We start from the raw sequence: 65078 nt of genomic DNA, 5'->3' as shown, positions 1-65078 counted from the left end.
CCTGAAACTGGTGTGGAGGTGGAGATAGAAAAAGTTTGTTCAGTCCATATGATGATCTGTTTGAGCTAGATGTCCAATTTCATAAACACAGGTTTGCATGAACTGTCCATGATGAGCAAGCTTGAAGCGACTGTGGAGAGGAAAAACTCCCCTTTGGGAAGAAACCTCTGGCAGAACCAGGCTCAACATGGCGGTCTTCTGCGGGACCGATTTAGAAATGACAGAGAATTCTGAATCGTCCAGGAGGAATTACACTCTAATAGGAACAAGGTTGTAGGAGCACATAGGAAAGCCAGATGGAGCTGCTATGATGGTGGAGAAGGGGATGGAGGTGGGTTGAATCCAGTCATCAGAGTCCAGATCAGACATCGCACAGCGACTGCTTGCTTGCTGGGTAGAAGTTGAGCTGGATTTGAAGTTCTTATAAGACGAATCCAGGACACTGATTGGCTTCGAGGAGGAGCAGTTCAAAGCTGATTGGCTTGCGTCAGAGGCGAATGAGTCCCTGATTGATGGAGGTAAGCAATGAGTTTCTTCAGACTGAATTTCTGCTTTAGCTCCATATTAAAATGACCAAATAGGCTTTTACACTTTCAGAAATAAAAAGCTAAAATATGTGATTAATTTGCAATCAATCTCGTTAACTATTAAAATTATGCGATTAATCGCGATTAGAAATTTTAATCGTTTGCAACCCTAGTATAAATACAACTACTGGTAGAAGGAACGAAATATAGCAGAGTCATCTACACTGTAAAAAATGCTTAAGAAGAATAAATGCAAATCAGAAGGTATGAGAAATATAAAAATCAATAAATAATCAATAAATAAGACAACAAATTTGTGGGTGAAGAAGTTGAAGATGAAGTCATTTATTACCTGTTACGTCAACAGGTAATAAATGATTGAATGAGTAGATGATTAAAATGAATATTTCAGTGTCAGCACAAACTCTGAAACTTTACACTAGTTGCAAAGCAGACATTGCAGAAATTGGATTTACTAGAAATCTTGACGTGAGTAGAGGCACAAATAAGAAGCAAATAATTAAGATGTTGCTTTAATCTGCCACACCGGCAGGTGTCAGTGAAGCACCACAACAGTTACAGGCTTGAATGGATAAAACTGCAAAATTAGCATAATGACTCATTATATTGACTAACAACGGTAATATGGGAGTTAAAATGACTAAATGACAAAAACTAGAATAGAAATACAGGAGGAGATTTAATTACACACAGTCACATGCAAGGTTTCATGGGATTTGATATCCCTCTGCTCAGACACGAATAACCAAATAGTTCTCCTTTTAACCAGATGTTAAAATATCCTTATGAAAGAATAAACATATTATTGACTTTAATCAACTCTTTGCCTAGGGGTCTTTTAAACCAGGATTATTTAAAGATTTTCCTCTTACCCACACTAATGAAAAGATATAAGGCCATTCAGGCCATTAGTGACTCCTGGGCGCAAAGTGATAATAAAAGAGTTTACAGCTTGAAGAAGAAATTGATGTGTGACGGTTCACTCTGAGGAACATTAAAACTGCAATGGCACCCAACATTGGAACTCTTTCTATGGAGAGAACAGTTTAAACAGGACTATGCATGGGTGTTTTGCTTTACAGATGTTGGACTTGAACTGCACGGTTTCACAAACATGACCTGGATGGGCTGGTGTTCAGGGAACCCAGCAAGAACACACTCTTAGACCCTAGAGAGAAGAACATTTAAATATGGTGATTCAGCATCATGCAACTTGGAGTAAATGGGATCAAAGGCAGGACACTTAACAAGACCTGAGGTGATGTCCGGTGCTCACAACTCCGCTTCATAATTCAGCCTGGTGGGAAGACGCAGAAGTGGCTGGTTTTAGAAGTGCTCATAAATGCAGAACAAGACAGAATCTACAATAGGAACACCCAGCAGGGCACAAAGTTCTATAGATGAATTTGGCAGTCCCATCAACTCAGTTCATTGACCTGTCTGGCTATAGACAAGCTATGAAAGAGTCAGTGAGTCATCTAATTGATGTAGCTGCTTAGTGCTTGACATTTTGTCATGGCACACGTTCCACAATGGCCAACATTCAGAATGAATCAGCCCAGTTGGGGGAAACACTCAGCTGCTCCAGTGCTGAGCAGGTGAATATGTGGGTCCAACTCCTAGTTGCTGATTTGTTTTCATGCAGCCTTAGCTCTCTCACGGCAAAGTTTCACTGCAGAGCAAAGCATTATAAATTGAAGTCAACACAAGCAGTTCTTTAGTCTGGTACAGTAAAATATATCAAGGTGAATGTGGTTTCTGTCAGCAACTCAGAAGTTGACGTTTGTGAAAATTTTGCAGAATTCTAAAGTATGGTGCAAAAAAGTCATAGCCAACAAAAAATAAAAATAAAGGTTTACTACAAGCATTGTAACACTATGCAACGATGTAATCTGTAGATATCGTCTGAAAATTTTCCCATAAACACGGCAAGTCTGTCAATTGCAAGCTGCTTTGTTGCCTTGCATGTTTTATTGAGACCATATGGGAAGAATGTTCTGTGGTCTCCTTTTAGTTTATATATTAGAAAAAGGGCTAAAATAGTGCAGTTGTTTTGGTGTCTAGTGTGTGATCAAGCAATGATTGAGACACTAAAATACAAAGTTTTTAAAAGAGTAACGTTTGAAATGATTTTAAAAATGAGTTTTTAATACAAGAAAATGCAGTTTTCAAGTCAGGAGGAGGTAAAACAGCCACCAGGCGGTGCTGTAATACCTTCCTCACCCCTCATCCACACAAGGTTTAGGAATGTAAATTAACAAAAATGATTTAGCAGTATCTTGACTGTTTAGTGTTAGAGCTCTACATCCAGATTAAGTGTTGCAATTTGGTGCATTATGAATTAAGCTGTCAGTCTTGTGTTGAAAACATGTATACATTAATCAGTCATTAGGTATTACAAAAACGTCTGTTTTGGCTTTTTTTGTCTCTTTTTTTTCTTAGTTTTTCTTACACTAAACAGGATTACGTAGACATATGCAGTCTGTTACTCAGTTTCCACTGCTGAGTTTAAGAATGTGTACCTTATTCTCACATTTGGAAAAGGGTTGCCGTTTGAACATGCAAATGTATTTTGGATGGCCTGGCTCTTCTTGCACAGCTGTCTGTTTAAAAGTTTAAAGGCATAGCTGAGACTTTCTGAAGTGAAGTTCCATGAGACACTTTTGCTCTGTTAGGGTATAACCTTCATTGGGTCGTATCCGACATGCCCTGTTTTTGGAATAGTAGAAAAGCATTGGAAGCTGACTTAGCAATATACCAATGTGAACACCATCAGCAGTAGAATGCAATCAAGAGTGACAATATCTCATAATAATGAACCCTAGAATGATTCCCCTTACTTCTCTCCTGCTTCACCATCAACCCAAACAACCTTATAATGTAACTCTTTAAGTCGCTTTAAATAAAATAATTTGCTATAAATGTTTTGCTTTAAATATGATTTCACAAAATAATACATTTTAAAACCCGTACTGAAGAAAATAGATAAATATCAGAAGCCCACACCTCACTTAACTCTGCTATGATCAGGTTTTATTATTCAACCTTATGAAGGAGACCAGGCAAAAATTAGTCCATGGAGAGTGGTGCTAAAAAAAACAATAAAAACAGTCTCTCACATTTGCCAATTTATATTTTGATGAAAGATAATGTGAAAATATTCTATGGACTCATGAGAGAGACGTGTAACTTTGGAAAGTATGCATCTCTCAAAAAACTAACACATCAGAATTGGTTAAATAACAACATAAGATGTCAAACATGGTGATGGTAGTGTGATGGTGCCGGGCTGCTGTGCTGCATCAGGATCATGACTGCTTGCTGTATTTGATGAACGCATAAATTCTACTTTCTATCTGGAAATCCTGAAGGAGAATTTCCAGCCAACTGTTTGCCACCAATAAGCTTAAGCGCACTTTAGTTTTGTAACAGGAAAGTGATCCAAAGCCCACCAGTAGGTTCAATTTTGAATGGCCAGAAAAAAAAGGATTTGGAGTGACCTATTTTTATTTATGAATTTAATTGAGATTATGTGGCATGACAATCATCAGGCTGTTTATGGTCGAAAATCATCCAATTTGGCTCAATTAACACAAAACTGTGAAGAGATGTGGGCTAAAAGTATTTCACAGCACTGTAAAATAGTCATTTTTGGTTATTCCTTTTCACAAAACAATCAGGTTGGTTTGGAAAGCATATTCTCCTTGATATATGACACATTCATAAAGGAATTTTGTATTTACTCTGGTTATTTCTGTATAATAATAAAATGTCTGTAACATTAAGTGTGACAAAAAATAATCAAATAGAAGACATCTTTAAACAGGTGAATACTTTTTTAAGCACTGTATTGGCCCAATTTGTCTCAATGTTTTGTTAAGTAAAGTTAAAATTATAAGTTAGAAAATTATAATTTTCACGACAGACAGTGCTGGGTTTCTTTGCTCTATTTCAAATTATTGTTTGTTCTACTTCTATTTTATAAAACTCCTTGTGGCACTTTTCAGTCTTAAGTGTTCTTTCAGTATTGATCAGTGTCTTATAAAATTTTTTTGAACAATGCAGATGTACAGTATACAAGTGAAGCTGCTCTGTGAGTTTAAAGAAAGATGAAACAAGCTGCGTGATAATCAATGAACCTACAGGGCCCTAAAGCTGGGGCAGAGATAAAGCATGATCCTACTTAGATCTCCAAGGGGAAAAGGAAGCAAGTGTAGGATCAACAGCCAATAAGTGACTTTTGTGATCTCATCTCCTGCCAAAACAGCCTTTGTTTTATTTTGATATCTGTTCTTTCTACAACATTGCACACTTAATATCGTTGCCTTGAGAAATCCATTGGCAGAGCTCCTTAAAGTCAATATTTAACCTAAAGGAGCTTCTGATAAACATGCAACTCTGAATATTGTATAAGTTTCCTTTTTATCTACAAACTAAAACAAAACTTCCTAAATGTTTGAGCTATTATTTTTAAATAATCAAGAATATTGTCATCATGTGTTACCATAATGAGATTTGGTAACACCAGAATTAGAATGCACATGGATTACAGATAACACGCACAACAAGACATAATCTTTTTAAACCTTTTTTAGATACCTGTAATTAGGTATTTAAACCTGTAAAACTAATGGTCGCTACACACTCCACAAGAAACAAGACATTTGCTGTTGCTCTTGCAGTGAATTATGTCCTTTTATTCTCCTAGCCCTGTCGTTGCAGGTCTCCCTGCATGTTGTCAACTCAACACCTGTCCAACAACTGTAATGTGATTGGACAGTGTTACATAGGCGTGTTTAGGTTGGATAAGCGGAAATGTATCACACAGCACAGTCCCGCTGTTCAAAGCTGGTCGTTTAAGCGGTTGAACATGCCACCCTCTTGGGCCATTTACTCTATAAACTATCCAAGCGGGGCAGTCCCGCCCTCGTAGCACATCCTCAATGTTCGCAGTCTTTACAAATAGCGGCAGACCACACTGGTGAGCTATCGTGTGTCTGCGTCTCAACTTTCAGCTCTCTGTGTGCTCGATTCTCTGTGCCCCCCTCCCCAGGTCTGACGTGACGTGAGGTGGACTTCTGCAGCAAAGTGTCTTGTGCGCTACATATAGAAAGAGGCAAAACAAATTTTTTTGGTGTTCTTCCCACCCCAACTACGAGAAAAAACTATTTGTTGCTGTGGATTATTTAGCGGCCTTAAGCCTATAGCAGCATAACTACAGAGATAGCTCAGGATAATCCAAGCCACTCCAACTAAAAACTTTGCCAAAAAGGAACGTTATAAGCCTTTTCTTAAAAGTAGACAGGGTGTCTGCCTCACGGACCAAACTGGGAGTTGCTTTCACAGGAGAGGAGCCTGATAACTGAAAGATCTGCCTCCCATTCTTCTTTTAGTTACTCTAGAAACCACCAGTAAACCCGCAGTCTGAGAGCGAAGTGCTCTGTTAGGAACATATGGAGCAACCAGGTCTCTGATGTATGATGGGGCTTAGTTATCGAGGGACACTCATTGAGAATTAGGGGCTGCAACATGTCTGTAAAACTGCTGGATATACCGGCATCTAGTGCCAGATATGTTTAAGTTTTTTGAACAGTGCTGTGACCTAAAGAAAGTATAAAATCATGTTTGCAGGATTTTAGCATAACGTGAACATTTCAAACTCCACTTGTAGAAAGCTCTCTACGTTGGTTTAAAAGAACAATATTTATTTATAAATTATTACAAACATATCATCTTTTCTGTCCTCCACATTACCTTCTCAGGGACAGATGTTATTTTGGAGAGAAAAAAAAGAATTTTATAAATATTTGAACTTACATTTTTTTTAAAGGCCCTCTAATTATATTACATTCACTGTTGTCTTGTTTTTAAATCTTGACAGTCATTTAAAATTTGTACTGTGTCATACTTTCTGAAATTACACTCTGTGTGCTTTTGAATGCACACATGCTCTTGGCTAGTTCTATTTTAAAAAGAAGACAGATGGACTGGGCTGTTCCTGACTGTTTTATAAAGATAGATTGGATGGTTGGACAGTTCTTGCTCAGGGCAAAATAGATTATCTAAATATGACACCCTCTCTTTCCTCCTAAATTAAGGGTTCCAGCATAATGTGTGTAATGTTCTAAATTTAGGTTTCTCTGAAAGAAAATCTTTACAATCGAATCAAAGAGTAGAAGGATTATACTGTTGGAAATCTCTGCAGTAGGGTCTGTCCTGGTCCTCCAATAGAATTTATAAAGAACATAACACATCTTATTCACAATTCACAATATCAGGCGTTTGTTGTTTCAGCTTTCTCTCAGCATCTATTACTTCTACTTAGCTGTGTAGAAGAGCCAACATTATGATCATAGTGGTTTTTGCTCTTGGGGATTCTGGGGATCCTGATAGAGCAGTGCTAGATCCTTGGCTTCCTGGATCACGCCTTTCCCCTCCCGATGCAAAATACAGCCTAAATCCTAACATGCTTTGGGAAGACTTACCACAGGAGAGAATACAACTGGATGGAAATCGGCCATTCATCGGCCAGGAAATATTTGGTCACAGAAACCGTGTTCCCTCCTAATCCCCCCATTTCCAAGGTCCTCCAGCCATGCCATTGCATCCACTGAGCAGAATTATACATGGCTGTATTTGACTGTTTACAGCAATTAAAGCAATTGCCTCACACCTTGTCACAATAATCTATTAAACTGTGGTACAGGTCACCCTAGTGATCATCAGGGAGAAGAAAGTAATTGTAGAAAACTCAGATAAAATGTTTTCTTTAAGATTTAAATTAGCTTATTGGTATTTTTCAAAAGAAAATATTCTTATGTATTTGTTACCAGTGCAAGCATAAATAAAACTGTGGTTTTGAAATCTTATGATAAAGTCGACCTATGAGTAACGTCCTTTATGGAGTAAAATTGAGTATCAGAGGCTTATTTCACAAAGCTGAATCTGGAAATCCAGGATAAGCGACAAAGCCAGGCTTGAAATATAGCGTGATCAACGCGTCTTGCTTTGTCTGTTTCACAAAGCCCAGTTCAGCCTCAGAAAACGCAGCTAAGTCAAACCAGGTGTACGTAATCCAGCAAAATGCTCGTCCCCGCCTGTCGACAAAAGACCATGAGGTCAGTCCCAGACTCACTGATGCTACAGTGGATGAGTTGTGTGTGCCGATCTTGAAACCAAACAAGCAGCAACTTTTGATGGAGCCTTATGAGGAACTGAAGTCCATCAGACTCAAGACAGGAAACACTGGTGCTATTAAAAATTAAAACAGATTTGTTTGGCACTACTTAAATTGCAAAAAAAAAAAAAAAAAAAGTTTAACCTCTTTCTCTAATATATCCGATTTTGACTCTAGAGGGCACTGTTTTGCTGACCCATTACTTCTGAAGCAGTAGAGCAAAAAGGATGAACGTTTTTTTTTTTTTTTAGCAGACAGCTTTTGCAAAGCACCATTAGCCTCATATATGTTTTTCATAGTGGCATTAATTATTAACACAAATATTTGCATTTAAATGTTTTTTTCAGAAGGAGTCAGTAAAATAGTGCCCCTTAAAGTTACAGAATTTCATGGAAAATGGCGTAACGCCGGACTTTATTGACAATGTCTTTGCTTCTTCATCAACACATGCAATCTATTTAAGGCATTTGTGTCAAACTCAGAACAACATCAGCCTTCAAAACACAATTTCACAGTAGTAATGCCTGCGTGGATAGTAATAAAGTTAATATATGTTTATTATTATTATTATGTTAATTATTATCATCATAATTTTAAAATAATAATAGTACTTGACTGAATACCAATGTGTATCAGTGGTATTTTAATGCAGGCTGATAAAAACAGAAAAATACGAAAATAAGGAAACAGAATCATAGACAGAACTGATTGGTTTCTGATCAGTGTGACCACTGACTGAACAGAAAAGGCACCAGAATTAACTAAGGCTGGTCTGGAGCAGGCTAGTTGTAGAGAATAAATTACCATGGTAATTTATGTGTTACTGCTTTTGTGAAATCGAATCCAGGCTTAATTCAGCCAGGATATCTGGAAAATCCCAGCTTAATCCTTTATCTTGGTTTTGTGAAATAGTCCTCAGAGAGGAATCATTATGCAGTTTTGCTGCAATTAATCACCTCACCATCTGTGTTCCCAATTCCCGTGTCCAAATTGAGTGTACGCATGGGTCAGAGTTGCCATGTCCTCATGGCTCTTTTACATACAGGCTCTTTTTCCTACCTCCTTTTTTACTGTTTGCACTATTCGGATAGCACTTATCATCACGACCGCTGATGCACTCCCGCTTTGGCTAGAGAGTTCTTACCAATTAGAACTTTCCAAAGGCAGTCCTTGACTGTATGCTCAGTCATTTGATTCAATTGCGTAGGGTAAGGGACATGTCTAAAAGTTGCAGGACACCAGCTCTTGAGGTTGTAGATATGGTATGACTCTTTTTTTTTTTGCTAAAAGAAGAAAAGAAGAGGAAGAAAAGTATATGGTATGACTCATAAAAACATTATATAGACATAATAGACATCATAGTTTTACCAAGATTTATTAAAAAGAGTTTAAAAATTGGTGGGAAATGAATGCCAGAATCCTATAAACATTGGTTTTCGCTCCACAGTGATCTCTAATTCCTTTTGCCCACATGGTTTTTCTCAGTGAGTAGGTTCATATTGATTTTAAAATGGGGAATATTTGGGCATCTATAAACACAAATTTCTCTAGAGTTGGGAAATTAAACCAAAATGAGCAAATCTTCAGCGAAGGTTCCACAGATTTAAATAGATTTTGGCATATTTGATATTAAGTAATTAATGAATAGTTAAATTCATCTTGAAGAATGGAAATTACATTAGGTTTAAAGGTTGTTCCTGTTTATTTGTTGTTTTTTTTCTCTTTAACCTTTTCTCCCATTAACCCTTGTTCAAAGAGGGAGCTGGTTACAAATGTGCAAACACACAGGTTGTTTAAAGAATGAGAAACTCACAAATTTATCCCACTTATCCTTTTTACTTTAACTTAAAAAGAAAAAGCCAAAAATGTCACCTTTAAACATCAATAGCTGACATACAAAAGAACTGTGATTGCCACCATTAAACACTTGAATCCAAAATAAATGAATAAGAAAATACATTTATTCCAAACCAAACTTACATTGTGGCTCCAGAACTACATCAGTAGAGGGTTTGACAACCTTCACATCAATTTAACGGCAACACAAAGAGGGCATATGAACACAATGGACCTAGCTTTCTCTTAACCCTAAACTTTGTTTGTGAGTCACGAGCTAGGGTGGTAATAGAAATGGCTCTCATTTGTTTGTAGCGTCTTACAAAATCCTTCACACTCTGGAACTTTTTCAGATTTTGTTGCATTAAAATAGAAACCTTTTTGGGATTTTATTTGATGAACCAACGTATAATCGTGCAACATTTTGCAAGTGGTAGGAAAATAATACACAATGTTTAATTGCTAATAAAAGAAAATCTGAACTGAGGGGTGTGCATATGTATTAAGATACACCTAAATACAATCCAGTGATAGTAACGGCCTTCAGAAATAACCTAACTTGTAAATAAGTTTCATCTGTGCATGATTTAATATCCGTGTGAATCCAGCTGTTCTGGGAAGGCCTCAAAGGTTTGGTAGAGAACATTAGTTAAACGTATAGTGGACAATCTTTTCTCAGCTTTGAATTCTGAGGGGATCATCTAATCTGTTATCCCACAAGCCAATCCTTGTGATGTGCCCACGTAATGCCAGTGTGCACATTCCTTGTTAGTTTCTACTTGCTGGATGCTCATTGCGCACTTCGAGTGTTTATGTATCAAATTAGCTTCAGGTTCGGCCATTCAATGTAGCTCTTCTGCTCTCATTTTGAAAATTGGCTGACAGTTACAAGAAGCAAACAAGTTTATGAGAAGAAGAGGAAGGCCTCAGAAGAAAGAAACAACACCACAGTGTGTTTGGGAGATTCTTTTACACAATCCCCCTGAGGAGAACAGATAGCATGGTCTTGCACATACACAGTTATTCAAAAAGGGATGTGGGAGTTGCTTACAAAAATTTCCAGAAGAATCGTCCACTATACCCTTAACAAAGAACATCATGAAAACCAAGGGACACAGCAGAACGACTGGGGAGATTATGAAACAATATCCTAATTTCAACATTGTACAGAGCACTGTTCACGCTATCACTCAAAAAGAGAGTGTAAGAGATTACAAACCTAGTACTTGTCTGTCCACATAATTAGGCCGGGCAAGAAGAACATTTATTATATATATATTTCTTTAATTATATATATATATATATATATATATATATATATATATATATATATATATATATATATATATATATATATATATATATATATACACACAATTTGAAAGCCATGGATCATTTATCCCATAGAATCATACATTACATTGTGCTGGTCTGTCACATGATTTCCAAATAAAACACATCAAAGATGGTGAAGATGCTGGTAGCTAACATACCCTGTGTGTTCATTCTTTGAGATGAAGAAACTGTTTTAAAAATATGAGTTTGAACTTTTCCCAAGTATTAAAGGAATAGCACAGAATGTTGAAATTTGGAACATTAGTAATAGTGCCTTTAACATTATTAGGAGCAATTTGTAAAATGTGTTACTGTTTCTTCAGCCAAATACCACCCCCATTAATATACTAAATGACACTAGCAGTTGGTTGTTTATCTCAATCTGCCACACTAGTATGTTCCTCTGTTTTTCCAGATCTTGTAATTGTTAAGACATTATTGCAACAGATTGGCAGGTTTGGCATCCTTTGCCCACCTAACTTTAAAGAAGAAGGAAATTGCTCAGCATCTAAAGCATCCACAATCCTGATAACTGCATATTGTAAAAATGGAGATAATAAACAAATATAACTTTGTCCCCACAATTAGGTTAAAATTGAGCTGTTTTAAATAACAACGTTTAAAAAAATCAGCTAACAGGGTCTGACTAGCTGTCAGCCTTCCACATCTATGAGGATTTATTCACCTTTGCCCAAATGCAATGTAATAATAATGTCTTCTACGTTAGGAAACTATCACTTAAAAAAAATGTCAGCAAAGAATAGCTTAGTCTTCAAAATCTGAAAAAAAAAAATATAGATTTTAGCCACCCCTCCCTGGCTGCCTTCTCACTGCTGTGCCTATAAAGACCTTTTTTTTGTTGTTTTTGAGAAGGCTGTCTTTTACAAGTGGGCAAGTAACCACAAGAATTGTAGAAATGACTGTTTTGTGTATTGGTTAGATGTTCTGTCAGTCCCTGGTTGGTTTTACATTGTGGACTTCAGAATAAACTGAAGGTTTATTCTGAAGGATTACTTTTGCATTATCATCCTTCACCTTCATCCTTCACCTTCATTGCTATTATGGCATTCTGAAAATTTTAGCAAATACAAAAATATTGTATTGAAAGAACACAGTTCTGCTTTTACTCTCAAAAGATGATGCACAATGTGCAGCTTTCACCTGAACAACACATTTTGCATTAATGAGTCACGTTATTCAGTCTGTCACATCAGTACCACGTTCACAAATTTTCATACAAAGGTTTAAACATGTGGATACCACCTATCAAAACACTGGACACCATGTGTAATGACTGAAACAACTGTGAAAATGTCCACCCATCGTTTAGTAAGAACACAAAATGAGCTCTGACTTTCACAAAGGATACATCTACATTTAAATCCATTATTTCCTGCTATTATAATCTCATTTTGCAGTCTTCATATTGGCAATACAATGCAACAATCATTTTCAGTCTTGAAAATATAATCTTTTTCATACAGAGTTCCAAAAGAACAGAGGCAGAAAGTTTTTTTTGGCAGCTTAATCTGACCTTTGTGAGTGTTTGGAGTCGAGGTGTGTCAAGTTTTCCCTGTCTGACACCTTCTCTCCGTGAAGTGGGAGCAAATCCCGTATAATCCCCTCTGATCCACCCAAAGGTACAGTTTGATGGAAGGTAGGATGCCAGAAAGCTGGCAGAGTGAATGAGCAACTGGGTTTACAGCATGTGAGTGCCAGAAGGAAATGAAGTTATGCAAAAATACCATTATTTTACAAAATGTTGTGTCTTTCATTGTGGCCAGGTGAATAAAGGCGTATTTCTTCCTTTACACGGAAGAATGCCATTAAAGACCAGCTAGATTTCAAAATTAAATTTTAAATCTCTAAATCAACCACTCAACTGGTGAGGGATAAGTTTTTCTCAGTTCCTCAAAGTGTTTTAAAATGGTCAAATCTTAGATGATTCTGGAACATACTAAGAACATTTTGAGAATGCAATAATTTATTTTTCTTCATATTAGGTATGACCTCATGACCTCAAGCCTTCACACTTTGGTTGAGATGGTACAGTGAGTGTCCCTACCAATTGAAAGAGATTAATTGCAGGATTTCTTTAATCCAAAACATCTATACCATCTTTAACTAGAGTTTTCTTACACACTGCTCTCATCTTTGTCTCTTTGGCTTTTGCCCTGTTTGCACTTCTCTTTTTCCTTCCCAGGCAAGACGAAATCCCTTGATTCCTTCTCACATCGTATTGTTCCGTTGTGTAACTTCCCCATGTCATCCAGGGGTAACTGAGTGGAGTTGAAGGCCATAGGTGGAATGGTGTTCACCAGTATGAGTTGAAGAGGTTTTTTTTCTGGCTGATACTGGCAGCGAATGTAGCGCATGAAAGCTGAGCGGTATGTTTTGTTAAAAAGTGTGTAGACAAGTGGGTTGACAGCCGAAGACAAGTATCCAACCCAGACAAAAATGTTTAGCAGACCCTCCATGACCTCTGGATGGCATATATTGCGATGGCACACAACCATCAGTACATTTGTGATAAAAAACGGGCACCACATGACCACAAAGAGGAAAAAGACAACTCCCAGCACCTTTGATGCCTTCTGCTCATTGCTGATAGACTGCATAGTGCGCCGGCCAAACATCGAATTGGAGATGCTCCCACGTGCACCACCGAGGCCGCCAGTGCTTCCTCTTCCTCCAACCTCTCGGCTTATTGAGCGTCTGAAGAGTTTCTCAGAGGATACAGAACTTTGAGGAAAGAAGCTCAGTGTGAATGTTGTGCTCCATTTGGGCCGGGGAACAAGCTGGTCCAAGCAGAGTGTGGCTTCATTCTGTAGCGCACTGATGGTCAGGAAGTAGGTGACAATCATGATGGTTAGTGGAACAAAAAAGGCAATGAAGGAACCCACCAGTACAAAGTTGTCATCTGTTAACAGGCAGTTCCCATTTTTGAAAACTTTGGAATGGTCTCTGAGTCCCAGTACAGGAATCGGCATTGAAATCCCTGCAGACAGGAAGGAAGGAGATGTCAGAAAAAATATTACATTGCCTTGCAAAGTATCCACACCCCATTTTCACGTCAAACTCCAATGGAGTTTATTGAAGTAACCCTGCTGACAGGCCAGGAAAGAAGTTTTGCCTTGGTTGGGTGATGGTGGAAAACAATATCCCAAACTTTTAAAATCTTAGACTTAGACAGATTTTATTGTCATTCAACTACACATTCATAGTGTACATTGGAGCAAAATTCTATGTGTAAGACAACGTGATTATTACCACATATCAGCAGGATGTATGGAAACAATGAACAGACCATATGATGATGCAGACTGTACAGATGGTTTGGATTGATTTGTCAAATGAAAATAAGAAGAGCAGGCCACAAATGCAAATCCGCCTTTACATTGAAGTCCAACTAAACTAACTTGTATGGGAGGGAGCGCATTAATTAGAGAAGTAGCTGAGAGGCATTTAATTTGGAGGTGCTGCAGAGATCTCCTGTTTGGGTGGGAGAATCAATGATTTCCCAATGTGGGATGTCAAGGCAGCTTGGCACAAGCCATGCAGGGTATAAAGCTAACACGTGAATTAACAAACCTTCGCCTGTCATGATATTGTGTCGATGTGGACCCGAGGTATAACAAAAGTGAGGCAGAGCCATCATGATGAAAAGGAAATTTGATTATGAAAGAAGAGAACCTACAAAAATAGCAGCCAAGAAGAAAGCAACAGGTGTACAAGGTGTACAAGGCCACACCAGATGTACCTACTATGAAGAGAAAAAAAGACAAAGACAACATTAAGTTAAAAGTTAAAATAACAACAAATAATGCAAAATTGGAGAACAGTTGGAGTACAGTTGGAGCAGATTGAGAGAAATATATATTGATCTCCTCCAGCAGCCTAAGCCTATAGCAGCATAACTACAGAGATAGCTATGGATAACCTAAACCACTCTAACTATAAGCTTTGTCGAAAAGGAAAGTTTTGTTAATTTAACGCAATCCAGATTAAAGGAGCAATAAGTAAGAAATTTACTGCAAAATCAACCAAAATCATTCTCACTTGTCACCCAGGATGGAAATAACATCCCCTATAAACAATCAGTCCTCTCCATCAACAGTGTCAGAGTCACATTTTTCGCCTGTCAAACCAAGAGGTATGGTACAGAACTACTTTGGTGCAGTTTATAGCCTGTTTGGTTCCTGAGCCAATCACATGAAAGTTCCCAGGGTTCCCAAAACAGAGCGCAATATTTGCTATTTTATCTTGGCAAATGAGCAGCAGCCGGCAAACATGGAAGCCAGTAAGAGAAGTGAACCAGAAATAGAATAGAATACAACATCATTTACCTGTCCTGTGTAAGTAAAAATTCAGTGGGGATTCAAACCAGCAACAGACTATTGAGAAATGGCTGTTCTCCAAGAAGGTGTTGAGTGTGTGTTGTTCCAATTTGCAACAGTAGGTGTCAATATTACATATTGCTCCTTTTGGTGATTGATTAAGAAGTTTGTTTTTTTTAGAACTCAGGTTCAAAGATTAAAATGTTAATTTTTCTTCTTTTAAATTCTGAGAGAACTGTAGTGATCCAGGTTTTGATGTCATCAAAACATGCCTGTAGTCTAAGTAACTGATAAATATAGCGTCATCAACATGACAGTGGAAAATAATCCAATGCAGTTGATCATTTTGACAACTGGAAGCATATATATAGTAAAGAGAATTGGTCCATGGACTGAACCCTGCGGTACTCCACAAGTGACCCTGGAGTTTGAAGAAGATTTATTGTTGTTATGAACAAACTGGAATCTGAAAGAAAAATAAGATTTAAACCAGCCAAATGCTTTTCCTTTAATCTTTACAATATGTTCAAGCCTTTGTAGTAGAATACTGTGATCAACTGTATCAAATGCAGCACTGAGATCCAACAGGACAAGTACCAATGCAGTCCCTCATTTGAAGGCATGATAATATCATTAGTGACTTTCACCAGAGCTGTTTCAGTGCAATGATAAGCTCTGAAGCCTGACTAAATAGATTACGGTAGGCATGGTAATCAATGGGGGCATTAATCAAAAGGAATACTTCCTTAAACCGACAGTGTGTAACTAATTTGGCTTTTAATTATCAAAAAACAACTATTGCTTTTATAAATGTATATTGTGGCAAAATCTAACAACATCGCATCAATAATGAAAACGTTTTCATAACTTAGAATTAGTCATTTATAGATACATATGTGTTGTGAACCCACTTAGAGGCGACATATGGCATCGCTATTTCTGATTACAGCAGTCGAAAGGGGACACACTTGTCAGCCATACGTGTTTCCCCTATATGTCTGAACGTGCACAGTCGTGGAGGAGTATAAAACAAGCAAACACAACCACAATAGAGTATTCTATTTGCTGTTTTCTGTTGAGATGGAGGACCATCCATATTCTTTGTCCAGTGAGACTCCCTCGCTTTTATCTTAAATCTCTTTGCTGTAACATCTATTTCTAACACATAAGCACTTTTAAACATTCTGTGTTGCTGCACTTCAGGTTTGGGAACTCCTCATGTTTCACATGGTTTGCTTTTCTCGGCGTGGTAAAAGGGCGCTAGCCTAGCTTTAGCCTAGCCTAGCTTTAGCCTCACAATGGCGTTCTCCCCTATCTGTCCCTCAGCTTCTCTGTCTCTGTCCAAGTCTCCCCCTATCTTCTGCTCTCTTCGTCAGATGTTTAGTTATTCCTCTGCCTCCTTTAGAGATAATGGTACATGTAATAAATGTAGTGTTTTTGTAGCTTTGGCGGCGAGGGTGTCAGAATTGGAGACCCGGCTCCGTGCTGCTGAAAAACCAGCTGATAGCCGTCCTCACACATTGACACCATCCGAAAGTAGTGCCCAGCAGAAACTTTACTTCATGCATCAATAATACTTTCCTGTACATACTGCTCCTGTTCTTACCTTTCTCCTCTGATTAATGTATTTTATTTTACTTGTCTGCCTGTTTTTTGTTTATTACACGATGTGTGTGTTGGTATTCAGTCAAATTTTTTGTTTGTACCTTCAAACTTGATGAATAAAGTTGATTTTGATTCTGATTCCTCCCAAAGCAAACATAGAAGAATGGAGTGTATTTAGTTGCCCTGGTGCTGGTGAAATCCATCTCCTGAGCTATTGCATTATTAGGTTTCCTATACCGGAATTCATGCATTGACAGCTTGCTTTTACCCCTTATTGCGATAAACCTAATGAAAAATTGCCTGGCCAAAAGGTTTTGGATGATGGTGACGTTAGTAAAAGATAAACTGAGCAATTGCATCCTGGTGGGAAAAGGTAATGGATACAATAGGAGTAAGAGTTGTAAATGAGGGAAGGCAACAGTTTGGTAGTTCTGTGGCTCCAGTGGTTCCACACTGGGAACAGGAGGGTCAAAACATGGTTAGTGTTCATTATGTTTTGATGCTAAAATGGAAAAACAATATTCTGGAGCTTTATCAACCAAATATTTAACTGTCTAAGACTGAATAGAGCATATTTAAATTCTACAGAAAGTAACAACTGACACTAAAATAATAATTTATTTGCAATTTAGAATGACAGCAGAATGTCTGTATTGGGGGATGATTCAGAGTGAGTGGGAGGACAGCTTGTCATTTTTCCACTTAAAAGGATCAACCTTCAAGCAATTATTGTATAAAAAGGTTCAGTAATTTGTTTGGGTTCTGAAAACCTCACATCCTTTATCAGATTGGAATTGTGTACCTTTGTTAGACCTAACACCTTTCCGTATGATATGTATGTTTGCAATCATTTTAGCCCTCAGTCTGTTGTTCCCTTAATAAGTTCTTTGCCATTATTATACTGTTTCCTTGGAGTAGTTTTAACCTCTTCTTATCCTTTTTCAGCTAGGTTGTTTCTGTAATCACTGTGTTTTTGTCAATGTCTGGCTCATTGTTTTATCCAAAACTGAAGGGAAATGTAGACCAAATATCAAGGGAAACCATTTAAAATTCTTTAGTATATATAGTTGATATATGCATTATATTCATTTGCAGTCATCACATATACATTTTTGCAACATTACAATATTTAGACTGTTTGGACGCAACATAAGACGCATATATCAAATTTCAATTGCCATGCACCCAACTCCATGGCAATAATGTTAGATGGACTTCCTATGCCCTAAATTCCCACATGAGGTATAGTTTAGCTAAACGCTATGCTTAGAAATTATTGTGGGATGATGGTAATAAAATATATGAAAGAAAAACAAAAATCATCAATGATTTTATCCAAAAATAATATTGTAATCTACTCCACTTGCCCTTAGGTTTAAGTGCGTGTGTGTGCATGTTTGTTTGTCCTGTATGTTCCCTGCCTCTCACCCATTGACTGTTGGAGATAGGCACCAGCACCACCGCAATGCTGCACATATAAATGGGTAGACAATGGATGGATGGATGGATCGAATATTGCAATCACATGTTTTTATACTGTTGTACAGTGTATGTGATGTGACCTCTACCTAAGTCAATCTACCACTTACTTTTTTGGACAAATTAAAAAATTCTGTGGCAATTCGGAGATTTAGAGATATGTTTCACATATTGCATAAGCACCACTGCTTAAGAATTTATGAACATATTATGCAAGTGTTACTTAAACTCATTTAGTGCTAAGAAGATGCTCTGTCTACACCAAAGATTTACTCACTGTGAGTTGCTAAATGCTTGGAATGGCAGGCATGATTGCTAAATTAATCAGAATATAATAATACCCCCCAACAATTGTTTCACAACATTTGGGCACTCACACTGTGTTTTAGATGTCTCAGCCTTAAATGTATTTCCTTGGGCCAGACTCTGTCTCTCCATCCACCCTGAAGCACTGTGCTGATCAGCTGTCTCCAGTGTTCACAGACACCTTACTGGCAACATGTCATGTGCCAGCCTGCTTCAAATCCTCCATCATTATCCCTGTTCCCAAGAAACCAAGGACCACAGGACTTAATGACTTTAGACCCGTCGCTCTGACCTCTGTGGTTATGAAGTCCTTTCAGTGCCTGGTGCTTTCACACCTTAAAGAAATCACCGATCCCCTCCTGGACCCCCTACAGTTTGCCTACAGAGCCAACAGGTCTGCAGACGATGCTGTCAACCTGGCCCTTCACTACATCCTCCACCACCTGGGCACTGCAGGAACCTACGCCAGGATCCTGTTTGTGGATTTCAGCTCTGCCTTCAATACAATCATCTCAGCTCTGCTTCAGGAGAAGTTCTCCCAGCTGAATGTGCCCGACTCCACCTGCAGGTGGATTACAGACTTCCTGTCTGACAGGAAGCAGCACGTGAAGCTGGGAAAACATGACTCTGACTCACAGCTCATCAGCACTGGTTCCCCCCAGGGCTGTGTTCTTTCTCCTCTGCTCTTCTCCCTGTACACCAACAGCTGCACCTCCAGTCATCAGTCTGTCAAGCTCCTGAAGTTCGCGGACGACACCACTCTCATCGGACTCATCTCTGATGGTGATGAGTCCGCCTACAGGTGGGAGGCTGAACATCTGGTGACCTGGTGCATTGAGAACAACCTGGAGCTCAACGCTGTAAAAACAGTGGAGATGGTTGTAGACTTCAGGAAGAACTCAGCTCCAGCTACCCCCATCACCCTCTGTGACTCCACCATCGACACTGTGGAGTCTTTCCGCTTCCTGGGAACTGTCATCTCCCAGGACCTAAAGTGGGAGCTGAACATCAACTCCCTCACCAAGAAAGCCCAGCAGAGGATGTACTTCCTGCTGCAACTGAAGAAATTCAACCTCCCAAGGACAATGATGGTGCACTTCTACTCCTCCATCATTGAGTCCATCCTCACCTCCTCCATCACCATCTGGTACGCTGGTGCCACCGCTAAGGACAAGAGCAGACTGCAGCGTGTCATCCGGTCTGCAGAGAAGGTGATTGGCTGCAATCTTCCATCTCTCCAGGACCTGTACGCCTCCAGGACTCTGAGGCGTGCAGGGAAGATTGTGGCTGATCCCTCGCACCCCAGTCACAGACTATCACACACACCTGCCTAGAGGGGCACTGTAGGCTGTCTCTAGCTTATGACTGACACCAGGCCAGAGAGGGTTTAACCTGAGTGCAGAAACAAGCTTTAAGGGTGGGCAGATCAACAGTTTTGTTTTGGTAAAAGCAGCATTTTCCCAATTAGCAGTGTAACATTTTGGCCGGAAATAAGAAATTCTGCTCTTAGAATTTGAAGGAATATAGCAATGGAAAGATGCTGACTACTTTGGCACAGGCAGCAATATAATGAGTACCCTTTTTTGTCATGATCTCGGCACTGTTGTCTGGTCTAATTTCTCATGTCACACACCTGTTTAGCTCAGCCCATTCCTCATCACCTCAGATCTGTTTCACCTGCTCCCATTAGTTTATAACCAACTTCTAGACCAGGTTTCAGTGCCAGATTATTTCGAGCCATTGGTGAGACTTATTCCAGCGTTATTTCTTCTGATTACCTGATCCTGACCTGTCTGCCTCTCGACTTCTGACCCTGTCTGTTCCAGTCAGATTCTGATTGCCTGACCTGTCTTTCAACTTCTGCCTGACCTGACTACCCGCCTGATCTCTGGCCGCTGTGTACCAACCGGATCCGTTTCCTGACTACCGAGCCTGCCTGCTCTCGTTCAGTCAAAATATTGTTTTGTTTACAGTGAGTCACTTGTGTAACTGCTAAGACTGCTTGAGACAGACTGTATCTGTCAGACTTGGAGATGATGACTTATATTATCTGTTCTGAAACCGGAAACGCTGAGTATGACAGAGTGAGGTAGAACTACTCAAGAGTAGTTGAGTAGTTCTACACAACGGCCAGAGATATATACACTGTATATATATATATATATATATATATATATATATATATATATATATATATATAGATGTGTATTTTTCTAAATTCCTCAGCATTAGAACGTTTTACTAAAAAGAACCTATGATCAATATTAGTGTTCCTTAATACTCATGAATTACCAAGGGAGAGTAGAATAACACAAAATCTAGGATAAGAAGTCCAAGAAACCTGGTGCCGAAGGCTCTAGCGGGAAAGGGGTTTTGAAAGAAGAAAGGAAATGTGTCTTTACCAGGTTTGCCAATATAATTAGCAGCATTTGATTGAATAGTAATTCCATCTTGACTAGGAGCAGGACAAAAAAGTAACATAACTAAAACTACAACTATTTTTTTTCTAACTTAAATTAAATTGTCTTTTTTTTCCTTGGTTGTCAGAGTTTTGCAACTGGAAACATTTAAAGTAAATCCTACCTCTAGGATATTTGCAAGCTGGTGCATATGAAGAATTAAATAGTGATAATTTTCACCAGCAAAATTGTAGTGGAATACAAGATATTTTAGCTGAAGCAATGATCCTTTTACAACCCTGTCCAAATAGTTGATTGCTTGAACTGTAGGTGGTGTATGGGTTCACAGTATGCTTATATTCACTGTAGTAAAGTGTGGTAATATTTTAGCTGCATATTTTCCTTTACTGGTTTTCATGTGACTTTTATACAAGCCCGTGGGTTTTGGAAGTTATTAGATGATCTATCAAAAGGAGTGTTTACATTTTATACTTCAACAACAAAAGTTTTACAGAATACATATAATAAGCCAAGTCATATTTCTGTACAGAGACAGAAATGGTTATACAGCCCTGTGCCATATTTCTGATGTAAAATCACACTATATTAATAGTTTCTAACTTTTATCCATACATACTTTGAAATTTATTTTTTACAGTTAAACTGAAAAAAACAAAACATTGTCTTAGAAAGACTCTAGCACTTTTTGATTCAGTTTCAGCATTCAGTCTTCCTTGGGGAGGAGTCATTCAGCATCCAACATTGTGAGATGATGAAATTCACAAACTACATGGCACAGACTCCTGGATTGGTGTTGAAACGTTTTCAGAAAAACTGAGCACAAGTCCGCTTCCTTCCGATTTAAGGCTTTTTGCTGTTGCGATGACCATGATTACTGAGAACTTGCACAGGCATACATGCCATATGCTCTCAAAATCTCCCATGTTCTCCCTTATATTCACCTGCACCCGGCCACTCATGAGCATGAGTTTATTCACTACTCATGGGTGAATACTGTTTCTGTTCATGCCATGCATTGTTATGTAGCCCATATTTGCATGGAAGTTTTTTTTTTTTTTTTTAAATACATTTCTCAACTTACCATGCCTACCTGTTTGTTCTTAGGTCCATACCACGGGCAATTCCTGACAGTTTTCACTCATCGGCACCAGGACCCAGCGATCCATGGACCTTTTTTTTCCCCCCTGGTGTCAGAAGAACTTACGCTGCTCTACAGGTTTCTTCAAGCCACCATCGCCATATAATGGATTAAGACTAGCGTTCCCTTTTCCAGGGACAGGTTTGCTTAGGCTCCGCTCCTCTCCTCTCCAACGTGCTGTTGCAGCTGTGCAGCCCACCTCATCAGCTCATCGCAGACGGCACCGACATAGGGGGGGTCTTCTTCAAACTCTCTCACCACAGCAGAGTCTGCACTCCCACATCAGCTGCAGTGGTGTCTCATAGCTCCACAACTACACCACACAAGCCATTGTCATCCCAATAACATCTGCTCACCCTGGCCACGCCTGATGAGCTGGAGAAACAATTACGAGTTTATGCTCAGCAGATCAAGTTACAAGGACGATCTGTTCATCTCCATTCCTTGATTGATTTTGTGAAATTAAAGGAGCTAGAGCAGAATAATGAGACAGCGGTGAGGGCATACTACTGCCACCCACCACCATCTTCATCTTCACCATACCACCCCAGTGCTACCGTGGAGCATGCTCCTATGACCACAGCTCACTACACTGGGGGTCCAGAGGACGCCTTTGCCCAAGCCTTTGGGGGCCCTAAACATCTTCAAAGTTTAGGGATGTTGTGTAAATGAAATAACTCTCAAACACTACTTTTTTTCATTTCAGGGTGTGAGCAAACTTATAGTGTATGTCAGGGTTCTCTGCTCCACAGGTGGGTTCTAGTTTGCTGGGGGGCGTGGCCCACACCTGCGGCTCGTTTGGAGCGCTGTTCACTGGCGTCTTAAGGAAGGCACAGACAGATGGAAGACACCAGAGCCTTACCCAGCCGTAGTACGACGTGGCCTTTGACCTGATCCTGAAAACCTGAACCTGTTAGTCTTTTGTATCTTTTGAATCTAATAATTTTGGATCTCCTGCTTTTTCGTAGTTTGTGTTTTGGATTACTCACCCGCCTTGACGTCCTGCTCGACGAACCAGCGTTAAAAAAATCCCCTTGGCTCAGATATTGCTCTGGCATTTCACTCTTACTCCCTTGGTGTTGCCGGGCTCGAGGTTCCCTTCCCTGGATTCTGCTGGTTCCTTCTGATCTCTGGTCAAACCGTCTGTCTCCCCGCCTGTCGTGGCTCGCTCCGGATCCCTCGCCGACGTACCATCAGTCCGCCCTCCAGCTGCTAACCACCCGTTACCCTCGTGAGCACTCGGCCTCAGAGTTTCCCTCACTATCCCTCCCCGGTTAGGTTCGCTCAACTAAATCGTAAGCGGCTCGGCATCTGGGGATTTTATCCCTGGTTGTTCTCCTTTTAACACCTCTCTTCTTTCTTCCCGCTGTTCCTCCGGCACTGACGTTCAGACCTCGACAGATCTCATTATATCGTATCGATCCCTGTAACCTAAACCCTTTAATAAACATCTTAAACTGCGTTCTGTCTTCCGTATTGTATCTGCATGTGGGCAAAACATATAAAAACCATGACGGTGCAGGGCTAAATACTTTTGCAGGCCACTGAAGACATATGTTATCAAATGAAGCTCAGATTGGTAGTACAAGTATAGTGTCTTACATTTCACTAGCTCTAGAACTGTCTTTTTTTCTTTTTTTTTTTGCTGTCGAAGGTGTTTTTTTTTTTCAGTGTGGATATAATTAGATATGAGATGATTCAAACAGAGGAAATCCAGCGTTCAGCTCTCCCAAATGCTCAGCTGCTGACAAAGTGAGTGTCAAGGCCGTGATGCCTCTGAAAATGTTAGGCCTGAAGGAACATTCCGTTGCGCCTAAAGGTACACGTCCTCTGTGACAGCTCGTACTTGCCATCAAGTGAGTCAAATGCTTCAAGTTGCTGACAGCGGGTACATTTTTCTGTGTTCATTAACTGGTATCACTTCAAAATCATGTGGTTTTCTTCACACACCACTTTTTAAAGAATTGTACTGCAATATTAAAGTTTTTGTCGATATTTTTACACTTGGATTGTGATTGAGGACTGAGAAAGAGACAGCTAGTTTTTATCTCCAGTCCTTGGGGACATAATAAAAGTTGCAGGATATTGGCCATTGAGGATTTGAGATTGAGACCGCTATCCTAGACAGATTGAAAATGTATAAACAAGTTGCTTTTTTATGAACACAAAATCTAGATGGTAGCTATGTAAATAATTGTATACTAATTTGACTTGCAAAGGTATTCCTATTTAACTATATGTGTTTTCAGGGTCACTGTTCTACTAGAAGGTCAGTCTTTGCCTCAGCGTCAAATCTCTTTAAGCCTCAAACAGGTTTTCTTATATGATAACATTGCATTTTACATATAGGCCAAAAACCTTATAACTTGGTGCCACTTGCCCAGAACACATTCTTCCATGTATTTGATCTGCATCCTACATGGCTTGTGACAAACAACTAACTGTACTTCTTTCAACCAACAATAGCCTGCTGCTTTCCATTCTTCCATAAAGGCCAGATTTGTGGAGTCAACAACTACTAGTTGTCCTGTTAAAATACTTAACACTTCTCTGCAGCGTTACCATGGGCAACTTGCCTGTTTCCCTGATTAATGCCCTCTTTAGTTGGTCTATGTGTTTCAGTGGACGGCCATGACTCAGTAGGTTTGCAGTCATCCACAGTTTTTGCTAGAGGAGTAAACGGTGCACGGTCGATACAGGTTTTAAAGTCAGGGCTTGGGATGTTTTTGGTATACTTCCATCAGGAAAAATAAATAAAAACTTGTAATTTTTTAACTCGGTAAGCGGTAGACAAATACTACTTTTTGTGTTACTGAACTGTATTTCTATTCATCTTCTAAAATTTGAAGTCAAATGTATAGAACTGACTGGAGATTTGGTTCGCTTTTTAAAAAAAATTAATGAAGCAGTATAAAAAGGCATATTCAGTGCCTGGATAGATGGCGTATAGCACATCTTGAAAATGGTTAATGTAGAAAAAGACTGCACCCATATTTGAGTATAAAAATGTTTAAATCCTTTTGGAGTTTTACTGGAGCTGTACCGGAATGGAGGATGGGCAGCAATGGGAAAACTCCCCTCTCATCAATCAGAAATCTCTTACTTGCATCTCATACAATGTTTGGGCTCATTGAAAACTATAGCTAGGGAATGGAACAGCATATTGCTGATTTTTCTTTTTTTGTTTTTTCAGTATTTCTGATGTTTTCAGTTAGGCTTGAAGTTGTTTCAGGTGAATAACCAAGCTCAGTGTAGCCGAGCTACATACCTTATTGTTGTTGAAAACCTCTGACATGTTTTGGCTCGGTCCATCTTTCTTTATCGACTGTAGCTGCATGAGAAACCTTATGGTACATGTCCTTACCAAATCATCACGGCTTTACCATATATTTTCAGTAGGAATACCTGTACTGTTACACCCCTACTCTGCCCATTTACAGATAAAGGATTGCAAAGACCTCTACCCTGTTTAACGCCTGAGTCATTGTTTTGTCTCAATGGGGTAACTGTGGCTCAGAGGGAAGAGTAGGCTAATTGTCTTGCAATTAGAAACGTATGTGTTTGTTTACAGCTTGCTGCATATCACCAGAGGAAGGTAATTTATAGCAAGGTTCAGTGTGTGAATGGATGGTTGTTTGTGGCCTCAGAGTAAAGTGCTTGCAGTGGTCAGTACAACTTAAAGTGATAAATACACTCAGTCCATTTACCATTTACAAGCTAAATGTGGTGATCTCGGCACTGCTGCTCGTCTGATCCATAACTCAGCACACCTGCCCTGCTCCACCCTGCCTGCAATCATCCCTCATCGGTTCCACCTGTTCTCACCAGTATAAGAGCTGCCGTCAGACCAGCCACCAGTGCCAGATTGTCTCAAGCTATCCCGGTAAGAACATTCCAGCAACTCTGATTCTGCCTGCCTGCCTGTCTGTTACCCGACCTGACATGATCTGTTACTGAGCCTGCCTCTCCCTGTTCTGTCTCTGTCTGCCTGCCTGGAAACCTGATCGGATCTGCCTTTGGACTTTGGACTATGTCTATCCTGCACTGCCTGCCTGTGTGCCTGACCCTCCTGCCTGTTAGTACCAGAACCCGTTCTAACCCCTGTGATTCTCTGAGCCAGCGAGTAACTGGACCTGGACCTGCCTTTTCGGATTGCCCCTTTTGTGCTGCCGCTGGATCTCTGCCTCCTGACACCGAACTCGGACCTCCTCCTGATAATGCCTTGGAGAGCCCCCGAACGGACTGCCTGCCTGTCTGTCTGTCAGCCGCATAACTGCTTCAGCCCCGCCAGCCCAGTCCGCAGACGGACCTCCGCCCCCGGACCAGTTCGCCTGTCACAAGTCGGCTCTCAGCTCCCTGGTACACCCTCAGTCAGGTTAGCGATCCAGCTCTTCTCACAGTGTCACGCCTGTCATCGCTGGTCACAAACCTGTCTCTCTGCCTCCAGGGGTTCCAGCTCGAGCGTGAGCAGCGCGTCCCGAGAGCCCGCGCTTGTTTCCCCTTTTAATAAAGTTTGTTGAAGCGTCACTGACCTGTTGTGGCTGAATCTTGGGTCCAGAGTCTGGCTATTACACTAAACCTACTTTAAAGTTTCCCCACAACTAAATTCATGACCCGTCATGTGTGATTCTTGGTCTTCATGATTCTATTTGTTCTCTGAAAAACCTGCAAGGCCTTCATTGAATAGTTAGTTTTATACTGTGATATTATAAACCTTTCTTTCCACTTATTAATTATACATGTTGGCCTTAAAATCACTTCCAAATAAAACACTTTGGAGTTTTGGGGTTTTAGTGTGACACTTAATTTCACATCATAGATTAGGGATCACTAAAATTGTGCCTGCGGGCACCAGGTAGCCAAGGAGCCATGTGTGGTGTCCTTAAACCTGTTCATAAAATAGCAAAACCCTCAAGTGTGCTTCATGTAAAATGCTATTTTATCCAGTTGCTCTTCCTTTTTAAACATACTTGTATTTACAAAGATTTAACAGATGTTTATATTACATAAAGTTAAGATAAACTCTGACTCTTTAGTTCAAAGGTCAGTACAGATAGTCCTTTGTATGACACAGCATTAATGAAGTAGCTCTCAGTTTCAAAAAGGTTGGTGATCCCTGTCATAGATTAACATGCCTGATGGCTGAAGTGTTCTTTCAATAAATTTAGTGTCTTCACCACAGCTACATGTTTTCTCCATTTGTGGATAATGTCTCTCATTGGGTAATGAAGCATTGTTGCTTCATTACCCTGCATACATTACTACAATTGTTGAACAATTTTAAGGGACAACTACTAACCATGAATCACATGGTTCAAGACTCTCTCTCACACACACACACACACACACACACACACACACACACACACACACACACACACACACACACACACACACACACACACACCTTCTCTCTCTCTTAATGCTAGCTCTGGTTATGTAATGCATCTGCTCGGATGTGTGAGTAATATAAGGGTCTGTTCACATCATAACAAGCAGCTTTGATCATATTACAGCATTGAAATCCTTGACTGTATTTAGATCACAAGTGGCAGCAAAATTGGCAAATGCTCTTCTACTGACTAGGAGCCAGAAGTTTTCATTTTCCTTTTTCATTTTTGGCAGATGTGAAAGACCTGGCAGCATCCAAATCATTAATCCTGTTCAAGGAAACCTTCAGCTATCTTTGTTTACTATTCTGAAATCCATAACATGTGTTTATTACCTAACTATATTATGTATTTATCCATAAATGACAAAGATTACTTCATTATTTGATTTTCTATCATCTTAGTTGTTTCTTTTGCTAAAATTTACTGTACTTGCTGTTTCTATTGTGTGTCTGATCTCTGACTCTTTGTTTTCTTGTGAAGCACTTTAAATGACCCTATGTGTCATATTCCAGGTCTGGGTGCAGGTCTGGGCTCTCTCTCTCTCTTCTCTGCAGGGCGTGACAGGCAGGTGCTCCTCATCACTGCTGATTAGAGCCTTTCTTAAAGAGCAGAAACCAGGTAGAGGGCGTCAGTTCTTTCTCGCTTCCAGCGTGGTACGTGACCGACCTAACTCTTTTTCCTCAAATTCCCCCAAGACCAGTCTTAATTCCGTGTTGCTGTTTTCTTCCTGGAACCATTTATTTAAGCTCCAAGAACCTTCGAACCCAGACTCTCCCAGGAAACTGGATTCCTCTGATTGCCTGCCTGCATTAGTCCTCCTCCCTGAGCTCACCTGCCTGTCCACCCTCCTACACCATCTGCACTGGAATAGAGAGCCACTGGATTTGCACCCGGACCCTGGACACCACCCTCCCTGGCTTTTTCCAAGCATCTGCCTCTGAGTTTAGTGCTCTCTACTTTCTCTTCAGCTACGGCCTGTTACTCACCATTTCCCTCGTCCTTTCAAGCAGACCAGAAGATAATCCCGCCTGACAGCATCACCCCCGTGACCCAGCTTTTTGAAAATATACCTTATTTAACTAAACTGCCTGTCTCCGTGGTTACCCTGATTCAGTCATTGTTTTCTAAACATGACACTATGTATGAGTTGTGTAAACAAATAAACCCTCTTGAGATGTCTTGCTTTTCCTTTTAACCAATCTGAGATATCCCTGCCATGTATGTAAAACATTGCTACGCCACATTTTACCAGTTATCCTAGAGATGGATCACAGTGTGGAACACTAGCAGAACACTGCAATGGAGCAGGGAAACAGGAGAATCCAGCAAAAACATTGAGAACAGGTGTTTAAATATACACTGAGGCATGTTTTTAAGTTATTTAATGTTTATTAAATAACTTTCGGTCTGTTAGATATTGTAAGGTGAATATTATCTTAGTCAGCTGATATTAGGATGATTCGTCTAACAGCACACTCTGCACACATGGAATAAATGGATGAAAACTTCTCTTCAAATATAAGAATTGAACAACAGAAACAAATACACATCTAGGGATCACCACCTATAATGTTGTTTATCTGAATTAACAATATATTTTAGTGAACAAATTCTCTCTACTAGGCAGGTGAAACTTAACTAAACTACCAAGCAAAATTAAAATAAAAAAAATTAAGGAATTATGTTCACACTAAAGAACAAATGGAAAAATAAAAATGGTTGAAAACCATCACCAGAATGATTCCTGGAATCCTGATTAACTAAGTTAGAGTACCGAAGTTCATCTAAAAAATATGGAATGAAGTTAAATTAGCTGAACTTCAGCTACATTCACACTGAAGGGAAATGTGGCCCAAATCCGATCTTTTTGCCCATATGCAACCCATATCTGTCTTTTAACGGCAGTGTGAACGTCCCAATTCCAATCTTTTCACCCCCCCAAAAAAATCAGATTTGTGCCACTTCCATATGTGGTACCAATACGCATACGTATCGGATATTTTTCAAAGCGTCCACAGTATGAATGGGCAGATCGCATTTTTATCTTTATCTTTCACCTCACTCTTCTGTCTCTCGCTACACATCCACACAGAGTAATAGCAGTTAGCACTCCATAAAAGACCATTGCTAAAAGCTGTGCTGCTTTCTTCTTATCTTACTGCGTCGCTATGATGGAGTCCTAATATTGTTGACTCCATTGCTCAACAGCCTTCAAATAATAACAAGGAGAGACGTCAGCTGGTATCTGTGTTTTTCTTTTCGAGTGTTTTCTTTTCAAGTGTTTAACCTTTATTGAACATTTCTTGAAACAATTAAATTCACCGTTACTTCTGTAAACGGTGTGCTGCTTTGTGATATATCCTGTTAATAGCGCATGCGGGCTGCTGTGCAGTTTTGAACTGTTCAGACAGAAGTCTGATGACGGCTGCATTTAATAATAGTATTAACGGCCCCCTCAGTAAAATCCAGCTTCAGCAAAAAATTGGAATTGAGCATCAAGACCTGAAGTGTAAAAGTAGCCTAATTTAGAATTGGTATATGTTCAACCCATTCACAATGCAACTCCAAGTTAGATAAAACAATATTTCAGGAAATAGCATTTTAAGGAATTATTTGCTAAATAAAAATCCATAACTTTTAGGACACTTGACTTTATTAATGTATCTATTTCTCCAGAAAATAATTGAGACCCAGATTGGTGAGACCCAAAAGCTACATGGTACTGTAGGTGGACGATCAACCTTAAATGATGTGTGTTAGGTCACATCCGGACCATGTCGCCATTAGCTTGATGAATGTATCTTAAGTTACACAAAACACCATTTAATCGACATTAATGCTGTACTAATGCACACAGCTGTATCGGACAATGGCGGAGCAAAACAAAAACAAACATTAAGTTTAAACAAGCTGTAGTTATGTTTAAGTAGGGTTAGTAGCGAGTTATGAAGGAGGCTAATAGCTGCTAATGCTACCAGACATTCAGAGCTTATTCAAAGAGAGGGTTAAGCTATATTCTGGCACAATTAGCAGACCAGAAAACATAAACATCAATGTCTCATGAGTGATGAAAGCTCTTATGAAAATAAAGTTTGTCATAAATGTAAAATACACTCAAAACACATGAGCATAGCATAGTTTCAAAATTAAAAGTTAACCATTAATCCCATCCTAACTTTCCCTGTTTATCTCTGCCAAATCTCTGCTTTTGTTGTGTATTCAGTCTTCTTTTGTGTGGGTCAGTGATGAGGAAGCGGCTCTCAGGGTGAAAGCCCTCGTTTGGGAACAAGGCTCAGGTGGGCTTTACACGAGTCTCCGGGGATATAAAGGGTTTCCTTAAGCTTTCTGTGAGGGCCTCTGCACAGCTCGCATAAGAAGCAACTTTCATGTGAACTTTCCTCCTGCAAAAGCTGAGGGCAGATTACAAACAGCCTATTTCCATGGCGGTCGGCTACTCAGGTTTCGATGTTGAAGAAAACAAGCTGTATTTAGCTTTCATTCTACCCTGTGCCCATCTGACGGGTCTCTGAACTCCATTAGGGCCCACGTTCGCTTCGTCCCTCCTGTGTAGACCTTCTCCTAATGAGGTCCATGGAAAAGAGAGAGATGGAGGGGGGCATGGCTTTATAGCAGTGGGCACCTTACTATGGGGACAGTTACTTGGAGAGGGGTCACTGCAGCAATCTCCAATTTCCTGTGGCTTCAGCCTACATTCTGATCTTGTATTCTCTATTGGCTGACAAACAAACCAGAGGAGCTGATCAGATGAAATGAGCTGCAGCGGAGACAGGAGTGAAGAAAGAACAGCTGAGGGAGACTCCCTCCCTCCTTCAGCCTCAGATCAGAAGGAGCTTACATGGAACAAAAAGGAACTATCAAGGGAAGGAGATAGAGATGAACATAAATAACTCTAAAATTGACAAAGAACGTAAGAATAAACAGAAAGCGAGAACTAATGGGGCAACACCCAATAATAATGGAAGAGCACAGGGAAAATGGATAAGGCAAGACCTAAAGAACATAACAAGAACATTATCAAACATAACAAGAACATTATCAAAACACAAACACCGCAGGATCGTGACATTCTGTTTTAATACTCTGCAGTGAAGCTATAAAGTTAGATCTTGTGGTCTCAGATGGGGAGTAATTTGTTCATATATGTCTAGTTGCAAAGTCTTTTCACTTCTCATTTAATCTCGCAGTAAAATGTGGGTACTTCTGATTTTAATTGCTAATTTATAGAAATGTAACTATCAGCTCACAAGATGAAGTGATGCACCATCTTGCGTTCATAAGAACAAAATAAGATTTTACTTAAATTATAGAGGAAACTAACAACACCCCTTCTCTTTCCGCAAATAGAGTAAAGGTTTAACGAGTGAGCTCTAGTGCATATCTCCACAGTGAGTGAGAGGCAAGGTTTGAGCAGTCTAGGTGAATTTAAATGGGACATGATCAAATGGAGTTCAGAGTCTTCAAAAACAGTGTCATTTTCTTTTCTAGCTTACTGGACATACGGAGATAGAGAATCGGTTGCCAGATTCAGTGCTTTAAATCATCTGTGCAGTCATATTTTTTTTTTTTTTTTTTAAAAAGCTTGGAAATGGTTTGGGATATTTTTACACCCCTGTTTATTTAACATGCAGATCCTCTAAGACACAATATTATCCAGTTTGAGAAAGTAAACAAATTTGGAGTCCTCCAGTAGTACAGCATTTTCTCTTGTTTTTTAATTTGCTACATTATTTGCTTCAAACCCAAAGTCAAACCATTTTTACAGTTTGTGGTCCTTTTCAATCTTTTCAACATAAAGCTTGGCATATCGGAGTAATCAACATGTGAAATGATAAACAAACAATTTTTTCCATCCTCTGAGTCTCAGCATGTTAAGTATTTTTTTCTTCCACATGCACCTGCTTTTGAATGCATTTCCTATCTTTCTTATGATAATGTGTGCCATTTTGTGCAGAGAGATAATTAACAAACGTTTCACTTTCCTTTAGAAGAGATTCACAGTATTGCTTTTCTTATTCATTTACTACAAAGTCCAGAATTATGAAAATATCACATTTACAGTTCCAATTGTATCAATGTCTAATAATCAGTCATTCCATTCTAACCTTGTGTAATAACTCATTATGATGCCTGCTGCAGTTGAGACCTCAGACTAAAGTGGCAGAAGGAGTTGAATAAAAACCCTAATTAAATAAAGATGGTATCAGAATTAGGCTGTATTACATTATCGCTATCATTCGTCAACTGTCAGTCTTCATTAAATCCCTTTTATATATGAAAAAAAAATTATGTGCTGGAAATATTAAACATATGAAGTTGTTTTATTAATTTAGATCAGATTTCTCACTGAATTCTGCCACCAACAGAGTTACAGGGGGTATTTTAGTGTATATAGTCAGACAGAAACAGCAACATTTTCAAATCATTATACAAAATAATAACCATCTGTGTATGAATCACAACAGACGGCGTGAGTCAAGTATTAACACACACAAGGATGTAAAGTGTGTTTCTGCTGGAAAACAGACGGCTCAGTGTTTGGCCTAGTGGGAGTGCTATAGTGGTCCATCCAGAAACTGGAAGGAGACCAGCCGATATACCAGTCTGCCTCCTGCAGCATAATCTCCTGTATACAGTAACACACAAACTGCAGTGTCTGTGTTTACCTCAGAGATCTCTGAGCTGGAACGCTATTCATTCATTAGATGACATACAAAACATGTGAACAACAGTGAACTTTTCAAACGTTTTAACAATTCCAAGAACATGAAATAAGCTAGGAGGTGCATTTGTAGTTTTGCCGAGCAATCATTATCATGGGATAATATCCTGACTTAATGATCCATTGCCCAGCACAATAAATAGTTTCCTGGCAATACCTATGTGTATGTGTGGGGACCCAGGTGCATCGGCTTTACAGCAGTTGTGTGAAAAAAAGTCCAAAGTCTGCATTCAACTATTGGTTTTCAGCATCACAGGAATCTATAGTGCCTGGAGCATAACATGCCCATCCTTTCTTGATATAGTCTGTATTTGTCAGTCAAAAGCTTCGCTTTGCTTTCATGATTTTATTTTCCCCTCCAGTTCATTAATTTCCTTCAAGCGCGGGGGTAGGTAAGCAGCCGTAAACTTCATTCGCCATATTGAATCATGGAGAGTCAGCAGAGTTACGCTGGTAGTTATGCCACAGTTCAGTGGTATAGGTGGAGGATGGTTTTTAAGTCAGATGGAGCTTAAAAACATTTCACAAATTGCAAATTGATTCAGAGCAAATTACACCAGGAACTCGGAACGTATTCCAGCATAGTTGCTGTTTTTTATCAGTTTGAAAAGTCTACCTCTGTTTGTAATAAAACAATCAAATGTGGTTTATTAAATATAAGGTCTCTCCTCCAAAGATTCCGTTAGTTCATAAATTGATTTTGATTGGTCTGATTGTGTTATTTTTTCTCACAAGAACCTGGCTGCACGAGGACTAAATTAGTATAAACAAGTCAACTCCCTTTCATTATTTAAATTTTCAGATTGCAAGAACTACAGGATGAGGAGGAGGAGTAGTTAACCATGTTTCTGTCTGATTTATTAATTAGTCCCAGTCCAATAAATACCTACAATTCTTTTGAAAAAAAAAAAAAAAATAAAAAAAAAAAAAAAATATATATATATATATATATATATATATATATATATATATATATATATATATATATATATATATATATATATATATATATATGATATGGCACACCTGTAAGGGCGAGCCTGGCATCCGCCTGGGGCAGCACAAGCAGTTAAAAAAAAGAAATTACAAAAAATCTGTGCCTCAAAAGCAGTTTCCCATGATCTATCATATCACTGTGTTAGGAATTGGTGCCCCTTCCAGCTGCAGGAGCCCTGCTTGCTGTGAGAAGATGCTGCAGTCCTGCACACTGCACAGAGGCTGACAGGCTGGAGGCTAAATGAGAGGAGGAAAGGCCATGGGGAAGAGCAGTACACCTCTGGGTCTCTCAAATGGATTGGGCAATGGGGCTGCAATCTAATAGAATTAATGGCGATTTTCCAGTAGTACCAACTTTGAGCGGTGGCTAAAGTCAGTCACACCAAGGTGTGGGGTGGCCAGGGAGGTTCGGGAGGATTCCCAATAGGGAATGTTGGGAACCGGCCGTTGGCAAACTGTTTTTCTTCCTCTTTCTACCCTGTAATAAAATGCAGCCGCGGTGATGAGCAGGCGCAAAGCTGCCCTTGCAGCTATTATACAAGATGCAAACATTCCCTCAATATTAAAAAAGCAAAGAAGAAAACTGGAGCGAGTTAATAGGCTAGCTAATAGGCTCAAAGGGTTGATGAATTTCAGGTCTAGCTTGTAATTGAAAATACTCCTGTAGTTAATATTTGCATTGATATATACAATAAGCTGCTTGTTTGGTAAACCTTTATAAACTGTATAAAGTAATGTCCTTTTGTTGTTTTGCACATGTCGGGGTGGGGATCTGCATCCATATGTTTGACAGGTATGATGAGTTAATCTGATTGCATGGGAAATTACACAAAAAGTGCTGCTTGGTAACCAATTATAAAACAGCACAAAGTCCCATGGAAGCCAAAAGTGTCAGAGGGTGCATACACACTTATATGTCTGTCGTCCCATTGAAAAATATTAATTTAGATCTACACAAAAACATATCTTAAACACAAAATGAAGAATTAAAAGTCATGCACATTTTATGGGAGAACAGCTATGATAATTACTTTTTTATGGGTTATTTTTGCTGTCTCCACATTTTTTCCCCTACACTTTTCATGGGTTTCATGCTCAAATGATATTCTGCAGCTCCTGTCAACTCTTAAACTCATGTCTTTCCAGTTTGCTCAAATACTAGATTAACAATAGCGGGTTTCTTGGTTTTGATATAACCTAATAATTCAATTCTAGTCAGTTCTGTTAGAGCAAAACCTATAGAAACATGTTATCTTACTTCATAAACTAAATTCTTTGCATTGAGCATTATGACATTTTCACAAGTCGTGTTTCATCTGTTTTCTGTAAAACTGCCAACGACATAGTCAGCTACCCTGGGGATATCTAAACAGTGGGGAAGTGGTCGCCTAGTGCTTAGAGCAGGGCAGTTGGGTCCTGGAAACCCAGCAAATTGGCACAGGCATCTATCCCACAAACCTACACTTTGCATCTGTGAGGAAAGGGTCCCTTAGCCACAGATTTTTCAGGGTGCCACACAGTGGTAACCATCTGCTCCCTAAATGGGATGGGTTAAATGCAGAGGACAGATTTAATTGGAATGTATGTTACAATGACAAACAAAGAGGATGATTATTATTATTAGCATGTGACATCACATACAAACGGAGCCACAACAGTCAATACAGGTTTCTTTTTTACAGCTTATTGTCAGTTTGAAGAGTTTAGGTTCTTAGGGAAATCCCAAATTTGTTGAATCAACACAATAACGTACATGGCCTATAATACAGGTTTGCAAGCCATGCATTGGAAAATAGGCTGTGAATTAAAAATGTTATGTTTGTAGAGGTAAATCCAGATGTTTAGAGATGAATCTTGCTAAAAGTCTGACCGTATGGCTCCTTACCAGACTAAACTCTTTCAAAGGAGGGTGGGGAGGAGCTGACTTTTGTGTTTGTTGTACTTTTGTTTATATCACTTTGAGATACTTAAAGTGCACTATAAATAATATTCATAATTTTCATCATTGGTATTATTTTTTTTATAGTTTATTCTTTTATGGACACTCTCAAACTACCAGTGAAGCACGCAATTTGTGTTCTTTGCAATTTATTCATTTAAATGGGGTTTTGCATGTCTTATCCATTATGGACGCATTCTTTGTAGATCATCCACAACACACCTACTTATTGCACGCACAATTTGTAAATATTTTGGACCCCCAATTTTTTTGTTTTGCCCACACAATTTAACACTCCTTATTTGGAATCTTTGAAGAGCAAGCCCACACTAAGAAGCTTTTAAACGTTTCTCTGGAAAACTATCAAACACAACAGATTCCTTTTCTTTTTCTTTGTTCTCTCAATAATACACACAAAGCCAAAGTCTGTGTGTGCAGTGTTGGACACATTGGTGGAGATGAACATTTTTAATTTATCTAATTTTAAAGATGTGCACACACACATCTAAACATGTTTCCGTGCAAGTATATGTGATCACGTGCTCATGATCTTTTTCACCCATACAAGTGTGTTTAAGTCCTTATGTCAGGGCCAGTGAGGTTAGAGAAAAACTAAATTCCCTGTGGAGACATTAGCAGGCATGACTTAACATCAACCACAACACTTCCACGAATGCTGTTTCTATTTACCCTCCTCCTGACAAACCTAAAGAGAAAACATAAGAGTGGGTCTGAGACAGGAACTCAGCTAAATAAAGACTGAATTGATTTCAGTGGACATGTGGGCGGCACTGAGGCATGTTCAGGTGGTTGCGACAAAGCCCAAGTGTAATGCCATAGTGGCATTACATTACTTCCATATATCAATTTTTATTTAGGTTCAACACTCTAAAAGTAAAGCCACTCAATAGCCACTGTTTGTTTTTGAATGCATGTATCATATTGTAGCTCCATCATCCACTGGGTCTCGCTTGTTTATTAAAACTATCAAAAACACCTACATGTATACACTGCATGTTTATAAGAGTTTAACTTCCAGAAACTAACATTTATTAACTGAGCCCAAGAAAATAAATAAAATACTACTTCAATTCATACTAGTAACATTGATATATCACTCGGTTAGACAGCATATTTATTTGTCTAAAACCCTCACTCAATCGACACATCCATAAGTGATTACAGCAGCATTGTTGTGGTTATTTTTTCTGGGTTATTGAAAGTGTAATCCATTTCAGTTGGCTATATGATGTGTATCCATGAATAAAATAGTCTTTATTGAGTTATTCTTGTGTATTTGAATAGCTTCCCTTTATTTTTCCATTCTTTAAGTATCTTGTGTGCAGCATGACAAACGGATATATTAGAAATGTTTAGCACTCTGCAAAACCTGTACGCTTGTTTTGTGCTATTCTGTTCCTTATTTTGTGATACTGATTATACATTTATTTATTCACTAACATAATCTACTAAATTTAAACTTATATATGCCTCAATTTAAAAAACTTCATGACCTACAGGTAATACTTATTTTGTTTTTTAACCAATGTAATATTTTTTTTTAAACTCTTACAAAGGGGTCTAATCTGGATGCCTCCATAGTTTACTACACGGCATATAAACAGACAAATATCTTTGTCAAAGATAAAAAAAGAATCAGTTTGTTACAGTTAGGCTTTCAGAGACACAGTAGCCCTTAGGATGTGCAAAAGGTTTCCATGTTAATACATCTGTTTTGGTATCGGTGGATCCATGGATCGTGGAACGCATTTGAAATTGTTCGACCCATCAAGATCACCATCCAACACGCACGCACACACAATCCACAGTCAAATTCTCTATATGTACACATACCTAGCAAATAAAGCTGATTCTGATAAACCATAGGCGATCCCCTGATAGCACAGCTAACTTTGTGTCACATGATACAAACTAAACCATTTTAAGACACCAGAATGTATTCCTTTCTCATCAGCTGTGGTCCCTGAGAATGATAAATGTGGCATCCCAAGACGTTATAATTAAAGGTCAGCTTCATGATTATTAATTTCTTTGTGTTCTGATTCTCAAGTATTACACACGCCCCGGATTTATTTCCAATTGCGATCATTATATCACAGTTAACACAATAGGTTATTAACGGAATAAAAATAGTAAAAAAAAAAAAAAAACTCAACCCTGTGCTAAATGTTCCCGAAGAAGTGGTACAGCGGCATAACAGCTAGGTGGAGCAACAAACCTTTCTTCTGAATTTGAGGCTTCCTGAGGGGGTTCATTAGTCGCAATAGCTGCAGTTTCGATAACTTTTGCTGCCGTTGTGCCAAAAAATCTGGTATTTTACAGTATTTCATTGTCGGTAGTTAGCAGCCAATTTATTTATTATTCTTTTTATTTTACATATTTAATGATCAGAAGTAGGTTGGGCTGCGGCCCTACCGGTTCCGTGGTCCTTGGGTGGATCTCAATGCATTTGGATCATCAAAGGCAATAAAAGTGGGTAGGATCATCTTGTACAACCCTAAGACTGTTCTAGCTTACTTTCATATTAGAACAACTTCATGTAATTTGAAAAACAAAATCTGGGTGAAATAAGATTGTGTGGGATACCCCAGAGCTCTTTCTCATACCTATTATTCAGTATTTATGTATTTCCCTCAAATTAAAGAATCTTACAATATCTGTTACAAAACTGACGATGACAAGGATGATGATGATGATAAAGATGATGATAATGACACACCTTTATAATTTTGTGTTATGCTCTGAATTTGGTCCTACAAATTCAGAGTATGCTAGAAACCTTGGACTCAGACTTAAATTAAACAAGCACTTAAGTATCTTGTTAAATCAGATTTCTAGCATCTGAAGAGCATATGTTGTAAGGGATTACTGTCTTATAGGCAGGGATGGGCACACATACATCAAAATGTATTTCCAAATAAAATACAAAATACCCACCTTAAAAATGTATCAAAATAAACTACAAAATACAGCAGCCAAAAAAATTATCAAAATAAAATACTGTATTTTTGTATTTTCAAAATACTACAAAATACTTCATTCTAAGCGCCTTTTTCTTCTATCCTTTTACTTGTACACTATATGGAAAAACATATGCTGACCCCTCATGTTAGACACCCCAATTTAAACCTCTGCCCTGAGAAATGTTCAGTAACTCAAGGAGCCCTTCCTTAAGTATACTTATTTACTCTATTGGTGGAATAAATTGCCCACTATGAATCAATGACAATAACTCAAAGACAAACAATCCAAATAGGCTGCGGGCCAGAATCTGTAGAGTGACTTTTCGTAAGAACTGTCAGGGGGCAACTTTCTTCCACCGGGATAAGTTGCTACACATAGCAGTGATCTCAAAACACCAATGTTCCCACGTTTTCACTTGCACATTAATAAGTTTAAGCCAATAAAAAAATTTAAACTGTAGCTCGCCGGTGAAACAGGTCACGTGATTCGATTTTTGCTGCTCAGCCAATCAGATCGCTGTATTGTCAGCTGTGCGAGTTCATCAGTTCATCATGGCTGCGCCCGTAAGATGTCTGTATGCATCTGTTTCCAGACGAAGAAAGCCCAATAATAGCATTTTCTGGAGCCAGTTGGCAGAGATCTTGATGGCAAGGAAAAAGAAATAGCCCAGTTCATCCATCCATCCATCCATCCATCCATCCATCCATCCATCCATCCATTTTTTAACACGCTTATGTGTTTATGTTTTTATGTTCCCTTTTTATGGTGGCGGTGTCTCGATCTCCAGCTGTCAATGGACGAGAGGCGTTGTATAAACTGGACAGGTCGCCAGTCCATCGCAGGGCAGAAATAGTCCAGACTTTTGCCCAATTTACTGTGATATCACCAAGACCTGCTGCACAGGTGTTGTGCCAAATGATTTATCCCTGCCAGAATTTGTTTCCCCTGCGTCAGGAGCGCATTCAGCTGGAAGAATGAATCCAGTCAACCCCGCCTCATTTCCAACCTATTAGGCGTGGAAATGGAGATGTTTTACTTTTCTTAACGAAATATAGCAACAATGTCGTTACATTATCGTTCAGTTAGTGTGAAAAAACTGAAAATATTACACTTGTTAGTGCGATCGTAAGGAGTTGCTATGTCGGTTAAAACTCGATAGATCATTCAATATAACACGTTATGAGAAAGTAAACGGCTCTGTGGTCATTTCCAGATGTGTCATGAAAATATTAGCTTTATGTTATTGTTGCATGTCTGTCTGCTGAAACCAAAAATCCACCTTCCTGAGTCCATCACAGCTGTCTGCTTGTTTATCTTTTTTCTTTTTTGACCTGCATGAACAGATCATATAAAGCGGATTTCACTTGTGATCAAATGAACACTGAATAAAGGTACAGCCAAAATGATCAGATTTAATATGATTTTAATTCAACCAAGAACCATATAGAGATATTAACCATATTAAGAAAATGAGATATGTCGCTTTTAAAAATATTTAAAAAAAATTAAGAGTTTAAAAAAATCTATTTCATTTTATTATAATGTGATCTTTAAAAATATTTAGACTTCCCAACTCTGGAGGTTAAAAGTTTTATTGATTTCAAGCACTCTCCTGACGCAGGGGCTACAATTTCTGGCGGGGATAAGTCGTTTGGCACAACGACACCTGTCGCATGTGTTATCCTAGCACAGCAGATCTTGGTGATATCACAGTAAATTGGGCAAAAGTCTGGACTATTTCTGCCCTGCGATGGACTGGCGACCTGTCCAGGTTATACCCCGCCTCTCGCCCATTGACAACTGGAGATCGGCACCGGCACCCCTTGCGAACCCAGCGGAAATAAGCGTGTTAGAAAATGGATGATGGATGGTCTGGGCTATTTCTTTTTCCTCGCCATCAAGATCTCTGCCAACTGGCACCAGAAAATGTGATTATTGGGCTTTCTTCATCTGGAAACAGATGCAAACAACACCTTACGGACGCAGCCATGATGAACTGGTTGAACTCGCACAGCTGACATTACAGCGATCTGATTGGCTGAGCAGCAAAACTCGAATCATGTGACCTCTAGGACCGGAGCGCAAATTTTTTATCAGCAAAAACCTATTAATGTGCAAGCAAAATTGTGGGAACATTGGTGTTTAGAGATCACTGCTATGTGTAGCAACTGATCCAAGTGCAAAAAAGTTGCCCCCTGACAGTTCATACGAAAGTTCTTAAGGAGACGTCCTACAGATTCTGGCCCACGGACTAAAATCAATGATTTATTTAGACATTTAAACTGGTAAGCATTTTAACATTTTAAGTGATTTAACACCATAACTACCACAGTGCACAACCTTGGTCAATGTAAATACCAAAAAAAGTAAAAAATAAAAAATCTGGTTGTTACATTAATACTGAAAAATTGCAAACTCAAGTGTTACGATCTAAGCTTGTGAACTCAACTTGTAAGCCTTGTGCTGTGTAACCTTACCTTGTCTAAACTGTGGATCAAAAGAAGTGCTCTAGTTCTCATGTTCTGCCCTCTACTTGCCCAGATTCAACCATAATTTGTTACATGACAATATTAATGTCTTTGAATTGTAAGGCATTACATTATGTTTACATTACTTTCACCAAAATAACAGGAAATATGGATTTCTTCATGTGTTCAATGCAGCTGGAGGCAGGAGGAGAAGAACTTAAGATTTATGAGTTTTCTAAGAGTGGTACAATTTTCAAGGTTTCTATGTCTAATTTTGTCTCAAAGAAGGCAAAAAGAAACATGACAGCAAAGAAAACAACATTTAATTAAATGTAATAAAACAGAGGCACAAAAATGCTGAAACTCCCAAATAGTTTTCTTAAGTAATCTGGAACAGTATAAAGTTGGATAGTTTATTTTTTTCTAGGTATGTGGATATATGGAAAAAGTTAATTGAGTAAGGTGATAGGTTTCATTTTCCAAATTTTTTTTACATTCATAAAAACAAGCAAGAATAAGAAGATCTTTATGGATTTTCCAATGAGTGTGTATTCTGTCTGTAAGTAAAACACCAAACCATTGATGCCAAAAACATTTAAATCAACATGTGACATGGAAGATCAAAGATAAAGGATGTTAACGTGAATCAATGTAAAAACATTGGTTTTGATAGTCATTGCTAGATGCCCTTTAATAAGAATGGTTAAACAACATAAATGTAAAATTGGATTAGGCCTATGTTTTTTAAAACTGGGTGTAAAATAGTAATAATAATAAAAAAACACTAAAAGTGGTGCTTTTATTTTAACAAACAAAATAAAGGTATTAAAACTCACCAAGTCTTTAACTTAAGACTAATTTAGCCAAGGTAATAATAACTGCTCCCTCACCAGTGACTTTCAATCACGTTTGGAAAACTTTGGATTTACTCCATTCACTGACTTTCCCAGACACATCAAAGGCCATACCCTGGACGTAATCCCCAGGACCTCTGGCTCTAGTCTCCCCCTCTACAAGTTTTCAGCAAATGATTTTTAAATTGCTGATGATTTCCTTCTTATATTCAACAGTTATCTCTGTTTCTTCATAACTAAGACTCTACAAGTTAACTCCTTAAAAATTTGGGGCATTAAAGTGTATATCCTTTCCTCGGAGTTCCTTAGAACCCCAATTCCAAATCCTTCTACCACACCAGATAAGCTTGCATCTCTTTATAATAACAGTTTAAATGACATTCTATGCTGTTTTGCTTGTATGAAAATGTATTCTGTTAACTTCTCCCTTTCTGCTCCCTGATTTACCACTGCACACTGAGTTTTGTCCACTTCATATAATATTCATTAATAATAATTTAATTTTAATAATTAAATATTTCTTTGAGAATTGTTAGTCCAGTTTTCTTTTGAAGTGGTTCAATTTTAGCTTACATGTACCACACAGCACAGTAAAATGAATTCACTACTCAAACAGTTGTTTGTGATTTGATCTGTTCCAATGAACTTTGTTTTCACAATTCACTAACATTGTCCAGCCATCAGATGCATCCCCCCCACCTGTTTTTAACGGACTCCTATAACCTTATAATGCAGGTTTTCATGAGAAAATCCAAAGGATTCACCAATTTCTGTATCCTAACACATCACCTCTCTCCCCTTTTGAAATTCCTTATCATCATTTTCCAGTTTTCTACTTCCAAGCATCTCTAGTGTCAACTTCAATTCAGTTCAATATTATTTATACAGCACCAATTCATGAAACATCTAATTTCAAGGCACTTTCCAAAGTCAAATTCAATAAGGTTATAGAGATTATAACTGTTAATCTAAGTCTTTCACTTGTATGCTTGATCCATTCCCAACAGGCCTAGTCAAGCCCTGCCTTCAACCTCTCCTCCTTATAATTCACCTAGCTTTTAGATGGCAGCCTACTCCGGACTACATTCTATTCTCATTCCTCTATATCTGAGTGCAGCCTTCAATTCCATTTCAAGATAATCCACAGATTATCTTGAAATGGAATCACATACATGCCCTTGACTGGTTTGATTCTTACTTTACTGGCCACACTCAGCTCGTATAACTTAAATCCTATAGCTCCCATCAACATCCTTTGTAACAAACGGTGTGCCCCGGAGCTCTATCCTTGGACCCTAACTTCTATCATCTACCTTCTTGCCCTCCATATGAGAACTATAACATCCATTTTCACTGGATGACACCCAGCTCTGTCTTTTTTTGTAAACCAAATACGGTTCTCCTGCCCTCTTCTCTAGACCAAAGCTGGAAGTTCCTTCTTTTCACTTGATAGTACTACAGTCTCCCCCTCACCTCAGATTAAAGGCCCGTTTACACTACACCTAAAAACCGAGCCATGCCGAGACCGGTCCGAGCTTGGTCCAGTTAATTGAGATAAAGACGGCCGTTTACACACAAGAGTTATCTCGGTTATCTTGGTTCCTTGGTTGCTCCTCGCCTCCTAGTGGCGATCTGCGGTACTACCACTCTCTGGGATTGAAGGCGGGACCGAGCAAATCAAAATGGCAGCACCCGTAACAATCAGGATGTTATGGTTAGACAGAGTCGGCTTTTGGGACGTGGATAAGACAAATGAACCTCTAACAAGGATTTACAGACGCAGGAAACAACAACAGACACTGAGGTTCATCACACTGCTAAGCAGAGTCATTATTGTGGCACGGTAAGGAAGCTAGTATTATTATGAATGTCTGAAATTTGTCTTAATGGAGTGTTAATCGGGACGTGCAGCCAGACACGCCGAAAAACCCGCTGACAGTCAGCTGACTGTAAGGGCATGACGCGGTCTGCTCATGCGCTTCTCGTTATCAGAGAACCGGGCCAAAACAAACGAGTCCGAGACCTGGTGGGGAACTGGTCTGCAGTTAGCGCGGTCCGGTTATGGTTAGCGCGGTCTGGTTCAGTCTGCTGACCGTTTACACACAAGAGTTATCTCGGTTACCGAGCTCGGACTGGTCTCAGCTTGGTTAAAAAAGTGTAGTGTAAACGGGCCTTAAGAGTCTGTGTTTTATCCTCGAAAGCACTATAGCCTTCACCCCTAACATCAATAACATTTCCCATTCTGCTCATTTTCATCTACGCAATATTAATTGTCTTTGTCCCTCTTTTTTTCCCTCAATCCACATCTACTCTTATCCAATAGTTTTGTCACTTCCCACATTGATTACATTAATCTATTACTTAGTTGGTCTTTCTCAAATATCCCTCTAAGCTCTAATGGGTTCAGAATGCAGCTGCTCACATTAATAACAAAATCCCCTGGTTTCATCCTATCACCACAGTCTTACAGCAGTTCCACTGGCTCCTGGTTAGATTTTAAATACTATTTGTTGAAAATTCACTTGGTGCGCTGCACTCATGCAGACTATGATTCTCCAGATAACTATTATATGGCTGAAGATAAGACTTCAATAGAACTTTGGTTTCATGTTTAAGACAAACAATAATAATACCAACTATCAATAGCTGGAAATTATTTACAGTTTACATGTTTTAGTAGGAACAAGTTATTTTTACCTTAAATTTGCACGTATGACAAAATTAAGGCTCAATTGGTTTAATTGCAATTTAAACTCTTCACAATTGACTTCTTTTAACGTAAGCTTTTTAAACTCATAAATTCATAAGAATAATTCTATAATATTTTATGTATTTCATCATGGTGACAGTGGCTCTTTGTACATACTTCATTTTACTATGTCCTATGCAATAAATGTTAGAGTATATTGTGAAAAATAAATCATTTTTTTATATAATATAGACTATTTAGATGAATTGAATAAGGTATAAATATTTTTTTACATATTGACTTAGACACATTTTGTTTTTTGCTGTTTTGTTTTATCTGTGCTTTGCCTCTGTAAAAAACAAAACAAGAACACAAATAGATCTAGAACAATACATAATAATAAAATATGTAATTCAAAAAAAATTCACTTGTTTTTTGATTGTGTTTCCTTTTTTTGTTGTGGTTTCAAATATTGTTGTGGTTCCAAATATTTTAGTATTTGATAGACGGCCTCCTTGTTCTTATAACAAGTGAGTAATCCTGGGACACTTTCATGGAAGACAACGTGAACTTCCAAGTCGATATTTGGATATTTTTCTGACCACATCATCCCAGCAGTTGAGTAGTCAACGTCTCTGGTGTGGTGCATCAAAACTAGGATGATCCTTTTAATTGCTGCAGAAAGAAAGAAGATTATGAGATGACCACTTAAATCAACATAAGCACCACATTCCCGATTCCCAAAAACTAAGGCTGTCAGTTTTAACGCGACATTAACGCATTAACTTTATTAGACTATAATGCCAAAAAAAATTTGACGCACATTAATGTTTTTTTCCTTTGCGCTTTCCGTAGGGTATAAAGGGTCAGGCAAGGAAAGCCAGACATCTCTATCCCCAGCTACATCCGCCACCTCATGCTGGGGGAGCCAAAGGGGTTCCCAGGCTAGATGGAATACACAGTACAACTCTCTCTCTATTACATTGGGATCCTTAAAGTGTTAGAAATACCTTTGTAACTTTCCACACAGAAACATATCAGTCTCAATCTATTCATGATGTCAGTTAATTAACAGAGGGTCGAGGTAAGGTTTATTTTTAAATCAGGTCAGGTAATTTAGTTAGTTCAGTTTTTTCCTCCCAACATAATTAATAAAACAATTTAACAACTGGCTTTTGGATTTATTTTGTCTGACCTTTTTAATTGTATGAAGACCTGAAATGTTTGACAAAAACAGAATTTTTTTTAACAACACAGTACAGTTGTATATACTGTATAAACTGGAAGCGCCAGAGCAAAGTTGTTTTTCTTTTTCAGCAGAAAGAGAAAAATTACATGAAAAAGTTGATCACTTACATTGCACATTTTGCATGGCTGCCTCCACATCTGAGCCAACACGGGAGGTGATTGGGCAGAAAACGATGGTGCATATTCCACCCTGCTTTGTGTCCTCCAGCTTAACATTCTCTTTCACTTGGTTCAGCAGAGCTACATCAGCGCCATGGGTTTCCCCTGTAGTGATTGTTTCGACTTTAACTGTTTTTATTTAACAAAACATAAAGCAGAAAAAGCATAAGCACAGAACAAAACAGAGCAATCCTTATTTACATGATCACTCACTTGAAAGACAGGGCTAACTTGCTTGGTGTACATATATACGCTGCACTATATAAGACAACTCAATATTAAAAAGATTTTATACAGTTCCTAAAAGGTTCACATCATAAGCTGCCAGTAACGAGGACCCAAAATGCAGCAGGGATGACGCAGAGCCATGGTGAGATGATTATTAAATGATTAAAACAAAGAAACTTGAAAAGAACACATAGTTCAAGGGAAATAGTGTAAAAAACAGCAAGAACGAAAGAACCCAGGAAAACAAACACAAATCAGGAACATAAACACAATGAGGAAATAATCAACCAGATGAAAATTTTTACATAACTAAAATTTGACATAAGGGTTCTTATAGTTTCTCTATAGTTCTCTGGCTTCTTTTTCCACACCTTCTTCAACTCCTTGTAGAGGATGATTTGACTTGGTGGCAATTTGTGCTTGGATCTAGCTTGGGCAATCAGGAGCTCACCTTTCATTTACCCTTAATAAGCTGTTCCATTAACACAAGGCTTTCTTTGCTGTTCTAAAACTGAAACAAAAAGCACAATTGGTGTTTGTATCAAATTCTTCGTTCATGCGTCATTTATTTAAAACCTCCTTTAAGCATTTTCACAACCAGATATTCCTGTTCATAACTTCTTAGCTCTCAGTTTACAGATCCTGTATTGTTCTATGCTGCCCCCACCTCTGTTATCTCATAATCCGTAACGGCCCCCCTGTTGATGTGCTCAAAACGTACATCATAAGAAAACAGTTCAAATGTTCATTAGAGCCCCCCCCCCCCCCCCCCCCCCCATTGTTATGCCCCAAAAAATGCAGAAAGAAAGAAATTACGAAAATTGGGTTTGACGAGCCACAACGGAAACATTTATCAGCAATCAGCATGATTGATTCACAATTCAGCATTTATCATTTAGGTCCACAGTCTTAGCATTTATCTACAACCTAGGGTTCAACTAATTAGGGAAGGGCTGTTTTAGGTTCCTATGTGCACATTACTTTGGTTTTACATCCAACTAGGTAAGTTAATTCAGTTCACAAACAAGGCTAAATCCGTCTACTCTTCCCCCACTCTCACAAACCTTCTTGCTTGTCCTCAGCTCACCATTTCCATGGATAAACATCCATCACCCATACCTTACAAATTCAAGACTACTAGTAGGGGGCGTTACAGGGCCTTTCAACAAATGAAACTGACATCCCCTGTAAGACATGGTAAAAACTGATGAGACACTCAGGCAAATCCCGCTCTCGGCCAAATTGAGCCAGAAGACCCCATGTTGAATCTGAAAATTACCATTACCAAGTATTTTAAGGATCTCTGGTGCCAATCAGATCCTGGGTCTTCCTTTGTCAAAGCAAATAGGTGATGACTTGACTTGGTGGCCATGTGTGTTTGGATCTAGCTTGGGCAATCAGGAGCTTCCTTTTATTTAACCTTAATAAGCTGCTCCTTTGAAATCGTTCTCCTTTAAGACACAAGGCTTTCTGAGCTGTTCTAAAACTGAAACAAAAAGCACAATTAGTATTATCAAGTTTCCCCTTCATGTGTCATTTATTCAAAACTTCCTTCTAGCATTTTCACAACTGGATATTCCTGTTCATAAGTTCTTAGCTCTCAGTATAAAAATTCTGCACTGTTCTTTGCAGCCCCCACCTCTGGTATCTCATAATCTGTAACGGTCCGGCTGTTGATGTGCTCAAAAGGCGCATCATAAGGGCACATCAACAGTTAAAATGTCCATTAGAGCCCCCAATCCCCCTCCCATTGTTGTGCCCAAAACGAGGCACAAAGACAGAGGTTACGAAAAATGGATTTGATGAGCCTCAATGGAAACATTTATCAGCAATCAGCATGATTAATTCAAAGTTCAGCATTTATCATTCAACACCATAGTCTTAGCATTTATCTACAACCTTGGATTCAACTAAGTAGGTAAGGCCTGTTTTAGGTTCCTATGTGCACATTACTTTAGCTTTACGTTCCACTAGGTAAGCTAATTCCGTTCAATAACAAGGTTGAATCTGTAGTTGGCTCAGGATTCTTCTAGTGGCTCTCTTTTATATCAGGATACCTAATCATAGTTCTCTGGCATCTTCCTGCACATCTTCTTCAGTCTTCTTCTTCTCCTTGAAGGGGATGATTTGACTTGGTGGCAATGTGTTTTTGGATCTTCTTATAGCAATAAGGATCTCACCTTTCATTTAACCTTAATAAGCTGCTCCTTTAAATTTGTTCTCCTTTTAAACACAAGGCTAACTTTGCTGTTCTAAAACAGAAACAAAAAGCATTATTTGTATTCTTATCAAGTTCCTTGTTCATGTGTAATTTATTCAAAACTTCCTTCAAGCATTTTCCCAACCAGATATTCCTGTTCATAACTTCTTAGCTCTCAGTGTACAAATCCTGCACTGTTCTTTCCAGTCCCCACCTCTGTTATCTCATAATCCATAATGGTCCCCCTGTTGATGTGCTCAAACGGCATAATCATAAGAAAACTGTTCAAATGTCCATTAGAGCCCCCCCCCCCATTCTTGTGCCCAAAAGAAAGCAGAAAGAAATTACGAAAAATGGGTTTGACAAGCCTTAAATGAAACATTTATCAGCAATCAGCATGATTGATTCACAATTCAACATTTATCATTCAAGACCATAGTCTAAGCATTTATCTACAACCTAGGGTTCAACTAATTAGGGAAGGGCTGTTTTAGGTTCCTATGTGCACATTACTTTGGTTTTACATCCAACTAGGTAAGTTAATTCAGTTCACAAACAAGGCTAAATCCGTCTACTCTTCCCCCACTCTCACAAACCTTCTTGCTTGTCCTCAGCTCACCATTTCCATGGATAAACATCCATCACCCATACCTTACAAATTCAAGACTACTAGTAGGGGGCGTTACAGGGCCTTTCAACAAATGAAACTGACATCCCCTGTAAGACATGGTAAAAACTGATGAGACACTCAGGCAAATCCCGCTCTCGGCCAAATTGAGCCAGAAGACCCCATGTTGAATCTGAAAATTACCATTACCAAGTATTTTAAGGATCTCTGGTGCCAATCAGATCCTGGGTCTTCCTTTGTCAAAGCAAATAGGTGATGACTTGACTTGGTGGCCATGTGTGTTTGGATCTAGCTTGGGCAATCAGGAGCTTCCTTTTATTTAACCTTAATAAGCTGCTCCTTTGAAATCGTTCTCCTTTAAGACACAAGGCTTTCTGAGCTGTTCTAAAACTGAAACAAAAAGCACAATTAGTATTATCAAGTTTCCCCTTCATGTGTCATTTATTCAAAACTTCCTTCTAGCAGTTTCACAACTGGATATTCCTGTTCATAAGTTCTTAGCTCTCAGTTTACAAATTCTGCACTGTTCTTTGCAGCCCCCACCTCAGCTATCTCATAATCCGTAATGGTCCCTCTGTTGATGTTCTAAAAAGGCACATCATAAGGGCACATCAGTTAAAATGTCCATTAGAGCCCCCAATCCCCCTCCCATTGTTGTGCCCAAAACAAAGCAGAAAGACAGAAGCTACGAAAAATGGGTTTGACGGGCCTCAATGGAAACATTTATCAGCAATCAGCATGATTAATTCAAAGTTCAGCATTTATCATTCAAGACCCTATACCTAAAAAATTCAAGAGTACTAGTTGGAGGAGTTACAGAGCCTTTCACCAAAATAAACTGACATCCCTTGGAAGACACAGTGAAAACTGATGAGACCCTCAGGCAAATCCTACTCTCTGCCAAACTGAGCCAGAAGACCCCGTGTTGAATATGACAATTACCATTTACAAGTAATTTAAGGGTCTCTGGTGGCAATCAGATCCTGGGTCTTCCTATGTCAAACCAGAAAGATTGTATATATTGTAAGTCTTGGTGTGTGCCACCTGTTACTGTTACTGGATGTGGATACCCCTGGATCCAAGCTTTTAGTCTAATGGTGACATGGCTACCGGAAGACAACATGGGGGAATCAACCAATCCTGAGCAGGCTTTCCTCATCCGAGAATGGGGCATTCACATGCAGTCTGCCCATGTCAAATTATCGTAAACTACCCCTTCAATCTCACAAATGTTGGAGTTGTTTTTTGACAAACTTTTGAATTTATAATCTCAATGAGAGCTTTTCTCATGCAAATGTATATATAAATATTATATGTGTTTAAGATAAGTGGTCAACCAAAGGCTCTCCAATTGTTTACAAACTTAAATTTCAAGTAGAGGAAATTTGAGGACAAAAAGTGTTTGCCGGGTTAAATTGATTTGTTTCTGTTTACCACAACAGGCACCTTTTCTGTGTTAATTGGAAATTCAAATTTAAATTCAATTGGTTGGTTCACCTTTTTGAGTGAAACCTTTTTCTGTAAATGAGAGGTGTCCTTGTAAATCACATGGTCAATTAAAGTGAAAATGAAAGTAAAATACCCCAAACTATAAAAAGCCTTCCACTTTTCCCTCAGTCAGCAGTACCACCATCCCCCTGCTGCAGCACATCTTCTCTTTACTTTTTTTCCTTTATCGTTATCAGTAAAAGAGAAAGAGCAGCAGTACATGGTTGAAGAATAAGTTTAGGTGCTTAAAGAGGAAAACAAAGGAACTTGATCTCTTTCTTCTCACTCTGTATTTTGCTACACACTTTCTGTCACAGTCATGGAAGGAGGCAGGTCTAGAACTTCACGTAAGTAAAATACTTTGTTGTTTTGACTGAGATAGATGCATAGATTTGTGTACTGCAAGATTTCAAAATATGTACATACTAGTGCAGATTTTCAAGAAATGTCCTTTTCCCTTTCATGAAATGTATTTTTAATGTAATTTTTAAAACTACAAAGTGAAATCAGGCTACATGAATATGATTAAGAACATTCACAAAAATCTAATTGTTAGTTTATGTCTTAAAAGTACAATAATGGAAACCGGATTTGCTTTCTAATTATTACAATTTTTACTCAAACTTGTTTTCTTGCTTTAAAAAAGGGATTCAACTGTTTTAACAATTAATTAATTTGCTCATGTTGCTCATGTATTTACCAGAATTTTAAAAAGCAAATTATTTTTGGTGTTGCAATACACAGGCATATTTTTTAAGACATTGCAATAAATTCTCCTTTATAGTTTTAGATACTCCATGGAGAGAAATACCTTGGGGGTGAGTAAAATGTGCATTGTTAACATCTGTATGTTGACAAGGAATTTTTTGCTGACTGTTAATAATAACTGTTACGACCCCAAAGGTCTAGGGGTACAGGGGAGGTAACATAAAAAGCCAACACAAAAGAGTATGAGAAAAAATGTAACAATTTATTGATAAGTTGGCTATAGAAACAATATGTACACTACCAAAAAGGACAGGACATGATCTAATGACAAAAGAAACCCAAAGATGACTTAAGGCCACAAGAACTAAGGTGTTGATGCTGGAAACAGCATCAACACTAAACAAACCACAAGACAAAACCAAAACATCAAACTAGTAACACAACCAGGAATTGAAAGGCTATAACCGAGTGCCACGGCAAATTGCCAGACGAGTGACACAGCCTTCAATACACAGGTTAACAAAGTGTCACAGAAAACAGGGGACGAGTAACACAACCAGGAGTTGAGAGGCTAAAACCGAGTGCCACGGCAAATTGCCAGACGAGTGACACAGCCTTCAATAGTCAGGTTAAACGAGTGTTACAGTAAAACAAAAACACATCACAACAAACAAAACACAACCGGCAGTGTGGCAAGCTGCTCTAAAACACAGCTGCCCTGATTGCTTCTTCTTCTTCTTCTGTTGTTGTTTTATGACGGATTGGCAGGCCAACGTAAAAGGTGCATTTCCGCCACCTACTGATCTGGAGTGTGGAGTGCACAATTTTGGAAGACTACAAAATTAATCAATGAGGGAAATAAGCAAATAATAATAATAATAATAATAATAATAATAATAATAAAAAAAAAAAAATCTACAACTAAATCCTATTCATTGTTCCTGTATCTTTTAGGTATTTGAATAATATTTCATTGACTCTTGTCTGTCTTGTCTCATTTCCTAACAACACTTTTATTGAATTACCATCAATTCCTATCCTTCTCAACTCTTGAATTAGTTTCATTCTCTCCCTTACATATGCAGCACACTCAAAAATAATATGTTGCACAGTTTCTGGATCTCCGCATTTGTCACAATTTCCTGTTTCATGTTTCCCTATTTTAAAAAGACTGTAATTTAATGCAGTGTGACCTATTCTTAGCCTTGAAATAATTATATCTTTTTTCCTATTTCCATATCTTTTCCTCTCCTTTCCAATACATTTCTGAATCTGATATAAATGTCTTCCTTTAGACTCATTATTCCATATCGTTTGCCATTTCTTTCTAATTTCAATTGTTATCAATCTCTTAATTTCTGATTTACTTAAAAATACATTCATTTCTATTTGCTGATGATTTAATGCTTTCTTTGCCAGCTTGTCCGCTTCCTCATTTCCATCTACACCCACATGTGCTGGCACCCAGAGGAAGTATACCAATATTCCTAACTGCCTTGTTCTAAATAGACATTGTAATACTTCAAATATTAAATCTTGCCTAGTTTCAGATTTCGCACTTATTAGGCTATTCAGAGTAGCCATTGAATCTGTACAAATTACAGTTCTTAGTGGTTGAACTTCTTCGATCCACTGTAATGCTAATATAATAGCTAAAACCTCAGTAGTAAATACTGATACATGATTAGATATTCTTTTTGCAATTTTTATTTTAAATGTCGGAATGTATACTGCTGCTGCTGTTTTTCCAGACTCTGGCTCCTTTGACCCATCTGTATATACCTGTAGAACTGAATAATATTCTTTATTTAAATATTGTTGTACTATTATATCAGTTGATGTATTTTTTCCCCGTTTATTCATTATTTTTTGTATTTGTAAATCGATCAGAGGTGTAGGAAACATCCAAGGGGGAATAGCCGGTATAGGAACAGTTGGGGCTATTATATAGTCATTCAATCTCAAGCTGCTCGCTTCTTTCTTTACTACCCATCCAAAGCTTTTTAATTCTTTATATTCATATTCCCAACATTCTTTCAGAAGTAATCTGACTGGATGATTTTCTTCATGTCCTTTTACACCAGCCCAGTATCTCATTCTTAATTGAATCCTACGTTGTTCAAGTGGCAATTCTCCCAATTCAACTAGTATTGATACTACAGGAGATGATCTAAATGCTCCACAACAAATACGTAAAGCCTGATTTTGTATTACCTCTATCTTTTTAAGTAAGGTTTTATTCGCAGAACTATAAACTATACTACCATAATCTATGTTTGACCTAATCACTGCATAATAAATTCTTTTCAGAGATTGACAGCTTGCTCCCCAATCTGCTCCTGACAAGCACTGTAACACATTTATTCCTTTTTTGCATTTTTCTATTAATTTTTGAATATGGACTCCAAAATGTAATCTATAATCCATCCACATACCTAAATATCTCACTACTTCCACTTGTTCCAGCAGTTGACCGTACATTTTGATATTCAAAATAGGATTTTTCTTTTTATTTGAAAAACATATTACTTGTGTTTTTGCGACCGAGAACCTAAAACCCCAACTATCTGCCCATTTCTCCACCTCATTCACTGCAATTTGTATTTTATTTTCTACAAATGTAATATTACGCCCCCTTTTCCATAAAGCTCCATCGTCCGCATACAATGACCTTCCTATTCCATTATCAATTTTATGAAAAATGTCATTAATCATTAAATTAAAAAGAATAGAACTGCTCACACTTCCCTGGGGAGTTCCATTCTCAATTTGTAAAATCCTAGAATATTCTGACCCCACTCTTACTTGAATTGTTCTTCCAAACAAGAAACTCGAAATCCAGTTATACATTCTTCCCTCAATTCCCAACCTTTCCAATTTCATTAACAACCCTTCTTTCCACAACATATCATAAGCCTTTTCTACATCAAAAAAGACTCCCACCAAACTTTCTTTATTAATTTGAGCTTTTCTAATTTCAGTTTCCAAACTCAAGATTGAATCCATCGTATTTCGGCCCTTTCTAAAACCACTTTGATATTCTGACATAATATTTCTACTTTCAATCTCATATATCAACCTGTTCATAACCATCCGTTCCATAAGTTTGCATAAATTTGATGTCAGTGCAATAGGTCTAAAATTAATTGGCTGAGAATGGTCTTTTCCTGGTTTGGCTATTGGTACTATGACCCCATGCTTCCAATCCACTGGTATAGTCCCTGACTCCCATATTTTATTAAAAAGTCTTAAAATCATTCCCAATGATAATTCTGACAATTGTTTAATCATCTCGTAACAAATGTCATCTTTACCTGGAGAAGTATGTTTAACCCCTATTAGTGCTCTTTTTAATTCATATAAACTAAATTTTAGATCTAACCTGCTCCCTGTTGTGCTCTTCTTTCTATATATGTGATCATTCTCCTTCACTTTCTGTTCCCTATATTTCCTCATACTTTCTGATATATTATCATTACTGTGTACCTTTGCAAATGTATCTACTAAAATCTCTGCTTTATCACTATCTTTAATCGCAACTTTTCCATCACTAACTAAAACTGGAATATTATTAATTCTCCTAATCCCTCCCATCTTTCTAATCATATTCCAAACATCATTTATTTCAATATTTTCACCAATTTTATTACAGAATTCTCTCCAGAATGTTCTTTTTGCTATTCTTATTTCTTTCCTAACCTTTGCCTGAGCTCTCTTATAATTAATGTAATCATTATACACTAATGATTTTCTGGCTTTCTTCATTGCTTTATTTCTTTCTCTAACTGCCTTACTACAATCTTCATTCCACCATGGGACTGCTTTTCTACCACTTATAATTTTCTTTTTACCTATTACTTCCCCTGCCGTATTTCTTAATACTTCACTAATTTTCCTACTTAACTCTTCAATGTCTTCAATATCTACCATTTCACGCATATTTTTATTACATAATTCTTTAAAAAGCTTCCAATTGGCTGCCTTAAATTTCCATCTTGGAATTCTCTCCACCAATGATCGAACTATATCCACACCAATTTGACACCTTATTGGATAGTGATCACTTCCTAAAGTACTTTGATTACTTACATGCCATTCACATTTTCTAGCTAGATTTTCAGACACTAGTGTAATATCTAAAACTGATTTTCGCCCATTATTCACATCAATTCTTGTAACACTTCCATTGTTAATACATACCAATTGTCCCCAATCTAGCATGTCTTCCACTATCAGCCCATTACTATCTGTTTTAACACTCCCCCATAATGAATTATGTGCATTAAAATCACCACACCATACAACCTTCTGATTTATATTACCTCTTATATTTTCCAATTTTTTCCTACTTAACTTTTCACATGGATTGTAAAAATTAATTACTTTAATACTTTGTTTCTTTTCCCAAACTTCTATTACCAGCACCTCTTGATCCACACTCATTTCTACATTTCTGTATCCCACACCTTGTTTTATAAAGGTAGCGACTCCACCTCCATTTCCTTGTTTTCGATCCCTCCTAATGCATATATAACCTTGTAAGACAAAATTTAACTGAGGTTTGAGCCATGTTTCTTGTATACATAATATATCTGGTTTTTTATCCAAATCAAAAATGAACTTTTTAAACTCTTGCCCATTGGCTATTAAACTTCTAGCATTCCACTGAAATATTAAAAGCATTATTATGAACCACCACATTCTGTTTGAGTATTTGTTGTCTTTAACTTCTCATTAATCATTTCTACCGAAATACCCTCAATCTCTAGATATTTTTCAGCTGCTTTGATTATTATTCTGATTCTTTCTGTCCGGCTTTCAGTTTGTGCGGAACAATTCACAACCTCAGCTATAAAAGTTACAAAAGCTACATTGTTCTTAATCATCAGATTCTCTGTATTTTTTCCCTGTGTCTTTTCCGTTTTTGATTGTAATATTTCTTTTTGTTTATTTTTTGACTCCACATTCTTTTCTACTTTCTTTAATGCCTCAGAATATGATAATCCTTCCTGTATTTTAACATTTTGTACTTGTACTGCATGTTTTCTCACTTCACAACCTCCATATCCCGCACTATGTTCCCCTCCACAATTACAACACTTTGGATTAACCCCTTGCCCACATTTGCCATACTCATGTTCTCCACCGCATCTCGCACACCTCTGCTTGCCTCTACATACAGCCGCTACATGCCCAAACTTTTGACATTTGTAGCATCTTAGAGGAGGGGGAACATATGGCCTTACCGAGAAGCTTATGAATCCTAAAAAGACTTTACTAGGTAACTTATCCTCATCAAAGTGAATCATCACAGAAAGGCTATCCCCCTTTTCATTGTTTCGATTGCACTTTAGTCTTTTCACATCAATTACTGATCCTCCTGTAAGTCCTTTCTTAATCTTTTCAACTGTCACATCAGTAGGGATCCCTGTAATTACCCCTTTTGTCCATTTCTTTCCCTCTGATACTGAACAAATCACATCTTGTCCCATGATTGATTTAATTTCTAACGCCTTTTTTTGTTGCCTGCTGTCTTTACAAAACATTAGCAATCTACCATCCCTTAATTTCTTAACACTTTCAACTATTCCTATCATTTCCTTAATCGCTTTGGATAATTTCAGCGGATTGATATTATTGAAAGACCCAGTAGCAAATTTCATCAATACCTTAAACTCTTCTTTTCTTTTCCTTGTCATATGCAATCCATTTTCACTATCAGAGTCAGATGTATTACTCCTGTTTTTCTTTCTTTTCCGATTTTCTACTATACTCCATCCATTGTTTTCATTCCCTCCATCCTCCGCGCCAAAATTTTCATCCTCCATTTCCGGATCACTTCCGGAATCTACGTCGCTTCCTACCATGCACACTCCAGTCACAGATCAGTTCCTGTCCAATCCGCCAACCGTCAGTCCTGCCCTGCCGCTGCTACCAAACACCCTGCCCTGATTGCATGGAAGAGCTGAGTTTAAATAAGGAGTGCTCCACACGGATTGGTGAGGCAATCAGGCGAGTGTCCAATCCAGAATGAGGATGATGACAGAAGGAAGTGGCTGAAGGTGAACTAGGAGGAGGAGACTTCAGGAGGTCTGCAAGTTTCCACAGTGGCACCAGCTGGCAGAAAGATGCAACTACACCTGCAAACATATTAGAAAGAAAAACAAAACAGACAAAAAGGCCACTGGCCGTAACAATAACAATAATACATTTTATTTATAATGCACTTTATCTTTTAAATAAAATCTCAAAGTGCTTCAATAGCAAGCGTTTAAAAACAGTTCTCAAAGCATAATAAAAACAGGGGGAAAAACAAAATAAAACACGATAAAAGCAAAATTGAAATCATTAGTATTACAAGGCTGTTTGAAATAGAAACGTCTTTAGGTGTTTGTCGAACACCTCCACAGTTTGTGGGGCCCTCAGGGTCTTGTTGGCAGTGTTGGGAGTAACAAATTACAAAGGTAGCAGATTACAGAAATATAATAGGTGTTACAGTAATACATCACATTGCTTTAAAAACTACAACAATATATTGCTCTTTATCATCGCAGTAAGGTGTGCAACGGCACTTCATCATGGTATAACGGAATGTTCTGTCAGCTCATATCCCCGTGCCCTGTGGTATCTTCAGAACGGCAAGCCGTATAGTGCTTCAGAGGTGCTTTGAGTCCCTGCTTCCAGCCCCCTGACCCGTCACTGAAGAAAACACCTGTCTCTCCCTCACCTCACAGTCTCTCTGTGTTGTTTGCCCCTTCCATCACTTAACCCACTCTTTCTCATACTGTGGGAGAATTATTTAACTATTAACCTTTAAAGAACGAAAGAAAGAAAGACTCAAGAAAATGGCATTCCTTTTGTCCTGTCAACGAGAACTCTTCTTTATTACACCTGGAACGTGCAAACGGGTTCCAGCAGAGAGTTCTGACATTCATATCTTAAGCTGGCCTTTTTGAGGGCCTACAGATGTGTGTGCGTTAAACACAAGAGTCTTTGTGTCTCCATTGGTGTGTGTGTGTTGCAAGCTAATGACGTCCCGCACTTGGCAGCTAGACCAGACTTCTGGAAAATGTTTATCTCAAACAGTACAAAACAGAGCGATTAATTCCGCTACTTGGAACATTACAGTTAAACAATGACATCCAGATGTTTCCTCTCTTTGCTGGCTGCAGGGAAACAGGTCAGAATGACCTGAACTTTTCCACGGCACATCCTCCCTTGGCATGTCAAAACGCGACACATCTAAAAGACCTCTACATTGACAATCTGACTCCACACTGATCAAGTCTAGCTGTAATAACAAACATGTGAAAAGATGTAATTGCTCACACAACCAATGGATAACATACTAATGTAATAACGGTGTCTACACAAGTGCTGATATAAAATCACATATAATAAGTGCAGATTACAGTAAATAACATATTTCCAATAAGAGAGAGAGAGAGAGAGAGAGAGAGAGAGAATGCAAAACAGTCATTGCTTTCGCAGTAACATCCGTCCAATTAATATGAAAGTGAAAAACCCCCGATAATTGACACTTATTTATGTGTTATTCTCGGGGAAAAAGTCTTTCATGGACCTCTATTCCTCAGAGCATCCACCTTATTGACTGAAGGCATCAATTGGAAATCAGCCATGCTACTCGCAATGACATCCAGCACTTGCCATATAAAAAGAGAACATAAGCATAATACAATAACATAACATCATAATACAAACAACAAACAACATATCAAATACATGGATTATATATACGGAAATTATCTTGCTAATAATATAGATACGCAGGATTAAAAACGAAATGGATGTTAGAATCTAATGTTATGATAATATAAACTAACCTAACCGGCCGCCTGTGCTACCTTTTCTATTAAAGCTTCATTATATTGTATTTTATTTATTTATTGAGTAACTTAAACAAGGTTAATAGGGTTAGTCATCTTCAGTTCATACGCTTGGCTTGAATGAGTTCCTGGACACGTAGCAAAACAAAAAGAGTCTGTCCCGATCACGGGGCTCCTTTCCATCTGGAATGAGTCTGTAGCCCACGCATGAGTCCATGGACGTGTCCAGGCGGCCGGGGATCAGCCCTTCGGAGGGTTGCTGCCTGATGTCATCCATCTATACACCGTCCCCACAATCCACCTTTTCAAAATAGGCACAACACAACACACAATTAAAAAGAATACAATCAGCGTTATCACCAAAGTAATTCCTGTCTTTGCAGCCAATGCTCCCCATTCTCCCAAAATTTCTTCCAGACTTTTCCACGACCAGTTGTTTCTTCCAGCATTCTCTTTTAGTTCTTCTCTAAGTTTCATAAGTTTAGCCATTACTACCCTAAACGAACCTTTAGGAGCTGTGTTCATGGGAATATATGTACAACACTGATTACCAAACATGTGTCATATACCTCCCTTACTTGCTAAAAGCCAATTTAAAGCTTGTCTGTTTTGTATTGCCATTCTACTTGTTTCATGCAATTGGTCTCCCAGTGCCATGAATCCTTCTACCGTGAAATTTATCATCCTTTGCTGAATATAATAAATGTAATTTATCCATTCAACATTTTTATTAATAGTAATCTGAGGCAAAATAGACTCAAAACCTGCTTTAACTTCATGTTGTGCTTTAAATTCATCTGGAATTCCTCTAGGTTGACCAATAAGATTTAAACAAACTTCTTCATCTAATCCGTAATCTCCTAGACTCCGACGAGATCTAGTTTTACCTGTTTCAATTTGAGCTATTTCTTTTACCCCTTCATACACTAAGGTTATCGGTACTTTCATTCGTACTAATGCACAAAGTCCTACCCACTTAAGTGGTAAGGTGTTCATTAGCATGTCATCACCACACATCCAGTAACTGTCTGCCACTGGATACGTTTGATCTCCTAAAAAGAAAAGTTTGGGAAAAGTCATCGTTATATTTTTACAGTCCTCTTCTACAAATTCTGGGTTTTCAAACCAAACGGGCTTTGTAGCAAACACTTGTGTTACATTTGCATGCTTAGACCAAGATAATACCCAGGTTACATTACATTTTAAAGTGGTGTTTCCTACATTAATTCCTTCATTGTCCTCAAAACCTCCACTAACGAAACATTCGTGTCTGCATCATAATCTATGTCATAATCAGTAGGTGGAACATTATCTCTAGTACTGATGTTAAATTCTGCACACAATGATTCTAATTTATACCCTTTCCATTTTTCTAAGTATTGATGAGAGTTTCTTGAACCATATAAGAGTCTGCAACTCAAACCACACATAGGTATTTTAAAAAATGACACTGCGTCTTCTCTTGAAGTGAACTCACCATTGCTACATTTTTTACGCTGCACAACTGCACATTCTTTTGACGTGTATTTTTCTGGAATAACCATAGGTACTGCTCCCGGAGCAACAGTACAGATTAAGCAATCATTTTTCGTTAGCTCCCTGACGGTATACAATGATGTTGTATACCATGTGTTATGTAAGGCTCTTTGCCATAAAGGATCACCCCTTGGTCTGATTCCGTGCCATTTAATATCCTGTAGTTTATTTATTGCTTTTGGTGTAGCTACTTTTGGATTGCGTGTTTTATAGAACTGATCTAAACCTTCAGAGAAATCTTCACATCCTTCCTTTTCAGAGCATCCATACTGTTTTGGATCCGGTTCTGTGAATTCTAATATTGGATTGTTGTCCTGATTTGATGTTACCTCAATTGGAGACGGTACTGTTGTAATTAATCTTATTAGTGGGGATTTAGTAGTTTTTAAAACTTCCTTTGTGGATTTAATTGTAGTTGAAACTACTGCTGTTTTGGGTTTAACTGTATTTGACACAACTGTCCGCGTATTTGTTTTAGTTGTGGCGGTTGTTGGAGGTTCGGTTATGCTATTTCCAGGTCGACTCACTGTAGGTTTTGCGTTTTCTGTATTGCTAGAAACCTCTGTAGGTTGCATTTCCTTTTTATTTGTATTTACCTCTTTAGTTTTATCGTTATTGGTTGAAATTTGTATTTTGCTATTTAAGATTTTAGATGCTGATGTGACTGTTAATGTCTTTACCGTTAAGGTTGTCGGTTTATTTGGTCCTGATTTGGTGACTGAAGTAGGTAAAGTCACATGTCCACTAGGGACGGTTATTTTCTTCACTTCTACAGTAGTTCTAGTAGCCATAGTTGTTGGGGGTGAAACAATTTACTTCTTCTGGTAAAGCCTCTTTTTTCGGTAAGTTCCATAATATAGTTGAATCTACTTTTCCACTAGAAGTGATGTCTTCAAATGTCAACTCATATGTTTTGTCAATCCGGAAAGCCATTACATCTGCTTCAATTATCCAACCGCAATGTACATTCCAAATAGTCATTTTACAATTGATATTTTCTTGATTTTGACTTTGACAGTTCTGTGATTTTGTGGTGGGTCCGTATTATTATCGGGTAACCCATTGTTATGGTTGACGCTTTTTCGTAAGCGTAGTAGACTGCTGCTAGACCTTGATAACATGGTGGCCAGCCTTGGGCCACATTGTCTAGTTTAGTGCTGTAATAAGCAATTGCTTGCTTTTGTCGTCCTACGCAGGTTTCTTGCATTAGTACAGCTGATGCGTACATGTTTTTTCTGTTGGCTACATACAGGTAAAATATTTTATCGTAGTCTGGCAATACCAAAGTTGGTGCCATTTGCATTTCCTGTTTTAGTGTTTCAAAAGCTATTTTAGCTTCAGTTGTCCATTTTAACACTGCTTTCAACGACTGGTTTCCTGTTTCTTTTATGAGTTCTCTAAGCGGTGCTGTTTTTTCCGCATAGTTTTCAATCCAGTTTGCATTGAATCCTGTCATTCCCAAAAATGTCATCATTTCGCCGACTTTACGTGGACTTGGAGCTTTGCTAACACCTTCCAGTTGAGAAGGTGAAATGCCAACTGTTCCTTGAGATATTTGTCTTCCTAGGTAATCTACCTGTGGTTGACAATACTGTAGTTTTTGTTTGAAGACCTTGTCTCCTCCCTCTGCTAATATTTGTAGAACTTTGATTGAGTCCTGATAACAGTCATGTAATGTGTTTCTGCAGATTAACAAATCATCCACATACTGTAACACAGTTCCGGTTAAATCGAGTCCTTCCAAATCATTTTTTAGCACCTGATTAAATATGTGCAGGCTGAGTTTAAACCCTTGAGGCAATCGGGTATAACTGAGTTTTTTACCTCTGTAGGTAAATGCAAATAAATGTTGTGACTCTTCCGACTTATTTCTCTTAAGTCATGAACAAGATGGTATTTGTTTTTGTCTGCTTTCAGAACTGGAAAGATTGGAGTGTTGCATTGACTTTCTACTTCCACCAGCACACCTGCTCGCATCAATCCATCAATGGTTTTCTGAATGCCTTGTTCTGCTTCTGGTTTTATTGGGTATTGCTGGCAAAAAGGAAACTGTGCATTTGGTTTTATCTTTTGAATTTTTTAAGCACTCTCCGGATTCTTTAATCCTATGATCATTATTAGAATGTTTGCCATTTTACTCTGTACTAGTTTCGTTAATCCAAATTAAGAAAAACAAAAAATTGAGATGCAATACAGGGTTAATTTCTCTCGCAGAAGCGAGACTAAAATCTTTTTACTTTTTGCTTTTTCAACGGTCCTTTTGTCTCTCCTCGGGCGGGGGAGAGTGAGAGAGGAGGGGCAACGCTCTGAGAGCAGGGAGTGGAAAACTTTGTGTGTGTGGCTCTCCTTGCCTGCGTAGAGCTGTATGTGTGGTTCCTCTGCCTGAGGAGAACTTAGTGTGTGTGTGTGTGCAAGATTTTCCTTCGGGCGGGGGAGAGCTACTTGGCAGTCTTTAACTAACAGGCTAAAAATAACTCAGCCTGTCAGTGGTTCTGTCCCACTGACAGGCAAAAAGGCAGACGGAGCCGTCTGCTTCCACAAACAAAACAGTCTTTCAAATACGAAGTTTAAATACCTGCACCCACATCTTAACAACATAGCAGCTTCAAAAAAGTATACACACCTTGGCCCACCAAGATTTCCTTACAACAATAAAAGTTTCCAAGCACTTTTTAGCTCATCAACCTAGACAACTTTACCTCTAACAGTGGATCTTTGAATACAAAAAAAACAACAAAGAAAGCAACCATGCAGTTTCATACATGCGTTTTAGTCAAACAATAAAGCTCTCATCATTTATAATCACACGTAAACGTCAACAACAATCACACATTTTTAATCATCACCTTTCAACATTCCCACATTCTCACGTTTTCCTTTCACTCTCCCGGGAAACTTATTGTGTTTTCTTAATGGTCCAAATGTTCACTGTTCTTGGATTATAACTGTGCACACAAAAAATTTAAATCAGGTTTTTTATGGGACCCAAAGCAAAAAAAAGGTAAATATAAACATTTATACTTCACGTGTTCAAAGCAAGGCCTTATTGCTTTAAATTTTGATAGGAGGCTTTTACCTTGTTTGCCTAAACCTGGAGTACTCAACCAACACAGACTGCAATCAACTTTTTTAAGGCCACATTTTCATTGGAATTCCACACATGGAATGATCCGAGAAATGCCTTATTCTTCTTCAAGCGCTTACATTAACAGGGCCGCGCCCTAAAAGACTCCGACCAACTGAACATTTAATCAATCAATCAATCAATCAAATTTTATTTGTCAATTACAATTTGCATTGCAATCGAAAAGTCAGTTCCAGTACAACCGTCCATCACATACACTTAACAAACAAACATTTGGGGGGAACGATTGACTGAGGCCTTGCGTTGCCAAGGAACGCAGCCAGCCAGCCGCTGCTAAAAAAGCGCAGCTGTCAAGGCCACATTCCTCCAAACTGCCCAGACCCCGCCTAAACGGAGTTTACAGGCGCTGCCTTGAAACTCTCGAAGAAAGAGCAACAACATGGGGGAAAGAGGGGAGAGAAAAAAAAGAGACAGATGTTTGCCTATTTATGCTCTCACCTATAAAGAGACAAACAACCGACACAAAAAAACCCTCATAGCACAAAAGCACAAATAAACACAAGACAACATGTATGCAGAAGGTAAACATTTGAGACCTGTCGCGTGTGCGTAATTCATCAGTTTTATGAGTATCAGCTATGCATGTGTGTATGGGCGAAAGTATTTTTCTCCGTGAACACTCTCCAGAGGCCATTGTCCTTGATGT

General features: G+C 38.4%; 1 protein-coding gene across 1 annotated transcript; it reads right to left on the bottom strand.

Moving 5' to 3' along the window:
• Positions 1 to 11746: 11746 nt before the first annotated feature.
• On the bottom strand, positions 11747 to 13964 carry LOC118560295 (5-hydroxytryptamine receptor 2A-like; the record flags this gene model as incomplete). The annotated part of the gene is made up of 1 exon (XM_036131203.1): positions 11747 to 13964. A coding segment is annotated over one exon (933 nt), but the record flags the coding sequence as incomplete, so codon positions are not given.
• Between the last annotated feature and the right edge of the window lie 51114 nt (positions 13965 to 65078).

The sequence above is a fragment of the Fundulus heteroclitus genome, unplaced genomic scaffold (genome assembly GCF_011125445.2).
Source record: "Fundulus heteroclitus isolate FHET01 unplaced genomic scaffold, MU-UCD_Fhet_4.1 scaffold_415, whole genome shotgun sequence".
Lineage (NCBI taxonomy): Eukaryota > Metazoa > Chordata > Actinopteri > Cyprinodontiformes > Fundulidae > Fundulus > Fundulus heteroclitus.
This window is presented reverse-complemented; position numbering and strand designations above follow the sequence as displayed.